The sequence below is a fragment of the Mercenaria mercenaria genome, chromosome 3 (assembly GCF_021730395.1).
Source record: "Mercenaria mercenaria strain notata chromosome 3, MADL_Memer_1, whole genome shotgun sequence".
Lineage (NCBI taxonomy): Eukaryota > Metazoa > Mollusca > Bivalvia > Venerida > Veneridae > Mercenaria > Mercenaria mercenaria.
In genome coordinates this window covers 51,723,004-51,795,092 of record NC_069363.1, presented here as the reverse complement: position 1 = coordinate 51,795,092, position 72,089 = coordinate 51,723,004, and the positions used below count along the sequence as shown (strand labels likewise).

General features: G+C 34.9%; 5 protein-coding genes across 5 annotated transcripts; 1 reads left to right on the top strand and 4 right to left on the bottom strand.

Moving 5' to 3' along the window:
• Window positions 1–1,923: 1,923 nt before the first annotated feature.
• Window positions 1,924–3,606, bottom strand: LOC128555898 (E3 ubiquitin-protein ligase TRIM71-like). Its single transcript, XM_053539701.1, has one exon. It carries the CDS (start codon window positions 3,604–3,606, stop codon window positions 1,924–1,926), a length of 1,683 nt encoding a protein of 560 aa, XP_053395676.1.
• Window positions 3,607–17,396: 13,790 nt separating this feature from the next.
• On the bottom strand, window positions 17,397–18,347 carry LOC128555897 (uncharacterized). The gene has a single exon (XM_053539700.1). The coding sequence runs from the start codon at window positions 18,345–18,347 to the stop codon at window positions 17,397–17,399; it is 951 nt and encodes a 316-aa protein (XP_053395675.1).
• A 7-nt stretch (window positions 18,348–18,354) lies between these two features.
• LOC128555896 (E3 ubiquitin-protein ligase TRIM33-like) lies at window positions 18,355–18,795 on the bottom strand. The gene has a single exon (XM_053539699.1). It carries the CDS (start codon window positions 18,793–18,795, stop codon window positions 18,355–18,357), a length of 441 nt encoding a protein of 146 aa, XP_053395674.1.
• Window positions 18,796–26,555: 7,760 nt separating this feature from the next.
• Window positions 26,556–28,271, bottom strand: LOC123525760 (uncharacterized). Its single transcript, XM_045304909.2, has one exon. It carries the CDS (start codon window positions 28,269–28,271, stop codon window positions 26,556–26,558), a length of 1,716 nt encoding a protein of 571 aa, XP_045160844.2.
• Window positions 28,272–57,910: 29,639 nt separating this feature from the next.
• LOC123553934 (uncharacterized) lies at window positions 57,911–61,588 on the top strand. Its single transcript, XM_053538486.1, has 2 exons — window positions 57,911–58,533; window positions 60,547–61,588. The coding sequence occupies exons 1-2, from the start codon at window positions 58,376–58,378 to the stop codon at window positions 60,827–60,829; spliced, it is 441 nt and encodes a 146-aa protein (XP_053394461.1). The 5' UTR covers window positions 57,911–58,375; the 3' UTR covers window positions 60,830–61,588.
• The last annotated feature ends 10,501 nt before the right edge of the window (window positions 61,589–72,089 follow it).

Sequence of the window (72,089 nt, the reverse complement as noted above, 5' to 3'; positions counted from 1 at the left end):
CTACAAATCAAGTTTGATTAGAATACATGAGAAAAAAATCAATTAAAGGATTTTTTTTATTTATAATTTTTATTTCTAAAATAGGCCAACTGATCCCGCTTTAACAAAATTTAATGCATATTCGCTATTCATGAATCAGCCCGCCCGCTTAGCTCAGTAGGTAAGCGCGTTGGTCTACGGATCGCGGGGTCGTGAGTTCGATTCTCGGGCGGGGCGCATGTTCTCCGTGACTATTTGATAAACGACATTGTGTCTGAAATCATTAGTCCTCCACCTCTGATTCATGTGGAGAAGTTGGCAGTTACTAGCGAAGAACAGGTTTGTACTGGTACAGAATCCAGGAACACTGGTTAGGTTAACTGCCCGCCGTTACATGACTGAAATACTGTTGAAAAACGGCGTTAAAACCCAAAACAAACAAATATTCATGAATCTTTGGACAATGACGTCACACCTATAAAAAGTGAAGGTCATTATAATTATTTCAATATTTCTGTTTCATAAGCAAAGTTTGACCATAGTCATATCACATAGATAAACTGTATGCAGCGTACCTTCATTTCAGTGTAATGAGATTCAGTCATTATATAGCATATATATAATAAAACAGATTTCAACTGAGTTCAATATTTGCATACCGTACTAAAGAAAAATATTCATATATAATAAATCAGTTATAAAAATAATTTATAACAAATATATCAAAGCAAACAAGTACTCATTTTAATATGCAATCTGAATAAGTCACAAAAGCAAGAAACCTTTCATATACAGACGACAATTGTAACAAGGAAAATCTTTTAAAAAGCACTTCTCTGCATAAAAGACTCTTATTCATGTGATACGCAGACCGTATTCAGCTCTTTCTTTAATTTGATGTATGTTGAGATATATCAATATTCTTGCTAAATATACTGAGCCAAAGTTAGCTTTAAAACTGTTAACAGCGCCGTTTAGGATAAACGCTTTGTCTACATTTCACTCAGCGTAGCACAATCAACAGAGTGAAAGAAATTGACACTCTCGTCCAATCAGGCAGAGTGTTGCATAAATCTTCCATTTTGATAAATCTTCTATAATGCGTTATAAAATAGTTTGATTTGCAAACTGAAGTCACGTGGCATAGGTAACGAAAACGAATTTAGACGGCGTCGCCAAAAAACATTTCTTTGAAGGATATCTCTTTACCGAACTTATTTTACCATTTCCTCTTTAAGAAGGTGTTCCGCGTAAAATTTTGCAGTTTTATTAAATGTGCGCACTGTCGCTATGTACATGTATATGTATTTGATTCAAACTTCAAACCCCGCCTTTTGTTTATTAAATGTCACGTGTTTAAAATGATTTAAATATCATTCATCAATGGATTCCCTTTTTTACATTTTGCCATGGAGCTGTGGCAAACTGTTGCAAATGGAAGAGGGGGATGGGGGATTATTTTGGCATTTATGATAGTTTGGACTGTTTCGATCATGAATAAAATTACTTACATAATTATTCATCTACTTTATGAGGGCTCTTCCACTGTGTAAAACGTACTTTTGTAGTTCAAGAGGCCCTACTTTGAAAAAATGTTATTTTTAAGGACGCCAAAAAAAATTTCTTTGAAATCGTTTCATTGTGAAATTTTTTGCGAACGTTTCTGAATATTTAGTTCATCTTTCATAAATGTAACCGCACTCTCACATAGTAGGTTTATAGATGTATGAAGTTAATATACACATTCTGAATACAGTAACGATATGTTAGAAATACAAATAGAACAAAATAGAACTCCTTGTCATTACAACTGAGTTGTAAGGAAGCCTTTCTTCAGGTATATAGAGTCACAAAATTAATTTTACGAAAGTAAGTAGCTTTCAGCTGTAATCTATGAAATACAAACTAGACACCAGTTTAAATCTCAGCTCTTCTTCTCTCTGCCTACTTCAGATCAAATACTTTGATGTGCATATTATTGCACTCACTAATGTACATTTTACTGCTATCTTCACAAATAAGAACAGCTTCTGGGTTTTTCACATTCTTAACGAAGAGATACTGCAGTTTCCTTGTATCTGGAAATATCAAGGTCAATTTGTCATTATCGCCTCGATTGCAAACAACAATAGTTCCATCCTTTGTCACTGCCAGTCCACATGGCCCTTTTAGATTTTCAGATATTTTAGTCTTTAGTTGTCCGTCGGCAGAAAGTTCCCATACTGTGTTTCCTCCATTATCTGACACAAAAAAGCTTTTACCATCATTGCTGTAACCTAAATAATATAGGGTACAATTCACGCTCATTGGATAATCTGCATGATGCAGAATTTCCCCTTTCATATTTAAAACCTCTACTGCCGCAGGATAACATGTAAATGACACTACGATTTTACCATTATGATGATCAATTCCTCTACACCATTGTTTTACTTTTATGGTGTGACTCTCAGACAAACCTCCTCTTTTATTCATAAATAGGATCTTCCCAGGGACTGGTAGAGTGGTTGCACTATTATCTATGTTAATCGTGGTAACATCAAACGGTCCATGAGCGCAGCTGTACCTTGAAGTGATCCTGTTTTCACTTACGTTAATAATTTTCAGTGAATTGCTATTGTAATCTGCAAGCAGAATTTCATCACTTGAAATCATAGCCATGCCTGTTATCCGACATCCACTCTTATTTTCACCTCGAACATTCAATTCCCGCACAAATTGTGCCTTCTTATCTACTATTGTTTTCTTTTTTAGGTCAGCGCATATCTCGGTTACTACCGAAATGGCTCCGATAGGAGATTGGGACACCATTAGAGCCTGTATATCTTTAGATGGTACAAATGTACACCGGCTAATACTTTTCTCAGATGATAAACGTTTGACTGATTCTTTGTAAGTTACCAATCTTTCCTTTGCAAGTTTGGCTGTAACGAAGAGCTGGTTGACTTTATCTTCATGTTGGTCTATAGTCTGCTGAAATTGTTTCATTACAGTTTCCATTGAGTCACATTCTTTTAATCCTTGTTTTTGTACAACAACATCTTTGGCATTTAATTGTTCAACCTCGCTTAAAAGTTCTGCTTCAGCCTGGTCAAGGTGTGTATTTAGCTCTTTCCGGAAGAGTTTGATTTCTTTTACAATTCTGGCCTTCATGTCAGCTGCAGCATTAAAATTGTCTTTCATATCTTGCTTAACCGAACTGATTCTTCTCTCCATTTCCTCTATCTTTTCTTTGATCGTTTCAATTTCTCCACTGTTACCATAGTTACCGGATACATCAGACACCAACTCAACTTTGCAGGCTTTATGATCTATAACCATACAATCACCACAACCGACCGAATCATGTTTATGACAATAGTACTTTACTATCTCAGTCTTGTGGATATCACACGGCTCTACACAAGGATCTGACTGAATATTGGTTCTCGGCATGTCCACTTTCGATTTGATCACATGATTCTTAGTGACCGCCATTTTACGATGAACCTTTAGACATAATGAACAGAAGTATTCATTACAATTCTCACAGTAACCCTCCGCTGTAACTTCGTCACCTTCCCCATGACACGGCTGACACAGGATCTCATCTTTATCTCTACCGAGTCTTCGTCCTGATACTTCCATTTCTATTTATGTCACATTCATATTCATGTCTCTACATGCTGAAGCTGTAATATTTATTTAAGACGGTCATTAACTAATTAATTTCCTTTGTTAATCCATTTCAACTGTATTTTTTAATTTTAATCTTCTATCACAATATGTGTACTAGCTCTACTAGCATGAAAAAAGTATTGTTCATGTGTTCTGAAAAGATTAAGGTTTCGATGGAGGCCTTGAGAAACAAAAATCAAACAACACCAAATCATAGAAAGAAAGAGTTGTTTGACATGAAAATTGAACAGCATGTAAAACATGTATATTACTTTACGAAACAAGTGTCAGTATACTGATATAAATATTGAATTCCGGAAAAGGGCTGCCTAAAGGGACTCCACTTCCGGACAGTTAAACGCCTTTAAAAACTCACCATTTTCAAAGAACTGTTACACATGTTTGTTTTGATGCATTTGCAATAGCGTGCGAGTGGTGAAATTTCACATAACAAGGTGGAACACAGTTTTCAGCAATTGTTTCACAGGCACTTGGTTGCACTGATGGTATGTTGAAAATTCGCTTTTTAAAGAATCTTAAAAATTTGGTCTCAGGATAGATATAAAGATAAGGTATTGCACTCCGCCATTATCGGCCATTATCGGCAACGGAACTACGGTCGACTGGTTTTGCAAACGGTAGTAAGCCACTAATTTATCGTGGCGTGGTAACTAGAACTACCTAACTTATTTCATGCGTTAATATTACATATTAACTCTGTATTACTAAAACAGATCAATGGAAAAGACTGTAAAACGAACTGGAGTACATGTCGATTTTTGCCTACAGAGCCAGAACCATAACACAGACACGTCGACAAAGATTGTACAAGAATTATCATTACAATTTTCACAGAATTCATGATGGACCTCCAGAAATTTATAATTTTAACATGACATCATCGTACGTTAGGGATTCTAACTGACCAATCAGAGAGCTGCATTTTCGAGTACATGCCAGTTTCTACTTGGGTATAACGAAGTATATTTACAATGAAAATAAAGTAACTAGAAATAAATATCACACTATTTTAGATATCAAATTAAGATTTTTCAATGCACATGCTTCAGACGATGCAACAAACAACAAAACTTTGAAATTTTTTTCAAATATTATATGGATTTAATACCTTTATTTTAGTTTAAAGTTTGAGATTTTACAAAGGGGTCTACGATAAAGTCCGAGTGAAATGTAATAATCACCAAAGTGGAAATAATTATCATTGCGCAATGTTTTGGACATGATAAAATTATGAATGGTAATAACTGATTTGGTCTATTGCTGTACAGTTATTTTTTCCTGTCTCTTGACATGGTATTTTTCAAACATCTGATGTTGTTGGAGGAATACATAAGGTGTGCCTGCAGGTATAACTTCATTAGACACCTGGGTAGAACCACCAACCTTCCATGTACCAGGATAAATTTTTCAAGCGAAAGATTTCTACACCAAAGCAGGACTTATAATCCACACTGGTGAAGAGCATGTAAATGTTACTCCTCAGTTATGATGATAGTCTGTGTAAAATATTTACTTACCAGCAATATGTAGGGTTATGGAATAACCTTTTTGACATTTCACTGGTTTAAGACCACAAACACTATAATAATCTATTTCATTTTCAAATTTAAAATTATAAATCCGTATTTAAACAAATCAGCACTTTATCTTAAAGAAAAACTGACTTCAAAAACTTAAAATTCTATAGCCTTCTGAACATTGCCTCCATAATATCTGAAATTTCCATCGATAAAATGGATATTCTCAAATTGCTAGCTAACCTAAAACCAGACAAAGCTGCAGGACCAGACCATTTTTGTCCAGTTGCCCCCAGGAACTTAATGATGAAATTGTTGATGTTCTACTGGTAATCTTCCACATTTTTTCTTCTCAGGCACTGTTCCCACAAAATAGAGATAAGATTTTGTTTGTCCTCTATTCAAGAAGGGGGACCCACATGACTTGGCAAATTATCTGTTATATCATTCACTGTGTAAAACACTAGAACACATTTATGCATCCGATGTCTCTGTCCATCTTTCTTAACGTAACATTCTTTATGACCTCCAGCATGGCGTTTCTGAAGGAGATATTGTAAAACTCAACCAACTGAGTTAATAGGTGAGCTGATTAACAGCACTTCCAGTCGTAAACAAACTGACTTAATTGTACTCGACTTCAGTAAGACTTTTGTTAAGATCATGGTGTCTGTCCACAAGTCATCAAGCGGTATTATGCATTTCTACTTGATAGAAAGTCAATTTGTAGTTTTTGAGGGCGAAATTCCAAAGAAGTACCAATGGCATCTGGGTTTCCACAAGGTTCCATCCTTACACCTCAGTATTTTCTATTTTATATTAGCGATCTCCCATTTTCAATCAAGTCTCAAATCCGACATTTTGCCGACGATAATGTAGTATACATATACCTTATTATGATATCAATTCTGTGGATGGAAACAAAATCCTCCAGGAAAATCTTAACAAGCTAGAACAATGGGAAAATAAGTGGGACATGGAGTTTAATCCTTCTAAATTAGGTACTACATGTCACAAAAATCAAAGCTGTCATCAAAACCAAATATTTACTCCATGGCTATATTTTATAGTTAATTGTCAGTGCAAAATAGTGTGACAGATGTAAAATATCACTTAAATATCTTTAAATGCTAATAAACGCTTAATTTCATAATCATCGCAACAACAAATGAAAACGTCAAAACATAAGCATACAAATACTTGTCCGTCCACAGCTAGAATATGCATATACCATCTTGTCCCTAAGTAATACTATGGAATAACCTTGACCTTGTACAATAACCTGACCACAAAGTTTCAGATGTACTGTGGAATAATCTTGACCACCCTGACCTTGCAGCTTTCAAAGTGGTTGTAGCAACCATAAAGTATATACGTACTAGACCAGAGTGCTATGGGTTTTTTATCTTTTAATGCTTATTCTTTTTTAATCACACTTACCATGCTAACATTCCTTTAGCCTTTTCATTTTAGCTGATGTCGGACCCAACAGTCTTTTAGAACTCTTTTTCAACATAACTAGCAAGTCGACGTGTATCCCATGTCTCTATCAGTCGAGAGATGACTTGACATTATGAGAGAGAGAGAGAGAGAGAGAGAGAGAGAGAGAGAGAGAGAGAGAGAGAGAGAGAGAGAGAGGGAGGGGGAGAGAGAGAGAGAGAGATTTTTAATACCTGCCTGCAGCCACTTATGAAGTATATACCTACCTTTCATACAGAAATACATTTTCAATTTTTATAAATTAAATATCTGACATGTGCATTGTGAATAAGTTCTTTTTCTATAATTTAATGTTGTGAGCTTGTTTTTGACCTTGTGTAACATTTTTATTACATAGTTTAAAAAAAAAAGACAACAGTCTTGATCAACTCTCAAAAGCCGGAAATAATTTAGTGGTTCAAAACCTTTTCATTACCCGTCATACACCGGTCATACACTTCCGTTGCCTCGTCAGATATATACCTTATATGTAATAATATACCAAAACCTAAAATTTTAACTTTTTTAATAAAAGGGATTCACTTACAGTAAATAATGTTTTTGAATACAGGGAGCACTGGTGCACGTATTAAAACCAACAAACAGTAGGTACAGAAAAATACTATCAGTGCAACCAAGTGCCTGTGAATTGTTTATCATTATTTCTTTACATATGGCATTCATTTTCAAAGGGAGACAACTGTTCCCGATTATTTTAAGTACAAATGGCATTCATTTTCAGAGGGAAACAACTTTTTCCGATTATTTTAAGTAATCTTTGAGAAAAAGTTGTCTCCCTTTGAAAATGAATGCCATTTGTAAAGAAAAAAAGGTAAACAATTGCTGAAAACTATGTTCCACCTTGTTACGTGAAATTTCACCACTCGCACGCTATTGCAAATGCATCAAAACAAACATGTGTAACAGTTCTTTGAAAATGGTGAGTTTTTAAAGGCGTTTAACTGTCCGGAAGTGGAGCCCCTTTAGGCAGCCCTTTTCCGGAATTCAATGTTTATATCAGTATACTGACACTTGTTTCGTAAAGTAATATACATGTTTTACATGCTGTTCAATTTTCATGTCAAACAACTCTTTCTTTCTATGATTTGGTGTTGTTTGATTTTTGTTTCTCAAGGCCTCCATCGAAACCTTAAAACTTCTTGAAATATCTACGTCCCAATAAATAAACTAGGAAGTTTAACTTGTAGGTCAATATAAGGGAAGTAACGCAGATTTATGTTGGATCGTAAGATAAAGACAGTTACATTTTCTTTTTAATTTTGGAAATTATTCTGATGAAATCACATGCGCAATAATAAGCTTTGATAAAATCTATAAGAAACCATTTTTTAAAACAAATTTATATGATGTCCATTATTTGTGTACAATTATATTTATAGCGAGCGTAGCTCGCGAGCAATTGCGCTTCGCGCAACTGCGAGCGCGTAGCTCGCCTTACGGCAATGTGTAGGCGAATATAACAAAGGTGTGCCGAATGGGGCAAAGTGATGTAGCTGAAAAATTTTCCTCTCGTCTGGGCGCCGCCATTTTGGGTGCCGCCATTTTGTTCTACTTCCGTCAAAGTCGGGAAAATTTTTTTTTTTTAATTTTGTATTTGAGTTACAATCTCTATGTTCATTAGGTGTCTTTATTTTTAAAAAAAGTTATGCTATGGAAATAATTTCAATTTTGCTTTTATTTTACAAAGTACGTGTCCCTAGAGGACAGGTGCTCACAGGAAATGCTTTGTTGGCAGTGAATACAGAACTTCATTTGATTGCTGAATATTATCCATCACTCAAAAATAATGCAAGAAAGATTTCCAGTTGGTAGAAAAAAATATGATTTTCTTTTAAAAGATCAAGCATTGGCCAGAAAATGGGATAAAATATCATAAATAAGCATAAAGCCATAAGAACGCCACAAACAGGTAATGACGTCACCGTGACACCGGCTTTCCATAAATTTTGCAACGTATGATATTCGCTGTTACAGGTATAATGACACTAAATTTTTTGTTTCTTTTCAAGTGAATAGGTTCTCGGAATTGTTTTAAGCAGTGAATAGTTTCTTTGCCGTTTAAGCTACGCTCGCTCAGAGGCTTTGCCTTTTTCATATTATATGTATTTCGGAGAATGTAATAACTCTATCATGAAAAACAAAATATTGCATCATAATTCATTGGATTGTAAACATTTTGTTTTGTTTCAGAATACATGTATTCATAAAATTCTACAGGATAGTGAAAAATGTTCTCTTTATAGGGGATCGACCCCCCTGCGGTAACATGCGATATATACTGAATGAGATATACTTTCGAATTAAAAATTGTCTTCCGGCACGTGCACAGAGCGTCTGACTTCGGATTTTTTGGAAGGATACGCTTTTTCCTTGTGCGTAATAAGCGTCCACATAACTTGTCCGAACCGCAACGTCTTGCACATCAGTACAAATATGTGCAGTATTGTTTTTTATTCCAAAATCTACCTTTAAATTGATACAAACGCATATTTCTGGGCAAGCTGATGGACTGTAACGATTCCCGATTGAGGCATTGCCTTATTTCATATTATTCTTTTAGACATAATTAACTGACGTTGATATATGTCTTAATCATTCCGGGTTTGAATATGTGTTCGCATCTTAATCTATTATATACTCGTAATCATTATATCAATATAATCGAGTCATCATATGTACTTTTTTTGTAAATTGTTAATGCACCAAGGTCATCTAAACATTCCTATTAATATAGATTTTGACATTATACAAATATATAAATGGTAAATAACCTCTGGTAGAAAGCCTACATGTGTTGTCTTTGAAAGTGGATAATAGCCGTCATTGCCTTCTTTCATTTACATACCATTACACATTGACCAGTTTTGTGTGTGTGGACATGTCTTGGTGAATGAGTTTGTAACAACATGATGATATGAACTTGTTAACGATTTTTAGCTCGACTATTCAAAGAATAGTAGAGCTATTGGACTCACCCATGCGTCGGCGTCGGCGTCCCGATTTGGTTAAGGTTTTGTATGTAAGCTGGTATCTCAGTAACCACTTCTGGGAATGGATTGAAACTTCACACACTTATTCACTGTGATAAACTGACCTACATTGCACAGGTTCCATAACTCTATTTTGCCTTTTTACAAAATTATGTTTCTTTTTCGACTTAGAAATTCTTGGTTACGGTTTTGTATGTAAGCTGGTATCTCAGTACTCACTAATGGGAATGGATTGAAACTTCACACACTTGTTCACCGTCATAATTTGACATGCACTGTTCAGGTCCCATAACTCTGTTTTGCAGTTTTTCAAAATTATGTCCCTTTTTCAACTTAGCAGTTTTAGGTTTTTAAAAGTTTTTGTATGTAAGCTAGTTTTTCAGTATCCACTAATGGGAAAAGATTGAAACTTCACACACTCAGTCATGAGTATCAGTCATGAGCTGATAAGCACTGTGAAGGTTCCATAACCCTTTTCCCCATTTTAACAAAATTATGCCCCTTTTTCGACTTTTGTATTCATTCAGTTGACAAGGCTGTTGAATAGTCGAGCGTTGCTGTCCTCCGACAGCTCTTGTTATACTGGTAACAGGCACAGCAACATCGCAGATTAAGAGTTTTTGCCTCATATGTTATCGGAAAGAAATTTTAACACTCTCTTTCCATGAATGTAATTCTTACAATTATAGAGATAGTCCGAATGATGACTTTGGATAAAGACCCGATAAAGAATGCCGAAAAGATATGGCCATATATTGGCGCTTGTTTCAGTGCTGGTGGGGGTACCCGGCAGTCAACCTATACAGATCTTTAACTCCTTTAGAAATTACTTTTGGAATTTGGCTGGAGGTTATCTTCATCCTACCAAGATCTACGAGACGTATATTACTGTCTTCAAAAATGCCCAGGATTTTCAACACCACAAAACATACCACAGATTTTGAATAGCAGTCAAAATACCATGGTTATTATAGCCCAAGGAACAAAGCAAAAAAAAAGATCTCAATTACAATTCATAACACCAACTTAATGTATTGAACTTACAGAAGAAGAGGGAAGGGGATATTTAACAAATATTAAGTTAATGAACGTAGATCTTATCCTATACACTGGGACCAACTCTTTATATTTCAGTATAGAAATGCATGTGAGTCTTGTATTGCAGATGAAAGTTTGGTAGGGGACAACTTTGTATGGAAAAGTTAACAAGTGTACTAAATTATTAAGTACAATATCAAACTATTATCAGTTAAGGGATTAAGGGAATGTACTTCTATGAATTTACAGCAGTATTCAACATAGGCCAGCAAAACTGACCTGTTAAAGTGCCATTATTTTCACACTCTTAAAATGCTAACAGACCCCTAGCATACTTAATTTCTAAATATGGGTGTACCCCCTCCCCCTGTGCAATCTCAGCACATTTAGATTCAGGTGTTAAATTTACCTGTTCTGGCTTGTTTAATTTTTTACCAAAATCTAGCAGAAAAGACACAGGCGTGTAAGCTTTAGAACCTTCTGACAGCGGACTTGAGTTTTAAAACAGAGTTTTACAAAGATATAGACATTTACCCTTTTGATAAAATGTTTCAGGAACATCTGGTACTGACCATGTGTATAAAACATTACCTTGGGCATGCTACAGCCATTAGTTACCACATTTTACGAGTGTACTTCTTCAATATACAACAATCAGTACCTTTAGAACAGCATATGCAAAATTTCAAACTACAATATTGGCTATTATCCTAATAGCATTTCGGGCTTTATCTTCGAAATTTCTATTAACACTTGGGTCAGTATCCATCAACTACTACATAAGCTTATATATTTGTCAATGTGAGTTATCTGATCTAAAATAAAAACTTTTGAACATGTTCATATCATTGTTTATATAAAAACTGAATAATACAAAATAATATTCATTACCTAAATGCCATTAAATGAGGTTGACAACGCTTTGAATCGCCAAACTCATTCTCAAAAGCAAAATGTACACATTGTTTGGGGCTCTCCATACTGAACAATATGTCCCATATTCAAATTGTTTAGTGCAAATGGTACAGCTTCTAAACCATGTTAAATCAGTTATAATACTTTAAACGATCAGAATGAGTAATAAGAAAATATTGACAAAAACAATGTCCATACCAAGTTTGACATTTCCTCCAGTTTGTAGCATTTTGGAATTATCACATCATTTCGTATTATCCGGATAACAAGGGTGATATTGTGCGATACCTATACGTCTGAGCTCTATTGATAATCACGTGATGTTTGCTGACGGGAATTCCGTTTTTTTATAAACCGGGAAACCTTTATCAGCCTGAAATTGTAGACGAATGTTTTTATCCTAAATTTATTAGAAAAACAACGATTTTCAACAGAATTTGATGAAAAATACATTGTTAGAACATCGAATATGCAGCATATAGGCGAATATAGCAAAAGTTTTATTTTTAAAATCTGACACCACGATGTGTGGGCTAGTCGCTTTAACTACATTAATAAGATATAACTGTGTATGTGTATTTCTAAAGAAGATACTAAACAAAAAAAGTGGGAACCTACAGTTTGCCCAACACGGCAAAAATGAAAATATCGCAAGCTTGGTTTTATTGAGCCCATTTATTTATGCGAATGTAGAAATATCTAAGGTTTTTGTTTCATTTATTTTTCACTTGTTTAACTTTTCTAAACAAATACGATATCCTTGCTTTTACCGCCGTCTCCTATTAGTGACCATCAACAGAATGCAATGTATAACATTTAGATCAATGCTTGCTGTTGAACAATTAACGAATTATTTGATCCGAACTGAATATCATGCAATATCTTACTTTATATAGTTTGATTTTGACGTTAGAATCTGCCAATTAGGGAAATCAGCAATTTGCTTTGCCTTATTTAGACTATAACCGCTACTGGTTGCGTGGTGAGTTCGGCTGGGGTTCAATACTCTGACGATCCATTTTCTTCATTGAAAAGTTTTGAGGTGTTAACTACAGTCATTCCATTCTTTTAATGTTATTTTATAACTATAGTTTTCAATTATTATTGTCATGAACAAGTCGATTTTATTTCAATGCAAAATATCATTGATAATGATAGCCTAGCCAGCCGGATAAGCAGATTCCTCGAGTAGGAGTCCACAGTACACATTTTATAGCCAAGGATTAGATACGATTATAACTTATTTATTTGCACGTCTATACAACACTAATATTTATTTTGTATTCTATACATATGTATAGATAGTTTATTCTTACTTCCAAAAAGATACTACAATCCATATTATCTCACTTTATCTACATCTTTTGAGAAAATATGAATGCACATAACGCTAAGTTAAAGATAAATATTCATAGAATAATTAAAATACTAAAATCTGACGAATATCGAACACACAACCACAAAATGTCAAGACTGCAAAGCTAATACTTATCTGTGCTGTCACGGCTATTAAGGGGGTATCTGTGCTGTCACGGCTATTCAGGTGGTATCTTTGCTATCACGGCTATTAAGGTGATATCTGTGCTGTCACGGTTATTAAGGTGGTATCTTTGCTGTCACGGCTATTAAGGTGGTATCTGTGCTGTCACGGTTATTAAGGTGATATCTGTGCTGTCACGGCTATTAAGGTGGTATCTGTGCTGTCGCGGCTATTAAGGTGGTATCTTTGCTGTCACGGCTATTAAGGTGGTATCTGTGCTGTCACGGTTATTAAGGTGGTATCTTTGCTGTCACGGCTATTAAGGTGGTATCTGTGCTGTCACGGCTATTAAGGTGATATCTGTGCTGTCACGGTTATTAAGGTGGTATCTTTGCTGTCACGGCTATTAAGGTGGTATCTGTGCTGTCACGGCTATTAAGGTGATATCTGTGCTGTCACGGTTATTAAGGTGGTATCTTTGCTGTCACGGCTATTAAGGTGGTATCTTTGCTGTCACGGCTATTAAGGTGGTATCTGTGCTGTCACGGCTATTAAGGTGATATCTTTGCTGTCACGGCTATTAAGGTGGTATCTTTGCTGTCACGGCTATTAAGGTGGTATCTGTGCTGTCACGGTTATTAGGGTGGTATCTTTGCTGTCACGGCTATTAAGGTGGTATCTGTGCTGTCACGGCTATTAAGGTGGTACCACGGTTATTAAGGTGGTACACTTTTGTGTTGCTAAGATTAATCATTTAGTAAATAACAGACCGTTCTATTACTAAAAGTACAAATGTACTATTACTAAAAGTACAAAAACATCGCTGACCTCAAAACCGAACTATACCGAGACACATTGTGTTTGGAATGTTTTTTTTCTTCTTGTTGACGAATATCTATCTATAGGTTTTTCATATGCAGGTTAAACTTACTGTTTTAAAGCATACAAGACAATTCATAGCGCTGTCAAATGTTGGCTAACATTACACTCGGCATTATCAGTTATCTTTTCTCGAAATCGAGATAACCGTGATGCGTCTATATACCATATATCGGCATTTGAACAAAAAGAAGGAATTAACAAGATAATGAGTTGGTTTTTACTTCATCGATATAATTATATATTAGAGCTGAATTATATTTCTTATTTTGATAGTATTTTCCCAGATCGCTATCGACGATTTCGCGGATATGATTAACTTGTAACTAAGTTGATAAATCTGACATATGTTTACTTTTCTGAATCTATAAACAGTGCTTAAAGCGGACAACATTTTTTTTCTAGCCCAAAGTTGTTGTTTTTTCTGTTCAGTGTACAGGTTATTTTTTGCTTGATTTCTTTTTACTAGAACAAATCTTCAAAGTTAATGTCCTGCTTGAGAAGCTAGCCTTCCATACGATGTTCCGTTTGGACCATCGATATTTTTATTTCTGAACCCCATATCTCGAAAATCGAAATCACGAAACTACGATGATGAAAACCGATAACACAATGGTGAAAGTCGAAATCACAAATCCATGACGATGAAAACGCGATATCGCGTTTTCTTCATCGTGGTTTCGACTTTCGTCATCGTATATAGTTTCGACTTTCAACATCGTAGTTTCGGCTTTCATCATCGTGGTTTCGACTTCCACCATCGTGCTTTCGGCTTTCAACTGAAAGTTGAAACTACGATGATGAAAGTTGAAACTACGATGATGAAAGTCGAAAGTCAAAAGTTCGATAGTGAAAATCGAAAGCACGATGAGGAAAACACGAAACCACGATGGTGAAAATGAGATTCAAGATCGTGGTTTCGTGAATTCGACTTTCACCATCTTAGTTTCGTGTTTTCGCAATCGTGATTTCGACTTTCATCATCGTGGTTTCGACTTTCACCATCATGCTTCCGGCTTTCAACTGAAAGTTGAAACTACGATGGTGAATGTTGAAACTACGATGATGAAAGTCGAAAGTCAAAAGTTCGATAGTGAAAATCGAAACCACGATGATGAAAAAAAAAGAAACCACGATGGTGAAAATGAGAAATGATATCGCGTTTTCAAGATCATGGTTTCGTGAATTCGACTTTCACCATCGTAGTTTCGTGTTTTCGCCATCGTGATTTCGACTTTCACCATCGTAGTTTCGACTTCCAGCATCGTAGTTTCATGATTTCGACTTTCGAGGTATGGGGTTCAGGAATAAAAATCTCGATGATCGAAACAGAACACTTTCATGTATAAATTCAATGTTGTACGAATGTTTACACCACAACCCAATTGTCCTAAATATGAGTTCAAAATTAAATGTCCTTCAATCCATTGTACATAATTCGTATCTATGCATTATTCTATATAGAATCATATACTATGTAACTGGTCAACACTGTTAACATGAAAAGTTTCAACTGTTACCGATACGTGCATAGGTTTGCGTGTATAGTGTACCTACATATAGTTTGTTTCCTTTATTCAAGTGATTACATATTTAAACGAATACCTGTTCCTTTGTTTTGTTTATACACTTTTTGCTCTTAGCTAAACTAGCTGTCTTTTAGCAATGGTTTAGGAACTTGTGGGTGCTTGAAATACAAATGTACTTCAGCCAGTAATGAAGCATATTTTCAAAAACGTTTTGATTAATCTGTTTTGTGATGTATTTACTCGTGAGAAACATGCTTGATTCGGGAAGAATTAGTTTTATTCTTAGGTTATAATTCTCTGATATCTAATATAATTGGGAACTGTTTTAATAAGAGGATGCTATGAATTGATTCCATTCTAGAATTGAAAATTTTGAAAATAAGCTGTTAGCCTATAAATAAAAAACATTTCTTATAAAGAATTATTATTTGTTATATCTCTTTACCTAACTCATTTTACCACTTCCTCTTTCAGAAGATGTTCCGCGTACAATTTTGCATTTTTTTTACAAACTTCAAACCCCGCCTTTTGTTTAGTAAATGACATGTGTTTCAACTGATTTAAATTTCATCCACCAATGGCTTCCTGATTCATGTAGGGAAGTTGGCAGTTACTTGCGGAGAACAGGTTTGTACTGGTACAGAATCCAGGAACACTGGTTAGGTTAACTGCCCGCCGTTACATGACTGAAATACTGTTGAAAAACGGCGTTAAACCCAAAATAAACAAAAAAAAAACAAAAAACCAATGGCTTCCCTTCATTTACAGTTTGCAATGAAGGTGGAGTTGGGGCAAGCTGTTACAAATGGAAAGGGTCATTGTTTTAGCATTTATGATTGTTTGGACTGTTTTGATCATGAATGCAATTACTTATATATTCATATATACCTAAGGACGATAAACATTATCTTAGAATGGTGCGAATTATGTCCGAAAAACAACACGGGGAAAAACGCTTCACAATTTAATTGTAAAAGACGCCCTACCGCTCGATGAAAATTAAAATCATATTCATGATATCCTCTTTTTATTTTTATACAAGAATCCACACAGCTTTATTTAGCAAAATCTCTTAAAACAACACCTGCTTGTCACTCAAGTAAGCAATCAGTTATATGCCTATATAGAGTAAAAGACAAATTTAATAAGCAAGATTGATATAACATGGCCATGTTCAGTGTTTTAGGAGGGCTCTTGGTACTAGTTTTGATAATTATTTACCACAGTTTAAAACGTAAGTATCTAGTTCAGTAGGCCCTACTTCGGAAAAACAAATATTTTTAAGGACGCCAATCGTTTCTTTGTGAAATTTTCGGCGAGTGTTTCCGAATATTCATTTTATCTATCATAAATTTAACCATAATCTCAGATAGAAGTTTTATAGATATATGAAGTTAATATACAAATTCTGAATACAGTAACGATATGTTAGAAATACAAATAGAACAAAATAGAACTCTCTGTCATTACAATTGAGTTGTAAGGAAGCCTTTCTTAATGTATATTGAGTCACAAGATTAATTTTCTGAAAGTAAGAAGCTTTTAGTTGTAACCTATGAAACACAAACTAGAAACTTTTTTAAATCTCAGCTCTTCTTCTGCCCACCTACTTCAGATCAAATACTTTGATGTGCATATTACTGCACTCACTTATGTACATTTTACTGCCTTCTTCACAAATAAGGACAGCTACTGGTTTTTTCACATTCTTAACGAAGAGATACTGCCGTTTCCTTGTTTCTGGAACTATCAAGGCCAACAAGTCATCATCGCCTTCATTGCAAAGAACAACTGTTCCATCCTTTGTCACTACTAGTCCACGTGGCAATTTCAGATTTTCAGATATTTTAGTCTTTACTTGTCCGTCGGTAGTATGCTCCTGTACTGTGTTTTAAATATAATCTGACACAAAAATGCTTTTACCATCATTGCTATAACCTAAATAATGTGGGAAACAATTCGCGCTCCTTGGATACTCTGAATGATGTAGAATTTCCCCTTTCATATTCAAAATCTCTACAGCCGCAGGATAACATGTAAATGACACTGCGATTTTACCATTATGATGATCAATTCCTCTACAGAATTGCTTTACATCAATAGTGTGACTCTCAGACAGACCTCTTGTATTCATAAATAGGATCTTCCCAACCTCTGGTAGAGTGGCTGCACTTTTATCTATGTTGATCGTGGTAACATCCCATGGTTCATGAGAGCAGCTGTACCTTGAAGTGATCCTGTTTTCACTTACGTTAATGACTTTCAGTGACTTGCCGCTGTAATCTGCAAGAAGAATTTCATCACCTGAAATCATAGTCATGCCAGTTATCCGACATACACTCTCATTTTTAGCTCGAACATTCAATTCCTGCACAAATTGTGCCTTCATATCTACTATTGTATTCTTTTTTGGGACAGCGTATACTTTGGTTACTACTGAGATGGCTCCGATAGGAGACTGGGATACTTTTAGAGCCTGTATGTCTTTAGATGGTTTAAATGTACACCGGCTTATGATTTTCTCAGACGATATACGTTTGACTGATTCTTGGAACGTTATCAGTCTTTTCTTTGCAAGTTTGACTGTCACGAAGAGCTGGTTTGCCCTATCTTCATGTTGGTCTATCGTCTGTTGGAATTGTTTCATTACAGTTTCCATTGAGTCACATTCTTTCAACCCTTCTTTTTGTACAAAGACACCTTTGGCATGTAGTTTTTCAACCTCGCTTAAAAGTTCTGCTTCAGCCCGGTCCAGGTAAGTATTTAGCTCTTTCCGAAAGAGTTTGATTTCGTCTACGATTTTGTCCTTCATGTCAGCTGCAGTTTTCAAATTGCCCTTCATTTCTTGCTTAATAGAAGTTGATTCTTCTCTCTATTTCCTTTATATTTTCTTTGGTCATTTCAATTTCTCCACTGTTACCATGATAGTTACCGGACACATCAGAAACCAGCTCAACGTTGCAGGTTTTATGATCTATAACCATACAATCACCACAACCGACCGAATCATGTTGATGACAATAGTACTTTACTATCTCAGTCCTGTGGATATCGCATGGCTCTACGCAAGGGTCTGACTGAACATTGGTTCTCGGCATGTCTGCTTTCGATTTGATCACATGATTCTTTGTCACCGCCATTTTACGATGAACCTTCAGACATGATGAACAGAAGTATTCATTACAATTCTCACAGTAATCTTCAGCTGGAACTTCGTCATCTTCCCCATGACACGGCTGACACAAGATCTCACCTTTATCCCTACCATGTTTTCGTCCTGATACTTCCATTTCTATTTGTTATTTTCTCATTTCATGTCTTTACATGCTGTAGGAAGTCTTAATATTTATTTAAGACGGTAATTAACTATTTAATTTCCGCTGTTAATCCAACTCAACTGTATTTTATAATTTGCATCTTCTATAATTACAATATATGTACTGCTAGCATGACAAAAGTGTATGTCCCAATAAATAAACCAGGAAGTTAAATTTTCGTAGGTCAATATAGGGGAAGTAACACAGTTTTATGTTGGATAGTAAGATAAAGACAGTTATATTTTCTTTTTTATTAAAGTGGCATTTAAAGTGGCATTGTCATTAATAAGCGGAAGAACTAATATAAACGCTTATTATTAAATAAATGCGTTCAATTAAAATGCATAGAAAGCGTCATAGAGCTACAATTGTAACCCTAACAATTTTTTCAATTTCTTTAAGGCCATGTCAAATTGATCAAAAGTTCGTCGAAAATCACAGACACTCCGTTGCACTGAAAGTATTTTTCCTATATTGGCCTGTACCTACTGTTTGTTGGTTTTAATACGTGCACCAGTACTACCTGTATTCAAAAAGTTGATTTACTGTAAGAGAATCCCTTTTATAAATAAAGTTAAAATTTTAGGTATTTGTATATTATTCAAATATAAGGTAGTTCTGTAAGGCAACGGAAGTGTATGACAGGTAATGACTGGTTTGTTTTTCAAAAGGTTTTGAACCACTAAATTATTTCTGGCTTTTGAGCGTTGAGCATGACTGTTGTCTTTTTTTAACTATGTGATAAAAATAAATGGGTTATACAAGGTCAAAAACAAGCTCACTACATTAAACCATAGAAAAAAAACTTATTGACAATCTACATGTCACTTATAAAAATTGAAAATGTATTTCTGTATGAAAGGTAGGTATATACTTCATAAGTGGCTACAGGCAGGTAAGCTCTCTCTCTCTCTCTCTCTCTCTCTCTCTCTCTCTCTCTCTCTCTCTCTCTCTCTCATAATGTCAACTCATCTCTCGACTGTTATAGACATAGGATACACGTCGACTTGCTAGTTAAGGTGAAACAGAGTCTAAAAGACTGATTGGTCCAACATAAGCTAAAATGAGAAGGCTAAAGGAATGTTAGCATGGTAAGTGTGATTAAAAAAGAACAAGCATTAAAAGATAAAAAACATAGCTCTCTGGTCTAGTACATGTACTGTATGGTTGCTATAGCCACTTTGAAAGCTTCAAGGTCAGGGTGGTCAAGACTATTCCACAGTACATCTGAAAATTTATGGTCAGGTTATTCTACAAGGTCAAGGTTATTCCATAGTATTGCTTGGGTGCAAGATGGTATATGCATATTCTAGCTGTGGACGGACAAGTATTTGTATGCTTATGTTTTGACGTTTTCGTTGGTTGTTATGATGTTTCCTTTTATGATAATGAAATTAAGAGTTTATTAGCATTTAATGATATTTTAATGATATTTTAGATCTGTCACACTAAGATATTTTGCACTGGCAATTAACTCTAAAATATAGCCATGGAGTAAATATTTGGTTTTGATGACAGCTTTGATTTTTGTGACATGTAGTGCCTAATTCAGAAGGATTAAACTCCATGTCCCACTCATTTTCCCATTGTTCTAGCTTGTTAAGATTTTCCTGGAGGATTTTGTTGTCATCGACAGAATTGATATCATAATAAGGTACATGTATACTATATTATCGTCGGCAAAGTGTCGGATTTGAGACTTGAAAATGGGAGATCGCTATTATAAAATAGAAAATACTAAGGTCTAAGGATGGAACCTTGTGGAAACCCAGATGTCATTGGTACTTCTTTGGAATTTTGCCCTCAGAAACTACAAATTGACTTTCTATCAAGTAGAAATGCATAATACCACTTGAAGACTTGTGGACAGACACCATGATCTGGAAGTTTTAGAAGAAGCCTTAACAAAAGCCTTACTGAAGTCGAGTAGAATTAAGTCAGTTTGTTTACGATTGGAAATGCTGTTAATCAGCTCATCTTTTAACTCAAATAGTTGAGTTTAACAATATCTCCTTCAGAAAAGCCATGTTAGAGGTCATAAAGAATGTTACGTTTAGAAAGGTGGACAGAGACATTGGAGGCATAGATTTGTTCTAGTGTTTTACACAGTGAATGATATAACAGATAATTTGCCAAGTCACGCGGGTCCCCCTTCTTGAATAGCGGGCAAACAAAACCTTATCTCCATTTTGTGGGAACAGTGCCTAAGGAGATAGATTATTGGAAGATTACCAATAAAACATCAACAATTTCATCATTAAGTTCCTTGGGGACAACTGGACAAAAGTGGTCTGGTCCTGCAGCTTGGTCTGGTTTTAGGTTAGCTAGCAATTTGAGAATATCCATTTTATCGATGGAAATTTCAGATATTATGAGGGCAGTGCTCAGAAGGCTATAGAATTTTAAGTTTTTGAAGTCAGTTTTGTCTAAGATAAAGTGATGATTTGTTTAAATACGGATTGATAATTATAAGTTTGAAAATGAAATAGATTATTATAGCGTCTGTGTTCTTATAAACCAGTGAAATGTCAAAAAGGTTATTCCATAATCCTACATAGTGCTGGTAAGTAAAAATTTACAGACTATCACCATAACTGAGGGGTCTTCACCAGTGTGGATTATAAGTCCTGCTTTGGTGTAGAAATCTTTCACTTGAAGAATTTATCCTGGTACATGGAAGGTTGGTGGTTCTACCCAGGTGTCTATTGAAATTATACCTGCAGGCATACCTTATGTATTCCTCCAACAACATCAGATGTTTGAAAAATACCATGTCAAGAGACAAGAAAAAATAACTGTACAGCAATAGACCAAATCAGTTATTACTATTCATAATTTTATCATGTCCAAAACATTGCGCAAAGATACTTATTCCACTTTGGTAATGATTACATTTTACTCGGTCTTTATCATAGACCACCTGTGTAAAATCTCAAACTTTAAACTAAAATAAAGGTATTAAATCCATATAACGTTTGAACGAAACATCAAAGTTTTGTTGTTTGTAGCATCATCTGAAGCATGTGCAGTGAAAAATCTTAATTTGATATCTAAAATAGTGTGATATTTATTTCTAAAGTCACTATATGTCCATTGTAAATATACTTCGTTATACCCAAGTGGAAACTGGCAGGTAATCGAAAATGCAGCTCTCAGTTGGTCAGTTAGAACCCCTAACGTACGGTGATATCATGTTAAAATTATGAATTTTTGGAGCTCCATTATGAAGTCTGGGAAAAATTGTAATGATAGTCCTTGTACAATCCTAGTCAACGTGTCTTGTGTTATGGTTCTGGCTGTGTAGGCAAAAAGCGACATGTACTCCAGTTCGTTTAACAGTTTGCTCCATTGATCTGGCTTAGCAATACAGAGTTAATATGTAATATTAACGCATGGAATAGGTTTAAAAGGTAGTTGTAGTAACCACGCCACGATAAATTAGTGGCTTACTACCGTTTGCAAAACCAGTCAAGCTTTGGTCGACCGTAGTTCCGTTGCCGATAATGGCGGATCGCAATGCTTTCTTTTTATATCTATCCTCAGACCAAATTTTTAAGATTCTTATTGTTGATATCTTTATACTCAGAGAGCGCTACTTCAGAGGTTAAAAGCACCAAAAGTTCGGTACTTGCTCATTTATGTAAAACTACCATCAGTGCAACCAGGTGCCTGTGGTCGAAAATATGTTAAGGGGACGCATACTTTGAAATTAGAAAAAAAGTGGGCGGGGTATGATAAAATTTACCTGCAAAAAAGTACAAAGCTTTTGTACATGAAATGGATACCGTTTCAACTGTTATAAGTTCACAAAGGATTGCTCACTAAAATAAAAATGAGAAAAACCGAAACAAGAAAGTTACTGTTGAATTACATACGACTTACTGTGTACATTCAATGTCAACAATTAATTTTTTTGTGCGAAAATAATAGTGCTTTACATTATCCAAACATTTATCAATATCCTACAGATTCTAATTTAAAGAAAAAAAGTGAAATAAGTTCACTGTCTTTCTTTTCATTTTGCATATGTAACCTAAAACATATTATTTAGTTTGTCTACAAAGTAGTGCATAAGAAAAGATATGGTGGTCAATGAATGCCACATTCCAAAACTAAAAGAGTATATTCCCCTTAATACATTAAACATTTATCGTTACAGAAGTCGGGTGGCTTACAATTAGGGCCTAAAAATGGTTCCATTATTAATTTTCAACTTAGTATTTATGAACTACAATGCACTTAAATGATCAAAACACATTCAACAAACTTTTGAAAATGGGTTGTCTTAAAATTCCCTAAAATAAGGTATAAAATTTGGTTGAGAGGTCGAATCAATGTGTATATGTGCAAAAGTTACATTCTAATCTTATTCACAAAACTTACTAATACACAGCAGGAATGTCAATGATCAAAACTGGACGAATATACAGTTATCCTCACTTTAATGTCATTTATAATTTGTCCTTGAACTCTCCACCATACTTTACATAACTCTGTTTGCACGGGTTGCACGAGACTGCTGTCATTCACGCAAGAAACGGGGTCAGACAAGTTGTAAATGCAATATCATCTAAATGTAATTAATGGATTATGCAGTTCAAGAAACACTTTATCTCATAACAACAATTATACTTACACTGATCTAATTAGCAGTCGGTTTATAAGTGACTTTATTGATTCATTTTGTGTTTTGTTATTGTCAAAAAGTATAACGGAAGTGCCTCACAACTGAAGCGGAAACAAGTTTGATGCGCAAAGTAGTCCACTGTAAGTAATAGTTTTTGATAAATGTCCATAAAAAGTAATAATTTTCTGATATTAAAGACGAATATCTGATAAGAAATTATTATCATCGACATTTTTTTAAATCATACACATGCTGACACCTAAGTTGTCTTCCGTTGTTTATTAGGTTATAACACTAAATAGTTGTTGTTCTTTTTTCTTTATAAAATTGACCTATTTCCAATGGCCGCAGCACACATCAGGACCCATTTTAAATGTCTGTAACCTACATTTTCTTGAAGAGTATTGTCAATGCTAAATAAAAATCAAAAGGAAAGTGGGGGTCATGTTTGATGCAAGAAAAATAATTTCAGTCAAACATACAAACTGCAAAATCAGCTAAAAATGAGACCCCAAATTACACTGGTGGTGTATGATCTAAGTTTCCACGAAAAATTTTGTCATGTTGTTATTTCATTATGAAAATGCTACCTACATGTCAAGCATAGATCTGTCATGTGATTTTAGCAAAAAAATTGCAAAGAAAATAAGGAAAATAGCTCTACAGAGCAAAAATACTGAGAACTATTTGTATCCGCCATAATGCATTATATCTAGTGTCTGTATGCCAATTAGAGTTACCGTTCGTCCGGCGCGTTAATACTATTTGCAGTGAATCGCCGAGAAGTCGTGGGAAAATTAAAAACTATGTAAATAAACTAAAATTAACCACCTTTTCAAGATCAATTTCAAGTGATCGACGTTATCATTTAACACACCAGACCTGTGTAGCATCTTACATATCTGTTCTAAGGTATTAATCGTGTAGAATGTCATGTTATGCCCTTGCAATGCTAATCCCACTCTGATTATTTTGTTTACATTTTTTATCAATGAGAAAGATGGCGTCCATCCCGAGTTGAAATGACGTGGCGTTAAATTTTTACATGTTTAAGCAAACCTGGTGAGTTGGAAAGAAAATCTCATCCCTCATCCCTTCAACATTATTTGTAACACTGGTATTGTAAATAACCTGTTTTTTCCTTATTCAAAAGCTTAATATTTTGGTTTGAATGTACTTTCACAAAGACCTCTGTTTCCCTATTACATTCATAGTACCACATCCTTATCCACAAAGTACTGAATATTACAGGCGTCCATCAGTATTATATCAGTTTAGGAATATGTTTTGTATCTTCCCGCCATCAATTTCTTGAATATGCACCCCTTCCTCATTTCTGTATGAACTGAGAATGTAGCAATATGCGTCCCCTTTAAAAAATTTCATTCCTTTTGTATATTTTGCTGGAATTCAATTACACATACATATATATTTCTACAATTAAATTACAAAAAGACATTTCAACACAATCATTGCCTATAACTTTGCTCATGCAGATGGAAACTTAGGTTTGATATTCGGGTACACTTGTTTTATCTCACAAGTATTTTCATTAAGTTTTGTTTTTACTTTAGGACACGTCTACACAGAGTTGCAGTTATGTCAGTCGACTGAAAATATTAAAAGTTTTCTTTTCCCTTTTCTCTAATCACTTGGCTACAAAAAGTGTTGACATTGTCCAGCGTAGTCGTTTGTCAGATTGTATGCATTTTAACCTCTCTTTTAAAGTAACAAGTTTATCAATAATGTTCCTTTCTGTACAATTATGATAACAACAAACTACTGGTTCTACGGAACATTGTGTTCATGAAGTAGGTCATGATGTCTTGATTTTCAAATCTATAAGTGAATTGCTTTGAAAGTTGATATCCTGTTCACTTTCCAGAGAATAGCCCTGATCACGGAAGGGGTTCATTGTTTAAGAGAGCAGGGTCAGTTTTCAAGTAAAAGTAGTGCTAAAAGCCTGTTCACTAAACATTTTTGCTGTTATCAATTAGGAGTCTAATAAAAAATGGAATACTTTTCCTGTACATGCAATGGGTGAACTTTATTGTTTTTGTCGAATGAGGTCGTTCCGACAAACTGCTAAACAATTTGGCATGGCCTAATTGAAATTGTTTTTGAAGATTAATTATAGGTATAAAGAGAAGAAAAAGAAAAGTGTCTGCATTTAATGCAATATAATACATTTGTACTCGTATTATCAGATTTTCAGTAGCACTCTTACACTACATATAATTTACATTTACTTGAAAATGACGCCCATATTTGTACTCTGTTGAACACACTATTTTCTTAGACTGAATTCCGAAGTGTTTAAATGATATAGCAAGGTCAAAAAAATAGACGCCACGTAATTGCAGCACATTAAAGAGAAGACACGTATTCATTAAAAAGCTATTTGCAATACGCGATAATAAAATTCCATATGTTGTTGCCTTTGCCAGCTCCCTAACAGAACAACATATCTTATATTGTACAAATATAACATAATATGTAATTTACAAACAATTAGTTTCTTATGTGGATTATGTACTGTCGAAATTAAAAAAGTAAACATTACTTAACAAATCATATGAAAAAAAAGATATTAAATTTAGCATTTGTTTTCAAATTTGCTTCTTAATTGATAAGAGAGTAGTAATCGTAATGTTGTTTTTTCTACAACTAAGTCAGTAGTCTATAAACATTAACAACATTAACTTGGCATTTTGGTTAATATGGTATCTCTATACTCTACATCATTATACAGCGGTGTTGTCACTAGTGTAATCGCTATCCATTTGTTAACTGAGTAACTCTGAAGAAGGAAATTAAAACTCTAACACTGTGACAATGCAGTTCAAGTGTACGTTACTTTCAGAAGTAACTTTGCTTACATATAGTGAATATGGTCCTTTGATACTACTTCAAGCTTGACTCCACAACAGAAACTATATTAGTACGTAAATTTCGTGCATTAACTATGGGTATGCTTTCTCTTTCTCTAGCCTGTAGTTTGTCATACCCAACACAAAATGTTGCGAAAAAAAAAACACGTTCGTTATTGCTCCACAACATGTATTTTAGGTTACCGGTTTTCATTTTATTTTTATCATCGAGGCTTTCATAAGTGTACATTCCGCGGTTTCAAATCAAATGTTTTGATATACGGGGTACTGTGCTCACTAATATACATTTTGTTGCTGTCTTCGCAAAAAAGGAGAGACATTGGCCTCTGAACGTTGCTCACATACAGTGGCAGCATCTCTGTATCATTTTGTACCATAATGCTGACTTTATCACTATCATTTTCACTGCAAACAACAACAGTTCCATCACTGGTTACTGTAAGACCTCTCGGCCCTTTCAAATTATCCGATTTATATGTAGCCTTTAATTGTCCTTCTGCTGTAAGCTCACAGACAGTCTTCTTTGTAAACTCTGACACATAAATGCTCTCGCTATATTTACTCCAAACTAAATGTCCTGGAAAACTTAACATACGCGTATCCTTGACTGAACATAAAATGTATCCTTTCATATCCAGTATTTGGATAGAAGCCGGTGAGTCAAAAGACACGACAAGAGTACCTTTAATGCTGCAAATTCCTCTGCAATTTGTCCGCACTTTTAGGCAGTGAGCTCCGGACAGTCCATTTTTGGTATTTATGAGAAGAATCTTTCCTACATCAGGTAAAGTTGCTGCATTTTTGTGCGCATTGATTACAGTCACGTCCCATGGCCTTTCGGGTGGAGAAGTAATATATGTTGAAGTTATCTTATTTTCTAAAAGATTGAAAATTTTCAAACACTTGCTTTTGCCATCAGCAAGCAAGATTTCTTCACAAGAAAGCATAGCCATTCCTGATATAGTGCACCCGGCCTCCTGTTCACCTTGAACGTTCAGCTCTCCCACATACTGTGCTTCCATATCCATAATACGTCGTTTCTGTTCGGTAAAACATGGCTTGGTTACTACGGCAAGTTTTCCGATGAGAGAATGCGATGCCTTTAGAGCTTGTATATCTTTTGATGGCTCAAACGTAGAACTGTTCATTGTTGCGGCAGATGAAAAACTAATTACTGATTCTTGGCATGTCTCCATTTTTTTCTGCGCAAGTTTGACTGTTACGAACAACGGATTGATCTTAGTTTCATATTGCTTTATCTTCTCCTGAAAATGTTTTATTTCAGCTTCAATTGAATCACACTCTTTCATGTAGTTATTTTGCATAGCGACGTCTTTCGTGTTCAGTTGTTCAACCTCGTTTAAAAGTTCTGCTTCAGCTTGGTCAAGATAAGAGTTTAGTTCGATCCTGTACAGTTTTATCTCTTGTACTACCTTTGCCTTCATTTTTGCTATGAATTTAAAATTGCCTTTCATTTCTTCCTTGACATAACTGATTCTTCTCTCGATTTCCCCCATCTTTCGTTTGATCATTGTAATTTCTCTACTGTTACTAAAGTCAGCGGCTACATCTGAAACAAGCCCAACTTTACATGACTTATGATCTGTGATCATACAATCACCACAACCAACCGAATCATGCAGATAACAATAGTACCTTATTATCTCAGATTTGTGGATACTGCATGGCTCTACGGAAGGATTTATTTTAACCTTGGTTTTCGGCATTTGATCTTTACATTTAAGCACGTGGTTCTTTGTCACCGCCAGTTTGCGATGGACCCTCAAACATGATGAACAGAAATACTCATTACAATTTTCACAGTATCCTTCCGCTGACACTTCGTCACCTTCTCCCTGACACGGCTGGCATTGAATATTTTCATGATATATATTTTTCCTTGGCGTTTCACTCCGTCCAGACACCTCCATTTCTGTTTGTTTCTGTTATGATCCCATATTCACTGTAGCCCGCGTAAGTACCTCTTACAACTGCAAGCTTTATAAATTCTATCAGTTAGTGATGTTCGAAACTTTTTATCTACAATAACACCCTTAAAGTCAATAAAACATGTCATGTTATCTAAATTTGATATATAATTTATTGCCAATGGTGTTCAGCTGTAGTTTATACTATACTTTTATAATCTGTTTAAAACAATACTGGTTTATCATGTTCGGTATCCAATATCAGTTACTTACTATCTTTTTTTTTTTTATAGATTTCTAATTTGAACTGGGATGCTTGTCACTAAAATAAATCGACCATTTATCATTTGATAGTCTTTGCTTACTCAATGTTTCTGTATATTATTTGTATCTTCTATGAACAAAGTAATGAAGATTAAAACTTCTGATTTAATTGTTAAGAAAAACTTCCCGTCACAATAAATAAACTAGGAAGTTAATTCGTAGGTTTGAGTAAAGGAAGTTACACAGTTTCATACGCGCTATTATTTAATGCAATCGAACACTTGACCTAGCATTAATTGTTCAAATATCTAATTGATTTAAAGACAATTTAAAGTGGCATCATGCGCATCTTACTGCACATAGTGTGCTTTTGGCGAATGCTTTATAAAAGCAATTTTCGGTTGCTTTGCATTTAAATGTGTTAAGTTAACGATAATGCCACATAAGTATTAAAGTTGATGCTTTAGGATTACAGATATCGGACTAATAAAATAACAGTTCTTTTCTTGAATCTTCTATGCAGTGATTTCCTTTACCTATAGGTAGAGATTTCTAAAGTTCAACGGAAGCAACTCCTGCGTGCATTTTGACTTTTCTTTAAATGACTGCCCCCCACTCTCCCCCATCACCCCCTTGAAGAAAAGTAATGTTTGCAAAGTCATTATTTCGTACTGGTAACAGGAAGAATTTGATAATTATATTGGGTTAAAAGCTGTAATTTCCTTCACCCTTTTTACACACACATCTATTTCAGCTGGATTTTTACTTGAAAAAATGCGCATAATTCCACTTTAAGTGATAAAACCATAGAATTAAAATATATTGTAAATTAACGTTAGTTACACATTCTGATTCAGTATATCTGTTTAACAACAAATAAATAATGACCGCAAAAATGAGCACATAAAAACTAGGATCTTTTTACAGATTTTATTAATTATCACAAAAGCTACCTTTAAGTGCCGTGTGGTGGCTGTAAAAAGTCTCCACGTACTTGTATTCAGTGTTGTTATATTTTCTGGTCCTTTGGGATCATGGAGTCCATTCAAAAGATGTGTAATAGAGTTCCGCTTAAGCCGGTGCTAGGGGGCGTGAGACTCTCATGAACAGGCTCAATCAAACCGAGTCTGCTATTATTCCGTTTGGTTGTATTCTTTGCTTCCAAAGGATCTTTTTGCAGATTTTATTTACTCGTCGGAATCTTTATACTGAATAACCAATTTAATATAAACTCCTCTAAAATACATATACAGCTGCGATATCTTATTAATCTATATGTTTTATATGTAAGTTGATACGAATTAAGTTAGTTTTTAATTTCGCCTCTTATCAGCAATGCTGTTAATCTTTTCTCTTTTGAAAAACAATTTGGTGCTTTTCGATAAATATTTTATTTGCAGTTCTTTAGTATACCATTTTGCAAACGTACTTCAGTTAGATGTGGTTGATCAGTCTCGTCTTAGCTTGGACAAGGAAACGTTTTTCCTAGAATAGACTGATTCCTTGTTTAAATCTATGAAACCGATTTGTGGATATTAAATCGATGAATAGGTATCCTACGATTTTTTATTTTACTTACTATGTACCACTTTGTCATGGAATGATATCAGTAACACTACAGTGCAGTGCGGTTGATTAAAGAACAACCGCAGAATTACGATATTCTGTTGTGCTTCCTTGATGGTAATTATACATGATTTGCGTCGAAAAATTGAGAAACACAATTTTTACAGTTACAAATTGACAGTGACATTTAGACATTTATGAGGTCAGGACTTACGAGTTTACTATCTAAACGTTTTATTGAATTAACGTAGGCGTATGCACATTATTTGATTTATTCACAAAATACACATTATTTCTGCATTGTAAAATATTTATATAGTGTTGCTTAAACTATTAAAGCATACTAGAAGAAATAATTTACTGCAAAAAAAGCTGAAAATGTTGTGAAAATACAGTATCTCTGGAAGGGCCTTAAATTGCACTCCCTGCATTTTGTAGTTTAGCTGTGTTATAACTGTATTTGTATCAGAATGATTTCCATGTTCGTGTGGATGTGGGAGTGGGCGAGGGTAGATTACTAGACCTGGTAGGTTTTTGAATATTTCGCTAATAAATACAGCTGGACATTTATATGACTTATATGAATTATTATGTATTTTTGTAAAAGGTATGCAGCAGCCCGTTTATTATGCTACTGTTCAACTTTAAGCGAGACTGAAAGAGCTGTGGCTTTGACATAATTTTGAACAGTATCTGCATTCACTTCAAAGACCAGGGAAACGGCACATGTAGACAGTCATCAAATAAATAGGCCTAATGTAATAAAACCCACTTGATTTTGATTAAGGTAATTGTGTTGAACAAGCGTCCTACCTATATTTTTTCACAGATGTAACCTGATTTAGTTTCAATGATATGTTACTGTAATCCATGGTCAAAACACATATTCTAACACGATCTGATTCATTTTCCTATTAAACAAAGAAGGCTGAAAACAGAGAATTATTATACAACAAATCACTGTTCTGACGTTACAATTATTACGTCATAGCGTCAAACGGCATAGCGGCGCGCTGGAAAAGAAACCAATTGAAAACGGGCAAATATTTAATGAATGTCGTCCAGGATGTACTTAAAATCCTCGGTAATATGTCAGAATCGAAATAATATATCTCATTTAGTGATTTTCTCTTGAATAAATCATTGTTTGTCGTTCAGATGCGTATTATTATATCACGAGGGCTGTGCCCTCGTGATATAATTCCATCGATTCTGAACTCCAAACAATGATTTATTCAATGACAAATCACTGGATGAGATATATTATTTCTTAAGTATAGTACAGGTATCGCAACACATCATGATAAACTAAACAACTTTCATGTAGAAAGAGTCTTTGGGCTAATTGCAATAGGTTAGCAGGTTCTCAGCTTACCATTTGCTTACTGCCCAGAAAGCCAGGTAAAAACATCCATGGTACTCGATAGCTTGGTCTTTTTTCATTGTTTTTGAACAAAAATCCTTTCATGCTATTACGCTTAGATCTTCAGCTACATTTGTTTGATGCTATGTTAGCCCCTATTTTATTACATGGATCGGAAATCTGGGATTTCGACGATTGTACTATTATTTATCAGATTGATCAGTTTCAGTTAAAATTTTGTACCTTAAGACAAGTACACCTAATTGGATGGTATATAGTGACCTTTGGGTTACCCTATTACCAATGCAGATATTAAGTGCAGAATTCTTTAATATTGGAGCGGATTGTTGAAAGCTGAGAATGAGGATATTTTTAAGGTATTATACGATACCATCTGTAATCTTAGTGAAAATAATAATCTAAGTAACAGGTGGATTACATTTGTAAAACATCAATTACAAAATATTGGTTTGTCGAATTATTGGTTGAATCAGTCTGCTGTTTCCCACAACAGTTTCATACCAATTGTTAAAGCAAGACTGAAAAGAATGGAATAGCAAATTACAAAATATGTCAAAGTGTTTGAATTATCGTATATATAAAAGAAAATTTGCATTGAACAGTATTTGAACTCTAGCTTAGTGTTTACTTTATGTAAATTCAGGTGTATGAACCTTAGGCTACTAACTGAAAATAGTCGGTTTATGTTTTTAGATAGAGGTTTGTGTGATTGTCATCTTTGCAATTCTAATCTTTTAGGAGACGAGTGCCACTATCTTTTTTAATGTAATCAAACCTACCCGTCGAGCTGGGCCGGAGTAACCTCCTCTAATTCGACATTCTGGACAATTAGTTATGTAAATTACCATTGATTTTGAGGAAAAAAATACAAAATACATACATCTATACTAAAGCAATTTATTTATATCGCAAACACGAACGAAAACAAAACATACATGTCATCAATATAGCCTATTCACTTTCAATTCAAAGTTGGTAAATGTACATAAATTTACGTGCATGCTACATTAAAGCATTTTATATCATCTTGATTTATTTGGGTTTAACACTGTTTCGCATCAGTCCCTGGGTTATATACCAGTTCTGATTTGTTTTACACAAACAGAAAATTTAAAAGTATTGTCTTCTGTCAAGTCGTCACAGAAAACATTCAACCATCCCGGGGATCTGACTTTCAAATAGATATATTTAATATCATGTTTAGAATCAAAACATTATTGAATAAGTGGTTTTAAGGGCTTATCTACCTTGTGAGTATATTTCTATTTACATATCTGGGGACTGTTCATGCTATTTTGAAATCCGATCTATTATACATTTCAGATGTGTTTCAAACTCCCAATATTGTAACAATTTATATGGGTATATTCTGAATATGTCAAGTTTCTTAATTAATTATGATGTAGAACAATAGGCTAACGAGAATACCTTCGAATTGAATAGATGCGTATTTACAGTCTGAGGTAAATAGTGTCAAGGTTAGTCAATGATACATTTTTTTTGTCCTGGATATATCCTTAAGTTATATACTTCCAACTTTCATAAACTACATCGCATGAGACAAATACTTTTATAATAGCTGATAGGAAAATATATCATAACTTAGGTCATATACTTTCAAATTTATAAATTACAATAACATGAGACACATACTTTTACAACTAAAGTATGTAGATAGGAAGATATATATATCGCAACTTAAGACCTTTAAAATCAAAGATTAGAAACACCCGTTTCACCCAAAAATTAGTCAAAAGGAAACAACCTACATACTAAAGTTAAATCTTAAATTTTAAATTGCATAAGTTACAGCACACGCACCACGTACATAGGTGACAACGGTCACGCAATAAGTACCACAAAAGAAACCACAATACTGTGTATTACTTAATATGTGATTTATATGAATGCTGGTAAATATAACTTTTGTAACAATGTTTACAAAAACATGAAAAACACATGCAAGTCTACGGTTTGTGAAAGTTAATTTGACAAGTAACTGAAGCTGTCCATCTTTCTTATCAAAATGTATAAAGTATAGATAGTATATATATCAATAAATTTCAAAAAATAATTAACTGATAGGATTCTTTGTCAATTTGTCAGAACGTAAACTGTTTGATGCCGCCATTCTCAGCTTCACTCCGCTAGAGGTATGATACAGTGTAAGTAACTATCTGTAGACTATCTGTACAAACATGAAATGCAAAACAGCTTAAAATGCACTTTAAACAGCTATACACAGATATAAGAGATATACTTAACATGTCTTGATTATCATATAAGTAAAAAGTATGAAAATAAAAATATTAAAGTACACACTAGAAATTTTGCAAGTAATCTTGTATGGACCGATAAGATATATGAAGGACTCTGATTAACATACATTTAACCAGTATTAACAAATAAATCTCTGAAAGTTTTTCCTCTTAGATCGTTACATACAATATACACTGAAAGAATAGATGAAGTTTCTCATCTTCTACTAAATTTGATGAACAAAGTCCACATAGTCTCTGGTTATGCTGCTCTTCAGCATACCTTCCTGTTTCAATTCCAAATTGTAAAATACCAGTTCTGAATTGGCAAAATATTGAGCGTTCATTCTCACTTCAATTTATAATGTAACCATCATATTTAAAGTTATTCTTAAATATACGATGTTTTCTTAGTTTTGATACACTTGAGGCGTCTTCAGACCAGAGTAATATATTTTGGTTATAACACAAGCATTATTAAAAATAACTGTAAAACTTAAAACATTCCTTTTACCGCTCCTAGGGACCTATGAATGATATATGCATTATCTCTGGATCTTTCAAAATAAATCCGATATTAACGGAAAACCCTGTAACAAATTTATTAAACAAAACGTAAGAAAATAGAAAAATGGTAACTGCAAAGTTCGTTTAACACGATACAAATGAAAATGTTGCCGTCTCGGTTTGCTTAAGCCTTTTCAATGATGGTAGTGGATATGCATAATACCGTCCACGCCCTCTAGTCCCGGATTGAGCAGAACTCAACGTTTGAACACGCTACAAGTACCGCAATTTATAGACGTTCGCAGATGTGTTCAAACGGTGGACTAAATGAATGGAACCTTCAATGATACACAGCGTGCAATTCCTTGAAAAGAGGCGTATGGTCGCCAGTTTAAATAATTGGCTTGCACTAAAACAATGGAAGAACTAAACAAACTGTACACAAAGATATGAAAGCGAGGGTGTGGGAACCGCCCAAGCCTAAATGTTCAGGCTGAAAAGCTAAACAGTACCATTAACACAACATAAATATCGTGCTGAACGATCTGAAAAGATCAAAATATAGCAACTCTGATTATACTGACCATGAAGACCCCTTTGAAATATAGGACACAAATGTGTAAAATAATTGCAGACTCAGATTGACGAGTTTCAACAACCCTATACCTGTTAGTTAACTCCCCTACTAACCTATCATAGTTATATAAAATATGATGAGGCAACTGAGCAAAAACAAACTCAGCTGCTGCACCCTCTAACCTAGGTAACAGATTATCAAGTTTTTCTTCATCAGTCCACCGCTGTCTACGCGCAATTACTTCAAATCTGTTCCGCCATACCTTCCAATCTTCCTTACCATTGAAAGGAGGTACCTTAATATTCTTCTGTCTAAGTTCCCTATTGTTCCTGGCTTCCTGTTCAGAAGTATCATTCCTTCCCTGCCGCAGACCAAGATCACCCCTTTCCATATGTGAAAAATTTGGAAACTCCTGTGTGTTCCTCTGTTCCTCTTCTCCGTGACGTCCCAACATTCTTGTTCTAGATGCCACACCTCTTGAATCCTGTAATGAAAAATTATCGTTTACATTATTATCAATATTATGATCATTGCAATTTTGTCCACCCGAATGGCAGCCACTGTCTTTTTTATGTAGGACAGTCACTACCTCCTGCAGTACTCCAGTAAAATGACCCATGTTTCTTGACAAACCTTGGAGCAGCGCCCGCATATCTTCAGAGGCTTCGCCTGTCTCTGAAACATCAACTCCACTAGAAGGTCTCCCTATATTACCATGCTGCTGGGCTACATCTCCCTGCAACTCAGCATCCTCACAATGGTACTCAGACCTTTCATCCAGTTCCCTATCCGCAATTGCATTGCCTTCATTCTCATGCTCCTCCCCAGGGTCAGACTCTAACTCTGACTGCGTCTCCACATCTGCTTGCCTATTCGGGTATCGTTTCCGTAACATCATGATATGGTCCGATCACTGGATCTGTTAAACGAAAAACAGATCCCACTTCTGACACCAAGAAAATGTAGTGCTCCGGTGAGCTCCACGAGATGACCGTGTTACAATGATGAGACAGACGGACGGACAATTCACAATCACAATAATTCAGCAACAAGTCTGGACCTTGTTGACTCCACTGCTCCAGTGAGCTCCACTAGGTTACTATTACCAGGATACTAGGTTACTATGTCACGAGTCAGACAGACGGACGGACAGAAAATGTGTGAACACAATATTAAACCAAGGCTGGACTTCGGTAAAATAAAGGGAAACTTTTAAGTGTGTGGGGGGGGGGGGGGGGAATTGTCTTTAAGTAAACTTTAACAGAAGACTAAGATCAATGTCAATTTAAAACAAAGAATTTATTTTAATAAATTCCCTTAACAAAGTATCAGTCTAATAAATAATGGATGAGCAAATATCAATAAATTAATGGCACAAATGCACAAAGTATGGATTTAAAGTCTGTCAGTGCTTAAAACAATGTTCAAAATTAATAAAAAGAGTCTACAAGGTTTCCCACTTAAAAATACTAATTTTGATCAAAAGCAAAAATTTACCTCTCAAAAATGTCCGAAATGCACTTAAATTGAACAAATGCCTAACTTAAAGGCGTACGCTAGAATTCCCTGTATATGAGATGGGCGAAAATTTTCTCAATAACAGAATTTCTTTAAACTTTGGATATTGAAGGACAATCATCTAAGAAACAAAAAAATGCTATAAAAATCATAGGTCACCGGATTCGAAAAAGAGTTATCTGCCCTTGAAAAGTCATTTTTGGGGGAAATGCCGTTTTCAAGGGCAGATAACTCTTTTTCGATACCGGTGACCTATGATTTTTATTGCATTTGTTTGTTTCTTAGATGATTGTCCTTCAATATTCAAAGTTTGAAGAAATTCTGTTATTGGGAAAATTTTCGCACCAAATTCTAGCATACGTCCTTAATCCAAGTTCTCAATGAAATTATTACTAAAAAAATAATGAAATAATCTATGTTTACCCTAAAGCCAAAGAGGTCGAAGTCCTCGAAAATCTGAGTGGGAACCCTTATATACTCTCCAGAAATCCGGCAATCACACAAGAAAAAGTGAGGGAAAACCAACATAATAATCCGCCGGATCCCTGCAGGCTGAGGGAATCCGTCACAAAAAACTGCGGGTTTGACAGAATCCGTCATAAAAATATGCCGGACGAAAACATATATTTCCTCACTTAAACAACGATTAAACCATTAAATTCTATTAAACTTGCATGAAAATTACTATGAATCAAAAGAATAAAGATTAAATTACATAACCCTTACATTGTCTTCTCCGATCCTTGTACAGAAAGTGTGAAAAACTGATCTGAAGTTGAAAATGACTCGAATTTTGACATAAACTTCATAAACAAATATGACCTTTATGACGTCACTAACCACAATGCAAAGCGACAAATGGCTGACAGTATAAATCGACAACATGTGTAGTAAAAATAAACAGCATTTACATCAATAAAATGAGGTGACAGGCATGAGTATTGGTTTAAATCAGTTCCTAACATAGAAATCAAGGTGACTGCCACATTAGATAACATGAGATATCATTAAAAACAGATAAAATCCTCTCAGTAAAAAGCACCGGTAATGTATCGTACATGTACATAAACTATGTGACACTGACATTTAAAGTATAAACAGATGATAAAAGACGGTCTCCACAGATAATTTGCAAATAGCCGATATTGCAAAAATGACATAATTTACTCATCATGTGCTTGAATTCGTTTCAGATCATGGAACTGATACCCAGAATGTACCTATTTCTACACTATCAATCACCGACGAACGGGCAGCATAAAAACAAAGCATCCAGTAATGTTTTAATAAAGAGTACAATACATCTCGATATATGAAATAGAATGAGCCTTTAAGACGCTTGTGTGTAGTTAAAAGAAAACAAGAATGTAATCATAAGTTTCTGTGCCTTGGTCAAAAATGTTATCACGTTGTTTTGTAACGGTTAACCTAGACAATATTTTAGTTTCATGTGCACTTTCGAATATTATTGAAATGCATCTCGGACCCTGTTTGAAATAAAGAATAAACACTGACATGTAACCGTATCAGTACACATGGAACCTTTTATATTGTATAATACTGTTAAGTCTTTATAATTATATTTACGGACCTTTAAGTTCTTCAATGCCAAAATATATACTTTTTTCTATAAACTTCATTGCAAATTTAATATAAATTGCATCATAATATTGTGCCCTATTTAGAATATTATCACACTTGTAGTGCTGCACACCTATACCCTATGTTTAAATATATAGTTAGTCTGGTTACCGACCACATTCTTTAATTTCCTAGAAACATTTTTCTTCATTTCTAGTTTTTTACTTCAACTATCTCAGCAATGGTTCCCTTAGCTTTTAAAAGAAAAGGGACATATTTATACAAAATTTCAATAACGTCAGGAGTCATCTCATGTGAACAAAACGTAGAGCCCGAATACAGACTAATGCATAGGATGAATGCTATGACGTTTAACCACTGTTGTTTGTTTAATAAGTAAAATCTGTTAAATAAAGGGCAGTTTTATTGTTTTCTTTTTGCTTGAAAAACGACAGTAGATACATTTTGCCAGCGTGAAAATTGGCGTTACATTTGTTACAATTTATCTTTTTTTCCCCTGTATTAGTAAGTTGTGCGTGTTAGGATAAAGTATCTTTCTGCAAAAGAGAAATATTCTGTAATCTTATTGTTTAAAGCTATAGCATGCAGCCTTATGAAAAAAGCAAATAAATGGATAAGATAGTGCCTTTGTTTTTTGCTAAAAGATCATTTAGAAAATCTTTTGGAGGCACAGATGCAAAGTGAAAGACTAGCTTTATGATATTTTTCTATATTAATTTTCATTTTTTAATTATGAATTTAGCCAGTCTGTATCCTATGTCCAATATCACATTAGAGCCAGTTCCCTACAAGACTCATTAAATTAGGCTTGCATTTGTCACTTTTACATAGAATAAGAGAAAAATTACAAAAGTTGAAATATTGTGACAATCATTCTGTTATACAAAGGTTTTTAGCTCTTTTCAAATTATCAGTCTTTGCCACACGTCCATATTTTCAGTTTAAAATAGAAATCCTTATTTTGAGGCAGTCACTTGAACTTCAGGAGGTTGGATTGAGGTTGCTTGGAGTTTTCTTGAAGTCATGATTGTTTTAGCTTTCTATGAGAGTCAGAATACCGGTACTTGTTTCCGAACTTGAAGGCAATCACATTTTTTCAAAGTAAACTAAGCTAAACAGAATTCAATTGATGGCACATGCTTCCCAGTTAATACTTTGAATTTTGGAACAGCTCTGGTGCAGTTTGATGTATATTCGGAGACTTAATCTCCCTTTCTCGTTAAATTATGAATATGATAAATCATACGTGTGAAAATCAAGCGCATGTCGGGTCTTTGGACCTAATAGGTTACTATGTAAATGGCTACCCTACATAACTGTATGGCTAATCTAAAGTAAATTGAAGCAAAATTGTTGGACAAAGTTAGCCAAAACTTTGCAATGTAGATATAATGCAAGGCACGAGTAGACAGAAAGAAGAAGCAAAATATCTTGTTTATACTAAGAGGTCGTCTGGTTTCTACTGGATTTCAGCTTATGCATCGAGTAAAAGGATGACATGAGAAATTTTAGCATAGATTTGTAATAGTAATAATAATAATAATAACGACTTTATTTTGAGAGGCTACACATTTGGGTGTGCCCAATCTTCCATGTGGGCCTCATGACATTTAACAATATTATAATTTGTATTTACAAGTGTACATCATAAAATGTTCTACTACATGAATGACAAAAAAGAAAAAAGACATGCAATTATTTTAAGTAAACACAAACATAGAATTTATAAGGAATTCAACATCCACCAGAGAACTTCCAGGACTGGTAGAGTTTCTTAAAGGAAGTTAAAGATTCTGCAGTTCGAATTTGAAGGGGAATTTCATTCCAAATTTTGGGTCCTGAATAAGAGAAGGATTTCCTGAAGATTTCCAGGTTAGGTTTTGGAATATTTAAGAGCTTATTGTTAAAGGATTGTAATGACTTATTTTGAGAGTATGTAAACTTTACTTTTAGATAATCAGGGCTCAACCCATTTAAAGATTTATACATCAAGATTGCTTTTTTGTAGTCAATTCGGTCATGGAATTTCATCCAGTTGAGCTCCTTGAAAAGTTCTTCCGATGGTGCATCGAATGGTTGATCCAGGATAATACGTGCAGCACGTTTTTGAAATTTAAGTATTTTATCAAGCAAGCTTTGCCTGCAAGCTCCCCAAATTGTACAGCAGTAATCAATATGAGGAAGTATATAGGCATTGAAAAACAGTTTTCTTGAGTGTATATTTAGGAATTTTCTAATGCGTAAAAGGAGATAAAGTAAAGAATTACATTTTTGAGTGTATGTTCAATTTGATGCTTCCAGTTTAGATGTGGATCTATATGTACACCGAGGACACCAAGGTAACTAGAACGTCAACACGTTCTGAAGTTGATGTCATGTTGCAACGTCATTATGGCGCGTAAAAGGGTGTTGAATTTTCTGAGCGATTCTCGTGCAACGACGGCATTGCTGTTTAAAACAAGCAATACAAATTATACTTGTGGACAATAGGAAAAATGTAATTACCAACATATATATGAAGAGAAGGTATATGATAAAAAAAGATCATTAAACGTGTTTGTGCCTTCTAGCCATAATGGCAGACCTAATTTCGTAATGGCTCTTGGGCAATTATGACACTAGGTGTGTCATTATGACAAGGAGGAACAACCAAGTCATACAAGTAGTAAAGGGTGGTGACTTGGTACTGGTACCATATCACTCCCAGTAGGGTACCAGAGTGTCATCCAGGGAAATTTCTGGTTCCCTACTTGGAGAGATTTGTCTGGTACCTGTACCATATCACCATCCAGGTACCAGATCACCATCCAGGAGGGAGGAGGGTGCCAGATCACCATACAGGACGGTGGCATATGTTTTATGCGTAAAGACATGGAGTGGCCCTAAAAAGGCCATTGTGTTTTTAGTAGCATCCATCTCAGAGGTGCTATCAGCAGGGTCTCTTTGGATGTAGGGGTGAACTTTTACAGCCCTCATGTAGCGTCCTCCATTATATCTCTTTTCCATTCTTTTCCTTTCTGCCCATCTCCTCTGCTCTCTATCTCTCTATCTTTAATTGATCGAATGATCCTTAACGCCTCAGTCGTCCTACGTTGGGTGTCACTCCACCTCTCTTAGTCTCCCCTAAGTGTATTTAGGATGCTTATTTTTGAAGAACAGCAGCTCTGGCTTCGAGTTGTTGCAGTTCTTCAATTTGCTTGGCAATAGACTCCATTGTGAACTAATGATGGAATGTAGGTCAATGCACTTGCTTATATGGGGATCGCGCGGACCGGATAGAGAAACAATATAATTATTAGCCAGTGGGATTTGATCTTACATTGGGAACCAACATCTAGATGGCTAAGTTGAAAAAGACCAGGACCTCTTGTCTTTTTGAGGGATGAGTTTATGACACCTTTACTACTACCCCTAGACAGAGAAAAAATAACAAAGAATATTGTGTGTACACATTTTTTATTGAACAAGTAACTGTTTTAGCAAAGAACATTAAGGATACAAATAATCATGGTCTAACACTATAATTTAAACAAAGCTAAAGCAAACTTATCAGATTGATCTGTTGTACAACACTGACAATGTTCAGGTTTTGCTGAGATCTAGCTTTTGCATAAAAGTGTTCATAGAATTGTTTAAACCAAGTTCCAACGCCTTTGTCATGGATGTGTCAATATCTAAACGAAATTTGATTGTCAACATATTATCTAAATCATATCCTCTGGCTAAAGCGTCCAGAACAAATATGCTGTAAACAACACACATAGCACTGCTTCCACTTTGAAGTCGTATGTTGTTCCTAGTCCAGCTCCGGATATTGTCAAAGAAGGGTCGAATAGCTTTCTAAGGGTGGTAATCCATAAGAGACAAAGTCGATGGCTGTATTTTCTCTGAAGTAAATAGCCCCCCAATGTTCTCATGGTTGATCTGAGTCATGTGTGTTCCGTTTCTGCTTTGGTAGATGATCCTTGGGACACACTTCTCAATTAAGTCTTCCCAATATAAACGATTTATCCAAGATTTATTGAAGTTGATGGGTATCCATGATTCCAGGCGTCTTACACTCGTTCTGCCCATACACTCATCCAGCTTTCCGTGGATCTAATTGATGACGGGCTAACTTCTCCTTTATATCTAGCCATATATGTAGGGCTTGTACTTTCTCACAGCCGTGGACGTCCATGAGCTCTAGTTTTGGATACCACTTTTCCATGACATTGTAGAGAGTCAGTTGATTAGAGGCTTTTTCAATGTATAACTCTACTCGTCCGTAGATGTGAAGAAACACATTTGATGCTGTAATTGACTTAGCCTGGGAAGCCGTTGATAATCTTTGTGCTTTGTCAAAAGAAACAAGTAAAATATTGCTGCAAGATGCAGCAAATAGATGGTCGCACGGCCCAAAAAACAAAAGGTTTATAATAATCTTCTGTATCAGTGAAGGTATATTTCTTTTTTGTTTTTGTTTATTTTTGGATTTAACGTTGCACCGACACATGATAGGTCATATGGCGACTTTCCAGCTTTAATGGTGGAGGAAGACCCCAGGTGCCCCTCTGTGCATTATTTCATCACGGGCGGGCACCTGGGTAGAGTATATTTCACCAAAGATGATAGTGAAAGTGGAATGATAGAGAATAAAACAGAACAACCAGAAACTGCAGCTGTTAAAGCTAGATCTGTAAATGTGGCACACTGCTACTCATGCCAGATTTAAAAACTTGTCACCTGAAGAAATTAAAAACTAGAGGGCCAAGATGGCCCTATGTCGGTCACCTGAGAAACACACCATAACAGTGTAAACATGTTTGACCTAGTGATTTCATGCAAACGAGTATTCTGGCCAATTTAAATTAAGATCGGACCAAAAATGTGGTCTCTTGAGGTTAAACAAATATTTTCTTAGATATGACCTAGTGACCTAGTTTTTGATCCCAGATGACCCATATTCAAACTTGACCTAGATTTTATCAAGGCAATTATCCTGACCATATTTCATGAAGTTCAACCGAAAAATACAGTCTCTATCGCATACACAAAGTTTTTCTTTGATTTGACCTATGACCTAGTTTTTGACCCCAGATGACCCATTTTCAAACTCGACCTAGATTTCATCAAGGCAATCATTCTGGCCTAATTTTATGAAGATCAATTTAAAAATACAGCCTCTATCGCATACACAAGGTTTTTCTTTGATTTGACCTAGTGACCTAGTTTTTGACCCCAGATTACCTATTTTTGAACTTGGCCTAGATTTCATCAAGGTAATCATTCTGACAAAATTTCACGAAGATCAGTTGAAAAATACAGCATTGCTCAGCTGAGCTAAAAAATCAAAGAGTACAAATATGCCCCCAAGACTAAACAAAATATTAGGGAATAAATTTATTTCAAGGTAAATACTATATTACAGCAATATAAGTAAATAAAATGCATTTTTGTATTTTATCTGTAGATCTTCTATAAAAACTGGAAAAAGTTAACTTCACAAAGCGACAGTTTGCACAGCCAGACCAGGATTCGAACCTGGAACCTCCCCAAAACACAAATTACCGTACATAATTTCCTCAGTTTTGGGTTGCTCTGCCAATTGAGCTATCTGGCCAGTGGAACTGCAATATGCTAGCAATATCACTTAAGATAATTTTTCGATTTCTGGTTTTTAAAATTGAAAGGGAGCATTTAAATGTGAAAAAATGGTAATGGGGATTTTAGTAATCATTCAAGTTTTCTACCAAGTCAGCTCTTCATATAAGCTGATTTACCACCTTTTTCTATTGAGCCTGCTGAAATTCTCTCAAAAATATTAATTAAAATCCTCTTTTAATATTTAACAAGCATTGTCACAAATAAATACAAATTAGGTTAGAAAAAAAGTTTGTTTCCGGTATCCCGACCTACCCTTAATTTCTGGCCGGACCCTAATACTTTTTTAATTGCCTTGGAGAAGTTTTTTCTTCAAATGTTTTAACAAAAAGTTGAAAAACTGCACTTATGTGCTTTAAACATGGTCAGTGATGTTAGAGATCAACTTACTCAGAGATAAACTAGCAGGGGCTAAGGGTGTAACGATATATCGAAATTCATTTTATCATGATACATTAGTTTGGCGATACGCGTATCCTATCATAGGCCTGTTTCACGATACAGAAACGATAAGTGAAAACTAGAAATATTGAATGATATCTTTCATAAATCAGTGTTAAAGATAATAACTAAAGATAACTAAAGAAATGTATCATCTATTACAGTTTCTTAAACTTTAAAGCAAAATTTCAAGTACTTTCCAAGAGTAGAGACACTGATTGTTTTTTTCATTTTGTCACATGAATGTTTACTTACGGTACTCAATTCGTATCCCGATATGTACCGTATCGTTGCAGCTGTATCACCATGTGCCCAGTAGCCCATGGTTCCTATATTTTGGGCTGGGCCCCTAAATTGTTGGAGAAAATGACCATATACCTAATGTTAAACATTTATTTTTGACAGTCAGGGCCCCTAAATAAAAATAGCTAGTTTATATCCCTGTTACTGATGCTCTAAAGGAATAAAGGAAATCATTGAAGGAGATGCCAGATTTACAGTTCGTGATACTGCACGAAAGGTAGGCATATCACTATCAACGGTTCACCTTATTTTGAAGAAGCATTTGAAAGAAAGATTTCTGCTAGATGGGTGCCACATCTGTTGACTAATGCGCAAAAGAGGCAACGGGTTAAAGTGGCCAAAAAGCTGTTTCAAATGTTTCCAAAATATGACAAAAAGCCGTTTGCCAATGTCGTCACAGGTGATGAAACCTGGGTCCATTATTTTGAGCCCGTCAGAAAGGTTAGCATTAAGATCTGGGCCACTAAACACAGCAAACGTCCAATAATTGCCAAACGTTCTTTGAGTGCAAAGAAGGTTTTGTATGCAATCTTCTTCTCTGGTGAAGGAGTCGCAATAAAAGTGCCGGTGAAAAAGGGCAAAAGCATCACCGGAAAGTACTACAAAGACGTAGTACTGAAGAAACTGAAAAAGTATTATCAGAAACGACGCCCTGCCACTGGTTTTAAACATGACCGTCTTCTACCTGACAATGCCCCCGCTCATACCTCCGAAAGAGTTACGGCGTTTTTGAAGAAAGAAAAAGTAACTGTTTTGCCTCATCCCCCGTATTCCCCAGACCTTGCCCCATGTGATTTCTTTTTGTTTCCGAAATTGAAATCATTCCTTGCTGGGCGGAAATACCAGTCCCGACAGGCACTTGGATCTGCCATTCATCAGTACCTTATTACTGTGCCCAAATCAGCGTACCGTGACGCCTTCAAGAAGTGGATGCATCGGCTGAAACTTTGCATTTCTAGCCACGGGGAGTACTTCGAGGGCTTGAAATGAGCCCTTTTGGGCTAACTTGAAATTTAAAGTCTCTAGATAGAAATAAGCAGTTCATTTCGAACATCCCTCGTAAGTGTCATAATCTAGGACACTGACTTTAATACCGTATAAATCTTTATCACTTAAATTTTATGCCAAAAGCACAATTGATTTGTCATTCATACACATACAAGTGTCCAAAACACAATTTTCATCTTGTAGTCAAAAGTAGTGGTTGTTATTTATCATCAGGATGTATGTACCAGAAGACAGCGAGTCAAAATTTATCACGAGGTCTCAAATCGCCCATTATCTGGACTATCAATGGCCCTTATAATAAGACGAAATGCCTCCATGTGCAGGACATTGGAATATGTTTAAAAATAGCTCGCTTTAATAATTGGAAAAAACCTTGAACAACGCCACCTGCCGAGTGTAACATATGTAGTATTATGTACATGTGTAGTAAATTCGCGCCATAAGTCACATGGTCTAAAAAACATACATCAAAATGTTACTCTGACTGTAACTCATCTCTATAAACCTATACAAAATCCGTTACTGAGCAAAAAGTCTTCTAAATCATGCTATTTATTTTTCCAATATTAAACTAGGTGATCACTTTGGGTGACTTGCTAGGACTTAAAATTTGGTTTATTCTACAGTTTAGATCTACGCATGTGAATATTCAATTGGCACTAAAAATGCATTACATATATAACAAATTATCACTCAGATGTCCAAGGAATTAGCCCCATCTGTTTTAACACAGTAGATATCTATTAAAGTAGGTCATCACTTAGGGTGACTCGCTATGAGTTGGTTTATTCTACAAATTAGCTCAACGCATGTGAATTGGCACTCAAAAAGCATTGTTATCAAAAACAAAATTGTTGGTAACAATTTACCTTGTTCTTCACAAAATCCACTTCAAAATATTTTAATAAAAAAAAAAGACGTTACACTGACCACAAAAGAATGACATAATTTTCACTGCGCATGCGCTAATAACTTGAAAGGCTGAAAATGATCAGATTCCATTCAATATAATGCAAATTTGCAAATATTGCAAAATATAAACCAGAAGGAACAGAATCAAATAATATTAATTCCATTATTGTTGCGATTACACGTTAGAGTATTCACTTTCCAAGTGTCAAACGAAAATTTAACAAAAATATGACTCGAAGGGAAAAAATTGTCAAATCCGAACCATGGCACATCCTTAAACCATCTCTATATGCCCGGCCCTGATGGGCCGTGAAATAAATACACAAAATCTATGCATTAAAGATCCGACTTAATTTGCGCTAATTAGTGTTAATTGGCATTCATCGAGTTTCTGATATTATCAACGCCTGGGGAAATCTGAAGGAGTTTCCATGTCACTACTGATTATCGATTTTCTATAATTAGCCTAATTAACATGTGGTCATATCTGCGCTTGTTTGAAACGAAAACGAGGCAATTTTCGTAGATCACTAGGTCTGAATTTATATAACATCTTGCTGGCTATGACGCATTATTATATCTTGCTGGAAAAGTTATGGGAGGTAGAAACTGGTACTTGTCTATGGTCAGGAAATGTTCGGAAACCTTCGGAAGTATTCCGTTTCTATTTAAAGCCATGGATTATTGCTTTCAGAAGTTATCGCTCTTTATCAGACACCCACATATTTCGGGTGTAATATAGGTGGCGCTGCGTTCGGAATACAGGTTTCCCAGGGTGTCAATTTGCAGGTAGAAATTGTCAGACTGGATTCCCAGGCTATAATTGACTAGGATGATCCACTTGACATCCAAAACAGTTCTAATGCAATTCATCGAAGATGTGTGTTTGAAGTTCTTCCACAACACAGTCGTTTAAGGTATCTCGCATATTCTTCAGTTTTCTTTTATCGGTTGGTCATATTTGACTTTCTCAGCATCTTCTCTGAGTTTTCTGGCATAGGCATGACCTTCCATTTTTGTATTAATCTGTGAAGACCTTTCCCAGCCCATTAATTTCAATTTGATTGTCAAATTCTGCGTACACTGTCACGTTCACGACGGTAGGAAGTAGTTGTGCAAACTGAAGATCTATTCTCAGCTTCCCGAATTCGACCTTCCTTGCATCCTTGATCTGCGGTGAGATCAAATCCCCAGAGAGTGTAGCCGTATTCTGTCATAGTCAATCCAATCGATCAGTTGAAACAAAGAGCTCCTGTTGCCTGGTAGAGAGACATGATGGATTGCATACATTCTTCATTTTCAAATTCTGGTTGGAAGGCTTTGTTTTGAATGGTTTTCACGTCGATACTGACTTATAGTTTAGACAAATGAAAATGTCTGAAATCAAACGGATTGTTGCCGGGGCTCCATTTTATCTGCATTTCTCATCATATAAATGCTCATCGGAGTGCAATCCAACTGAATACGCCTTGGATTACCTTGGACGGCGCTAACGTCAACGTCAGTCGCAGCCTGCCAACATCCAGAAACTAATAGCAGCGCTGCACCATGAGTTGGCAAGAATGTGAGAGCTAAATCAAAAATCATTAAAGAATTACTTAAAATAACACGTAACGTTATAATAAAATTACAATTAAGCTAACATCTCCATTGAATAAAGTAAAGTAGGTCGCTGCACCCTTAAGTATTATAATGTTGGCAAAGTAGAGTGTGGCTGGATAGCATTTTTGTCAGTAGAAATGATTATTTTGTGAAAATTTAAGCAAGCAAAATGGGCACTTTTGGTCGAAATATAATAATCAAAGATGACATGCACTATATATACAAAGCTACGCAGGATACGGCGACATTTTATAGTAACAGTGGAATTATTTTCTTGGTGTAAATATTTAGAAATTTTGTACGTCAGCATAGCGGTAACAATATGAATCTTGTCGTTGACCAAGACTGCTCTTTCTCCATTTTGAAAGACATAGACGATTTACATTAGGCATCATGAAAAGGCAGGAAATGTATATCGTAGAGCAACACATCATTCCATAATAATACTGAACTTTCAGACGAAAATTTACAATTTAACTCAAGTCCATATGTTATGCATTTGTATGATTTTTAGCCTAATACTATGTTTATCTGCTATCATAGTTTTTTTTTAATGTCCGCCCACTTAGCTCAATACGGAGAGGGCAGTGGTCATGAGTTCGATCCCCGGGCGAGGCATATGTTCTCCGTGACGATTTGATAAAAAAAAGACATTGTGTCTGAAATCATTTGTCATCAACCTCTGAATCATGTGGGGAATTTTGCAGTTACTTGCGGAGAACAGGTTTATACTGGTACAGAATCCAGGAATGCCCACCGTACGGTGATTTCCCATTTGTCGGTATTTTCAGGTGTTTTTACAATGACTTGAAATACCTTTATCATTTTGCACTCACGGCTAAAATTTCCCTTTCACATATCTAGATTGAATCCGTATAAAAACAAACTCCAAGTCAATGAAATGATATGCGTCATACATCTTTTTTAAATAGCTATCGATAAGTTATCTGTAAATCTGAAGGAAGTAGCCGTTCCTTTAAGTGCCAAAGTGATAAGAAAATATGTGTTTACCATGAGGTATATTTATCAAAATACCTGCCTTGATCTATCTCAATGTCACCTGCATTTAATATTTTGTTTATTATATGAATTTAAACAAATTACGACATAAAGATACTATTTCAAATGAAAGATGTGTCTCGCGAAACCACGACTAAAACATACAGTACAGACCGTACTAAGAATTCTTCACATAGTATTCGGGATAAGTTATGTTTCCCTGGTACTGTCGTGTAAAAACACGTCAGAGAAATTTGGGAATTTCTGTTAGAAGTCATGGGTTCGAGTCACGTTCAGGCCTCAAATATTTTATTGGACACTGCTCTATATTTTAATATTGAACCATTATCTTAGCGATCTAGATCTGTGCTGAATGTAAAAAAAAATACACCAAAATAGGAAGTATTAAATACTTCTGCTGCATATATCCAAGATGAGTAACATTTCCTGGATCACATTGTTTTTAATATATAAAATATTAAACTCTCATACCTACGTATTTGTGGTCAAAATATTATAAAATCAATAAGAATTAATAATTATTCTACGATATATTTTTTTCAGAAATATATGACATTTGCATGCATATCAAAGTTTTTTTTAACTTCATATCTTTGTTTGTAAATCGCTACATAATGATGATTTTCGATGTGGTTGGGACACCTCTTACCGAAAAACGAATTAAAAATTGACTCAAGGTATTTTTAAGTCTCTCATTGAGGTCAAAACATTACTTAATATAAAACATATTACATACATATAAGTAACTTCCTGATAGATAAACGCCGCTATCGGTGATTCTGTTTTGGCACCGGTTGCAGATCTTAACATATTAAATAGAGTAGCGTTAAACGTTTTCCACAGTTATCGAAAGAGCAGGCATGGAACATTTAAGAACAAAGACTGGTTTCACATATATCCTTTTACTCTTTATAGGTAAGACATTGTTAATACTTATTGTTATTGATAAAATGAATTTAGGCTTGAAAGCAATATATTTCAAAAATGCATCTTTAATGCAACGAAAACAAGCTTTTGTTTAACAAGTACTTGTTTCATTTTCTTGTCTTTATCGCGAGTTTTCTTCAATGTCTTGACCGTATGACTACATATTTAGCAGTGTTTTGAAAAAACTTCTACATCACGTTGATTGTTTTCAAACTTTAAGATCTTTTTAAGAAGGAAAACGGTGCAATAACAGATACCGTTAAGACTTCTACAATGAAAGTTAAATTAATTTCAATTTTCGAATACCACGTGTCTGTCTTAAAATTGGCATATTTGTGTGTTTTGCTTGGCGTGACTGTAATTTCTGACAAAACATAACATTCTGTTTATTATCAACATTATGAAATAGTAATGATAATGATCAGAAAAATAATAACAGAAAACAAGAGAATTATTAGAATATGTATATTTGTCAGTAGTAATAATGGTAACAATAGTAATGACCACATAATTTAGCACGTATGTGTTTCCTAATATAATAGAGAGTTTGAGATTTCAACCTTCGCCTTCCCCTTCAACGTCTCTTGCGAAGTTAACGTATGAAGTTGAAGTTCGATTAAAATTCCTCGAGATTACAAACATCAGAATGAACCTTTAATCCGCCCATTCAATTTATTTGTAATTATGATCGTGTTTTTCGTGCATTTTGATACCAATTGTCCGAAATGGCAGGAATTTTACAAGTGGTTTGAAAAAATTAAAAACATTTCAATTAATATAATCGTCGCATGGATATTATATCAGAGCGATTACCAAAAAACAACAACAACAACAACAAAAAAAAACAAAAACAAACAGACAAACAAACAAACAAAAATAAATAAATAAATAAATAAATAAAACGATAAAACAATGTGAACAATGTAAAAACTCGTTAGTGTTGCTCCAAACATTTAGGTTTTATATAAAATTATGTTAGTATAGTCAGTATACAATGCACGATTGTAAATCATACATGAGAGGAAATAAAAATGATTATTACATACCTAAAATTATTTTCAATTGGGTTTCAATGGACAGCGATCGTGCAATATTTTTCCATATCATGACGTTGAACGCTTTCATATCGGACTAGTCCCAATCCGTGACTCTATTTACCTACCCTGACGGTCCGTCCATTGCGGATTTCGTTTCTTTAGATTTTTGTTGCTATTGTGTGTTTGTTTAATTTGTAATGTATGCAACATTTTGTTTACTTTTACACTTTGATTAATCTGACCTATTAGATACTGGCACGTAGTAATTTATCAGACTGAAATGAGTTGGACTAATATAGGACGTGGAGTGTTTTCTTAACGTTGTAATGGAAAGAATCGCGTGACGTCCGTGGCGTCCAAGCGCACGTTGCGACAAGTTGACGTCATTTTCGCGGAAAATATTAATGCGCGTCAGTTTGATTTGTTTATTGCGTTTTCGGAGATTTTTTTTTCCGTATTTTTTTCCTGTCTTTCGTGACAGAACGATAATTTACATACAAATTAATCATTTGATAGTGGATATGTAATAAAAAGGTTATCATCGTTCTTTCACGGACAATATTGCGCTCCTAATGTCGCGCAATATTACCGCTGCGGAACTCGTGCATATATCCACATACAAAGTTAATAACCTATAATGATCATATCGACATGATAATGACACTATGTATGACTCTGTATAATGCCAAACTCTCAGACAGCACAATATGATTTTAATATACTATTTTATAAGTAAAGCATCTGCGGATCCAGAAATTTTGGTTAGATGGACACCAACATTAAAGAGGGGGTCAGCCATTTCAGGGGTGGGGGGGGGGGGGGGGGGGGGGGGGGGGTAGGGATAGGGTAGGGTCACACCGAGTTTCAAGACCGACTTTCTTTGTAAAATGTAAGAATCAAAAGGGGAATTAACCCACAATTTTCTTCTGCCAGGCTCTGGTTCCGTGCATTTCAAGAATGGAGTTATCCCATACGGCTAACAGGAAACGTCTCTCATCATGATATCATAGATCTGAAAGTGTCTGATGCTTCAGAAGAATTCTCCGTCTTACTAATACCATTTTATGTTTATAATTAAAACGCAGTTGTCGTATTAAGTGTCCGACAGAAACAGAGTGATTTTATTTGGATGTGAAAATAAGATATTCCACCAAATGATAATCGCGCGTAATTATTTATTTTTCAAGTAAAATGACTGTCATGCCATGTGCCTCCATCAAGATTTCAGTCTTTGATACCGTGTATGTGGACAGAGTAGATGTAAAAAGAATGAAGTTTCGACTTTCGTGATATCACATATTCGGACGTTCAAAACTTCACTTCATGCGACAAAAAGGCCCATCTGGTATAATCGATACCGCCTAGGGACACAAATATGCCGTAGAAGTTAAAGTTTGAACAAAATCTCAAAGTTTCTCAAAATCAGTTGATAACTTCATACTTCCAGGTTCAATTCAATGTATTTAGTTAAAATCATTAGCCATTCAAAACTTCATTATTCTTATACCTATTGATAGTGTTTCGCATCAAATTTAGTCTAATTATATATATGGATAATCAAATAACTTAATAAGCAGAAATCCTGAAACTAAGCTTTTTATTTCGCATAGTATTAAAGAGAAGTCTTAGGCTTACGTGATATTACATGGAAAACTTTAGTAGCAACGTGTGATATAAATAAACTACACGCATATCGGTGACGTTTTACCCAAAATATATATGAGAGACGTTGAAGGGGAAGGCGAAGTTTGAAATACCAAACTCTCTAATATGTGACATTGCTTAGTACGACTGTATGTAAATATTTCTACGCTGCATATGAAACTAAATGTTCATTTGTCCCTTGTTTTTCTAAATGAGTTAAAACTTATTACAGTGAGTTACAGCGTGACTGGCCGAGATGTATGTGAAACAACTGAGTTTGGCGAGTATTATTGCGAAGATTGGTCATATTGTTGCGGTGATTTATGTTGGTATGTACTATGTTTGTCTGTTTGTCTGTCTGTCTGACTGTCTGTCACAGTCAATAAACAAGATAACTATTAAACCCTTATTTATAGTCCTTTCAATTGGTCCAGATGTATTAACACGATCAATGATAAAAAAGTTGTATTGACTCAAAAGCCGAGCCGAAAACACGTATTGACCTCCAGCTGTAACGTCATCACGGTTTGACGTCAAAATAATGCGATGTCGTACACAATTTACTACAAAAACGACCAAAGGCTGCAGATATTTCTATTTCTTTTATGCTCTTTAGTGAAATTTATCAGTGAAACAAAATTAATATTTTCATTGTTTCAAACGGTAAAATATCAATTTTTTATTTTTTCACTGATACGGAACTACATTTGAGTGCAAGGTATAGATGTACAAAAATAATAAAAGGATCATAAATATTTACGTTCTATCATAATACAATATATAAGCAAGGAAACGTAACAGTTTCTACAGAGACATCCTGACGTCACGGTATTATGACGTCATGATGCGATGCATGTGACGTTGTGCGGACAAAATAGATACAATTTGACTAAAACCATTAAAAAATGCATAAAATAAATGACAATTTGCTTGTTTCAGGGTAAGATCGACATATATTTCACTCGTGAATACCATAATTTACATTTTCACTCTTGACTGCGCCACTCGAGAAAATGTTGCATTATAGTGTTCGCTCAGTGAAATATATATCGATCTTACACTGAAACAAACAAATTGAATTTTTATACTCATAAGTAGGCTAGATTTAATAATAAAACAATTGTTGCCTTTTAGGTCCGGTCGATATGCGGATTTATCGACCTGATAAAAGCTATATCAACCTCGGGCTGCTCAACGACAAAATCACTATTTGGGATATATTATTCCATACTAACAGAAACTAAATTTTACTTAAAACCTCATTTATTCAAAAAGGAAGAAGCTGATCACATTTTTTATTCGTACTAGTTCAGAAAGCGTTCTTAAAATAAGTTGTCACAACTTGTAAATAACGACCTTTGAACATGACTTCAGTCTACAAAAACGCTGTTAGAACTGACAATAATTTTAGTTAACAGGCGCATTAAGTAAATTTACTAGGTTTACTTACAACAGCAATTATAAACTATACAATGTTTAGTTTTCAGACCACTGGTGAGCCATACTATGTGAAGTATTCCAACACAGACAATATACTAAAAACCGACAGCTTATTACTAATTCGTTGTTTTTGTTAACTTCAGCGATATGACAAAATGGATTATTACCGGGATGGTAATCGGAGGTATTCTTGGACTTGGCATTCTTGGAGCCATTTGTTATGGGTTTGTTTATTCAATCGTAATGATTGTAAGAAAACTATCAAATCTTCGGGTGACACCACAAAACAACTACAGTAAGTATATTTCTAAGGAACTGATCAGGACATTATACCTCGAATACATGCTTCGAGTCTGTCTAAGCCATCCAAAATATATAGGTCGTAGCTTAAGCGTCTTTTTTGTTAAGTTTAACGTCGCATCGGCACAATTATAGGTCATACGGCGACTTCCTAGCTTTGATGGCGGAGGAAGACCCTATGTGCCCCTCCGTGCATTATTTCATCACGTGCGGGCACCTTGGCAAAACCACGGAGCTCAAACATCTGGCTGTCAAGTTATTTAACTTTAGCTACGTTGATAAGTGGTGGTAAAATTATGCCAATACAATTATGATATAATAAAAATTGTGTACTATATCTTTATAATAACACTTAGAAACACAATCAGGTAAATTGCATATCACAGATAGTAGAAAATTACATAATTTACTCAACATGTGCTTGAATTCGTTTCAGATGATGAAACTCGTACCCGGAATGTACCTATTTCTACACTATCAAACACCGTCGTATAGAAAGCATAAAAATCAAAGCATCCAGTAATGTTTTAATCAAGAGTACAATACATCTCGAGATGGAATGGATTGAAGTTCTGGCGCTTATGTGCAGTTCAAACCAATAAATAAACTTCTGTTGTGCGTTGGTCAAAAATGGGATCACGTAGTTTTGTACACGTTAACCTACACAATATTTTAGTTTGATGTGTACTTTCGAATGTTCTTAGAAATGCATCTCCGACGCTTATTGAAATGAAGAATAAATCCTACTCGTAACCGTGTCTGTACACCTTAAACATTTTATATTGTATATTGTGTAGACTTTATATATAGACGGACCTTTAAAGTAAGCCGAACAGGCCTGTATCTAAAAATGATTTCTCTCTATCTGTTCTGGGGGCTTTGTCTCACTCGGTCCCTCTGGTCAGGTCGCTCTGTGACTGTACTAGTAGAGGATGATTTTCGCGTCCTGTGTGGCTGCGTTTGATATATGTAAAGCGCCTTTGAACGAGCTTATCATGAAAAGGCCGCTATATGAATCTGGTATAATAATAATAATAATAATAATAATAATAATAATAATAATAATTAATTAATGTTCTTCAAATGCCAAAACTATTCACTTTTTTAAAATATAAAATCATCACTGCATATATGAAAAATATCATATTCGTATTTAGAACATTACCACACTTGTAGAGTTGCACTCGTATAATCTTATTTTTACATTGTTTGATAGCTGGCTACCGCCTACAAAGACATTCTTTAATTTTTAAGAAAAATTGTTCTTCATTTTTAGTTGTTCGCTATTACTATCTGCGGCTTTTAAAAGAAATGGGACATAATTATCGAACATTTTAAAAGCTTCAGCAGTTATCTCATATGAGCAAAACGTACGGTCTGAATACACACTTTTATTTCATGCTTTTCAGTGGTTTACTGAAATATAATGGTAGATTATATCCTGGTAAACCCACAGTGAAATTTATCAAAATATAATTTTCACTGTGCCGGACTACTTTCTTCCCCCAATTGGACACCTCTCTATGTACATGTATATACATGAGGTGACAGGTTGGTTGTAGTAGCTTCCCTTTGTTTACATGTTTGTAACAACAACAACAACACCTGTCAAATCTGACGTCTGCTTTAGTATACAATCAAGATGTCTGTAGAAGAACTGGATCCAGAGGTCTTGAATGACATTTTCACAAATTTCTTTGACCAGGAGGAATATGGAGACTTTCAGGTTGCAGACAGGAACTTTAGACAAGTAGATGCTGACCAGTTTCTTAAAGAAAATGAAAATAAAAATACCCAAAAGAAGACAGAGAGTGACATGAAGTTATTCTTCTCTTTTCTGATGTCAAAAAATGAAATGAGAAAACCAGAATACATTCCCCCATATCAGCTTAATTCATTACTGTGTGAATTTATCTTGGGTGTTACCAAGAAAGATGGCAGGGAATATGAGCCTACAACTTTGCGGGGCTTTATAAGCTCTGTTGACAGATATCTAAAAGCAAGTGACAGCAATGTTGCCATATTCAAGGACAGAGAATTTTCCAAAACACGAGCTGTCCTTTCAAGAAAACAGCAACAGCTGAAAGGCCAGGGACTTGGCAATAAGCCGAGAGCTGCAGAACCCATGACAGAGTCTATCATTGACCAGATGCATGAAGCCAGGACACTAGGTGACTACACTCCAAGGTCTTTGTTACACTCCATGTGGTTTGTATGCACAAACCATTTTGGAATGCGGACAGGCAAAGAATGCCGTGATCTCTGCTGGGGAGATATTCATCTTAGAATGGACGAAACTTCTGGTGAGGAGTATCTATATATGACCAAGAGAGACAAACCAAAACCAGATCTGGTTCAAATCCTCGGACATTAGGTACGTTTCAATTGCATTTTTATTTAATGGCTTTATTACACTCCCGCAACGTCGAACATGTGATAAATAGCGGATATTACATGAGTGTCTTTTCATATTGAATTTATTAAACTCGTTGAATAAAATGATAAAATGCGAGGCTCTGCCGAGCATTTATCAATTTTATTCAACGAGTTTAATAAATTAAATGTCGAAAGACACAAATGTAATATTCTTTTCATCACATGTTAGCTATTCATGTCGAAACATCAAAAATTCAACTTTCTTTTACTATACAAATAAGTCAATTTGTCCAGCGTCTCCTATACTGTAAACGACGTCGACGTCAAAGCGTTATACACTAGTGTATTATCATTTTTATTTAATGGCTTTATTACACTCCCGCAAAGTCGAACATGTGATAAAGTAATTTAATTCATATACAGTAGATCTACCATAATTTTTGTGTTGTTTTTTTTCAGTGTCACTGAATGAGCACTAAAATTAGTAATTTCAAAATTGTGTCACAAATTGAAATATCTCATTCTTCCACTGAATATTTCTTTTCGGTTTATTCATGCACAAAATGCTTTAAATATTTTGTATTTTGATACCATCTTAAAATATCTTTAAAATTGCACAAGCTTTCCTTGTGAAAATGTGAAATCTGTGAAATAAAAAAAAAAATATATGTGAAATCTGATATTACAGGAGTGTCTTTTCATATTGAATTTATTAAACAAGTTGAATAAAATAATAAAATGCGAGGCTCTGCAGAGCATTTTATCAATTTTACTCATCGAGTTTAAAGGCACTGACCTCCAGATTTGGATAAATAATATTTTTTCTTTCAAATTGAACTTTGGTCATATTACGAACATTAGAATATGAGTTTTTGTTTCTAAAATAATTTAAAAATCCTATTCAAGAAAAAAAGATGACCGTCTCGGCAATCGAACCCCGGACAACCACGGCAATAAAGACATTTTCCCGTCTTCGTAACCAATAAAGCTATTGAGGAATTAGTGAGTTATGATTTCAAAATACAGATTTTTATAATTGAGACAGTTTACCTGGAGTAATGCGTTACAAACGCATTTCGATTTTCATCGTAAAAAGTAGAAAAAAACAGCAAATTCTAATGTGTTTTCCGTAACATGATATAGTTTGTCAGTAATTAAGTTTTAACCCTTCTTAAGAAATATAGCATTTATTTCCAGATATCTAAAAAATCTTTTAGTAGACTAGTAGAATGATCTGGAGGCCAGTCCCTTTAATAAACTCAATGTGGAAAGTCACAAATGTCATATTCTTTTTCCCCACATGATAACCTTCCCTGGCGAAACATCAAAAATTCTACTTTCTTTTACTAGATTATATGAATAAGTCAATTTGACTAACGTCTCCTATACTATAAACAACGTCCACGCGTTTACTGAAATATAATGGTAGATTATTTGTAATGATAACGATAAACAACAAAACAGCTATCCAAACTGGGATTCGAACCCAGGCCTACTGCTACTTAGTAACAGCCGTCCTTCCGCTAGACTATTTGGATGCACAACTGTTGTATGTTGCTACAATCACCATTACGATTTAGAGTTTTAGACTTGCATTTTTTCTGTAAAATGTCTGTCAAAAGGTTAGAGACTGTAATAAAGATAAATGTTTTAATGATGTATAACAGTGTAAATTTCATTACTTCAGAGGTACAAAACCCAAAGCCTATGCCACTGCTGACGCCCAGAGAGATCCTGTACATCTGTACAAGCTGTACAGCCAGAAACGACCGGACGAAATGTGCAAACCTGACAGCCCATTCTTCCTTACACCAAATGATAAACCACAGAGATGCTGGTTCAAAAAAACCCCACTTGGAATAAATAAACTTTACAACATTATGAGAGACATGAAGGCTGAAGCAGGAATTGAAAATCCCAGAATAACGCCTTACAGGTGTGCATATTATACATCTATATTCTTATTTTATGCTTTTCCATGGTTTATCTAGATATAATAAATGAACAGCTGAAAATATCCTGATATAGCAACGTTTTATAAGCCTGATTTTATAGCCGATATTGTTCTGAGTTCCAAACTGAAAATTTTTCCCCCCATTTTTCTGCAAACATTTTCAATTCAGAGCTTTAAAACGACAGTTTTACTGGAATGTCAAGTACGTAAATTATAAGCCGTCATATGGATACTAAAACTTTTTCCGACAATCAAAAAAATTCAAATCTGACATCTATTGATCTTTTCTTTCCTTTTCAAATTCATTTCTGAAAAAAAGAAACACCCTAAAACTGTAAAATATCTACTTTTGAAATACCCTTACCAAAGTCATACCTGCATAAATTCAGTATATTTAAAGTAGTTTGATAACAAGAATCTTCAAGTACTTATCAGACTGTAAGCCCAGGCCTCCAGATAATTTTTCATGCAATTAGTGTTTCAATTCTTTGTTTTTTCACAACCAAATTCAATCAGTATTAGTTTTGCATCGCAAACATTTAATCATTTTTCATGCAATTAGTGTTTCAATTCTTTGTTTTTTCACAACCAAATTCAATCAGTATTAGTTTTGCATCGCAAACATTTAATCTTTCTTAGTTAGTTTTTTTTTTTTTTTTTTTGCTGGAGGGAGTGCATCTATCATTTTTTGTCCGTTTTCAATGACTTTAGTAATTTTTCTGTTACGTTTTAGTATTTCGCTATTCATCATGGGCTATTTCCAACCAGAATCAATGACATTTGTTATGATGTCCGGTACAATTCCACCTGCGATTTCTTCATTAAGATTTTTTCCGTTCTTGTCATAAAATTAACCATAGAAGGACATTTCTTAGAAGGTGATATCATTCTAGCAAGCTAATAAATGGCACGATTAAGATTTTATCGCTGACTTGAATTAGCCGTGAAATTAAGAAAATTTTAGTAATAAGTTCCCAAACATGGTTTATCGTAGAATAACCCGTGTTTTCTGTGTTCTTATGCGTACATGTAAGAATGTATCAAGAAGGCCGTATTATTTTAAATACTGTTTCGCATAAGAACGAAAAACTCGTGTTATTCTACGATAAATCACACTTGGGAACTTGTTATTTCGATTCTAACACTACATACTAGTATCAACAGTGTAAGAAAAAAACTACTTTTTACAACCGTGCTATGCACCTGGATCGGTAACGTCACTGCACGCGAGTGGTTTATTTAAGAAATAATATATCTCATCGGTGATTTGTCGCTGAATAAATCACTGTTTGGAGTTCAGATGCGAAGGAATTATATCACGAGGGCGGAGCCCGAGTTGTATAATACTACGCAGCTGAACGACAAACACTGATTTATTCAAGAGCAAATCACTAAATGAGATGTATTATTTTGATTCTAACACGTTACCAAGGACGGGACACCTGCACTTTACCAGTACGCACATTAAATAAACACTCCCCATTTATTCTTATGGGGGCTACTGCCCCCACACCCCCGTTTTTCTGTTTTCTTTAATGAATAGATTATTGTTACAATTTATTTAAATGATTGTAACGAGCACATCCTACCTTTTACAATCCTAGCAAAAAGTGCGTACCAGTAAAGCGCATTCTAGCCCCAAGGACTTTAAAGTACATCTTTGCCGGCATTCATTAATTATTTGCCCGTTTTCAATCGGTTTCTTTCTAGCGCGCTGCTACGCCGTTTGACGCAATAATTGTGACGTCAGAACAGTGAATTGTTGTTTGATAATTCACTGATTCCAGCCTTCTTTGTTTAATAGTAAAATGAATCGGATCGTGTTAGAATGCAGAATGAGAATAACCCGAGAGCCCTCCCATGTCAGCCAACTTAGAAAAACGAACTTATGCCTGCATACTTATTCTAAAGAAAATGCACTTGTACAAAATAATTTATGCCTTCAAATAATTTCATAGGTCAATGATATGAAAATTCCATTCATTTTTTTTTCAGCTCCAGAAAACATCTGGTTCAAACTCTAAACGATGCTGGGGTCCCTGCCAACCAAATCATGCAAATTTCTGGTCACAAGAATGTGAATTCTATAAACAACTACAGTAAAATCAACAACGACCAGTCGAGAAATATTTCTAAAATACTGTCGAATCAGAGAAATGAAACCAACCTTCAAACTCAAGGAAGTGGTGCTGCCAGTGCTCCGGAGCCATGGACTGGGCCTTTCGGATCCAATCGCTCTCGCAGTCTTTTGCAAGCAGCACTTTCCACGGACCTGTGACTTTCAATTTCCACAGTACATCTGTATCGGAAACACTGTCACAAATGTCCACAGTTAACGTAGGCCGAAGTAATGCAACTGCTGAAGAGTCCGTTTCCAACATGCTCGATTCGCCAGTTGCCACTGCCAGACCATTCAAACGAATAAGAATGATTCCAGAAAGTGACAGTGACTAACTGTAACACTCACGACACGAGAGTTTACATATAAGTCCATTTAAAATCCCACTGTTACACTGTTCGTATTGTTTCTCCAGTTATTTGTTCTAACTGTTTACCGATTGACTGAAGTAAAACAAAATGGCGGACTCGAATTTTGACAAGCGCAAGTGCGCGTATCTGCGCGTATGAATTTCACACATTGTTTGTTTAAATATATCTGAAGTTACATGAATAAAATTTTTGAAGTACCAAATATATTATTTATATCCCTTACAAATAAATTAATCTCCTTTCTTCTGTTAGACAAAACACAACCTGGACCAAATTTGTAGAACTATTTGGGACGCATAACACAGCGCTGACAGTCGTAAACAGTGGGGCTCCCTGCGGGGGAATTTTTAAAAAGTAAAACGATTTTATAAAAGAAACCACTGAATAAGCATGAAATAAACAGAAAATTTGTTTGTTTCGGTGAAAGATCGAAATTTATTTCATCTCGTGAACATCACATGTTAATATTTTCACTCGTGGCTTCGCCACTCGTGAAAATATTCATGTGATGTTCACTCGATGAAATAAATTTTCGATCTTACACCGAAACAAACAAATATCCTCTATATATGAACCGCACCGTGACAACATAATGCACTTGCGACCAGCATGGATCCAGACCAGCCTGCGCATCAGCGCTGTTTGGTCAGGATCCCTGCTGTTCGCTAACGGTTTCCCTAATTTCAATAGGCTTTGAAGGCGAACAGCATGGATCCTGACCAGACTGCGCGCAAATGCACTATGTTGGTTTACTCATTGTGCGGCTCAATTATATAGCTTGAATGCTACGACGATGAACCATTCAATTGTTTTGTGATTAAGTATTATTTTTTTGCGTTACATACTTTACGATTATCTGAATATTTTCCTGTATTAGTCAATTTTGTGTTAACACAAACATCTTTCTGTGAAAGAGACATATTCTGTAATGCTTCTGTGACAATTTAGCAAATAAATGGATAATGCAGTGTCTTTGATTTCTGCTGAGTTGAAAAGGAGACCGTTTGGAGGCAAAGAAGAAAAGTGATAACAGATTCGGTTTGATTTAGCTTGTTCATAAGAGGTAATGAAATAGTCAAAGCCTCTCACGCCCCCTAGCGAAAACTTATTATAGAGAGCTTTTTGTCGCGTTTTAAATTGCCAGTCTTCTTTACCACACGTCCATAGTAAACTAAACATAATTTCTTATTTTTCTTTTTCTTTCTTATTAATGTCGTAATTCAAAAACAAATGTACGAACAAAGTTATACACCCTGTATTTGGTAATACGCTTAAGTACATGTCACAGGTAAATGCAACCTTCTGTAAATATATTATTAGGTAAGACGTAGTTTAGCCCAAATTATATTTCTCTTATATACTTCTTTAAGCAAAATGGTTCAAAGCTGAAAACGTATGATCGCTACCTAAAAGAGAACACAAAACTATTTTGAATTGTGGTGCATTTTGATGTATATTTGGAAACTTAGTCTCCTTTTTCTTAAATTATACATATGATAATTGACCTGCTAGCCATAATGACACGCCTAATTTCGTAATGGCTCTCGAACAATTATGACACTATGTTTTAATGCCCGTGATATGGTGTAAAAGCGTCATCAACCTCTCTCTCGGTTACATGATACTGCATGAACACTATTAACATGTTTTAGATTAAATGTGATTTCATTTGATAAACACCCCGTGTGGCCTTCATTTCATACTGAGATAGACCGTTTATCACAACAATAATTTTCTTTTAGTACTTAATATTATTAAACTAAAGTAATATTAAATTTAATGAGATTTAAGGTGATAAAATAAATAAATTAAGATTTCAATTGCCTTTTTTGTCTATCTATAAGATTAATCTTGAAACAAATTAAATCATATTACTATGCTACAATATGTTGCTTTTAGATATTATAGCCCGAGATATCGTGCGAATGTGTCTTTCCTCCCAGTGGTATTTCAGGTGCAGTGTATTGCACAAAATGTACTGATTTGATTTAGCTTTAAAGAAATTGCTAGCATTCAGTTTGATAAAATATATGTAAAATTTTCATCTGTTTAGACGATGTACACTGTGCAAGTCTTAATAAATATTTGTCTTGTCTTGTCTTGTCTTGTCTTGATAAAATCTTTACAATAATTGATCTTTGTCGTATTCAGTGCTTTCTACTGAGCTAGGAGTCAGTAACCTTCGATGAAATTGTTGCTGTTTTTCTGATAGAGTATATAAAAGGGCTCAACTAATTTTAGTAAATGGAAGTGCATTGAATGTTGCACTTTAAATTGTTATGTGTCAACGAAACTTGAGGTTAGATTGAATAAATCATCAAAACAATTTTAATTAACCAGCGCCTAAAATACCCTTAGTCAACATTCCTACCATCAAAATAATTTTAGAGCATCCATTTTCAATTAAAACATCCGATACAAGTGAAATTTTCTTTCATGGCGGGCATTAGGTTGTAATGCGTTTGAGATAGTAATATTCTAATTTCTCAAAACGGAAAAGAAATTAAGAGTTACATTCAGAGGTATCTCAAGCAAAAGACTTTACATGTAGTTTTCTAAAAAGAGAACTGGTAAAATGTACAATGTAGGGTACTGAACTACAGTTATCATTATGTAAGAATCCCCTTTCCCCACCCACTTTTTTAAAGTAAATGCAAAACTTTTCAAAAGAACTATTGTTTTATCAAACTGTTTGCAATAGTTTCCAATAAATCTATTACTGAATATCATTTCTGACGTGAACAGAAACACTTTCAATCCTAGGTTATCGGAATCCTTCTTCTTTTTTAAAGAAATTGGACATATATGTCTATCAAAACCAAAATGACCAGAAAGATGATGTACCTGTAATCAAAATATTTCATGGTTATCTATAGTGCTCAGATATAAAACTATTCTTATATCCCCAAAAGTTTGCAAAATACATATTTTCTAAAATATGTTTTTTATTTCAGCAATATTCAGGGACGTATTTTAAATAAAGTAATAATTCGGTTTAAAAAACAAAATACAAGATAAACATTCTGGTGGCAAACGATGTATACTTTTTATCAGTTATCTCCAATTTGAACATTTTCTAAATTATATAGGTCAAATAATCAGTGTTGATATATTTTCTGGTCATTTGGGATCATGGAATCTCTTCAGATTCTTTGTAGGGTTCCGCTTAAGCTGATGCTAGGGGGAGTGATGTCACTAGTGTTGCACTTTCGATTACCTCTGAAGAACAGACTCAATCAAATTGAGTTTGCTATTATCTTGCTTAGTTGCACTATGTGCTTCCAAAGGATCTTCTTACAGATTTTATTAAGTGGACCTTTTTTCTTTGTACTGAAATTTTCTTTCCCTATAAAATTCATGGTTATGGATTCGTTCCTGGCAATCAAAACTTACAATCTGATGTTTCGTGACTCATTTTCTACTAATTTAGTGTCTATTTACCAGATTCTGTCTTTGGTGATCATTTTTATTACTGACATTTAGAATGTTTAGTCTTCCCTAGCAAAAAGACCACAGTATCGCGTCATATCATATGCATGATTTAAATCTATCAAAATTCTTAGAATTTACTTTTCTTATGAAATTAGAACTGTGTGATATTTCAGTAATATTTCTTTTTCATATTAATTTTAAATTTATTATTCTCCAAGACGCGATATTATCTTTTGATTTCATATCGTGGAAATGTGAAATTAAGCATTTCCTCAAGTTTTTCTAAATAGTGTAAATTCATATTCGATTATATATCCACTTTAAAAGCTGTGTTATGGAGTACTACTTCCACAGATTTTATTTAATACCAGTGTCTTGTTGATATAATAACTCTGTTTTCTAAAAGGCCTCTGAACGTTTTTGTTTTCACCGTTAACCAAAACATGATGACAGGTAAACAAGCTGGCATAAATATCAAGGGATCACAATCTAGAAATCTCAAAAGTTCAATGTATTATCCATACAATATTGTCGTCTCGTATGATGAGATGTGAAAACTATTACCGTAAATTGATCTTAAGTCAAGTTAGGCATTCAAAACTGTGTGCATGAGTGACTGGTAAATCGATTGCTAGTTTCTCAAGCATTTTTATAATATAACTGTCACTATAAACAGACCATAGTGCTGCAAATACTTGGCTTTGAACCGGGGTTTGGTAGGTTTAAATCTCACTTGAATAAAAACCATATCTCTTTATAAAAAAGCTATTGTAACTTTCAATGGACCAGATCTAAAATTAGATTTAAAATCTTGAAACTGTTTCAAAAATCTCATCTCACCAAAACGAAGTAACATAACCTCAGTGAACACAGTAGTAAAATTTAACTCGAATGACCCCCTCCCCGAGTACTTGCTACGATACTTAAAAAAACAACAACAAAGATCAATTTTGCAGGATGTTTTTTTCCTTATAGGAACTGAAGCGATATAGACTGGCTTCAGAAAATCAAATTGACAATCTGAGCATTTTCGTTTCGTGACTCTTTCCCGTTAAATACTAGCTGCGTGCAATTGTCTTTGATTGTTCGTTTTATTACTGACGATTTGTACTTCGTCGGCAATAAGATAAGAATGGCTCGTGGTGTACTGTGCCTGCGTGGACTCTATTAATGATCTAAGAAGTTTTTATCTAATAAAACAGAATTTTTGTGATGTTTTATTAATATTTCTACATTTTTTCCTGATTTATTTCCTCTTCCAACGTGATAGTGACACTTGTTTTCATCGTAGTAATTTGATTTCGAGAAAAGGTTACAATATTATTGTGTAATTAAATATTTCAGACTATGGTATAAATGAATATTGTTTTGTATTTCATAAAAATCGTTCCGTTTATTAAATTATTTATGAAAGTTGACATTTTGAATGCAAACAATTCGAGGCTATAGTTTCAGTACGAAAGACTTATGCCAAAGTCTTAGCATCAGTATCACCGTGAGCAACTTCAGCCTTCCCCAGTTCATAATGCATTTATTTAAAAAAATACTTACGATGTTAGTAGCAGAATATGCTAGAGGGCTGGTGTACACACGATTCTGTCTGCACAAGTCAAAAATAATTTTATCACTTTTCGTAATATGTTTACTTCAACATAACTTACTATGTTTAGTAGCACAAAACGCTGCAAATGTACATACGTTTACCTGGAAACTACTTATGATGTATAGTGGCACAATATGCTACAGATGTACTTACGACTTTTCCATCACCAATTAATAATACGTTTATCTTAACACTACTTACAATGTATAGTAGCAAAATAGACCGTAGCTTTACTTAAAATTTACATCTTCACATTACATGTTTATAGTATGAATAAACTATCTACATCGGATATAACTAAACACCAATTTTCATGTCTACACGTTTGATAGCAAAACACATCCTAATTCATGCCCATCATAAATAAATGGATATAATTATTCTAAAACATTATTATAACACACATTGTGTTAAAACATTTGGTTTAGACCTTCTTAAATCCTGTCAAACGTCTAAACATATATGAATTGAGCAACATATTTGGACCATTCAACATTGTATCCTTGTGTGATTATCTGATTATAAACCACATTGGGACTTCTGGAAAATATATGAATCCCTCTAAGTTAATGAAACGGTTTCTTTAATGAAATACGCATCATGAATGTTCGTACCTAGCTCAAACCTAAGATATCTAAGGCATTTTGAAGTCCTGCTTCTTTTCAAGACGACACCCCCGCCTTTAATGAAGGAATTAAGTAAACAATTTCCATAAATTACCACCGCGCCTTGACAACATGTTACACATCCCAAGCTCAAAGATCTATTTTTTAGTTGGGTTTAACGTCGCACCGACATAATTTTAAGATCTTGTTACATACTTGAAATGTGTGTATTATAATGTGTGTGTGTGTGTGTGCGTTGCTAGTTGACAAAACTTTAAAGTCAGTTGAGCTTTATGAAATATATATATATATATCGCTTTAAAAGGAGAGAAAAATACTATTGTGCTAATGTTCAGATTTAGGACCGCAAGGTTCCATGCTTAGGTTTGGTATTACTACAACAATTCAATCTACAATTAAAAGATGTTAACAGTTTTTAGAGTCAAAGTGTATTTGCAATATCTTTCTATATACTTTCAGAGCACAATTACGTTAACACTAGTTTTCAGTTTCGATCTATTTGTTGCATTAAAATTTCTCTTTTTTTCCTCTAAGTCTACCAATAGTTTGGACATATATCTTTTCTAAAGAAACATGCAGAAACTTGGCATTGTTTTTTGGGAAGCGTAGCCTTCCCAAAGTCGCCAAGCTTCGTAAAAACATTGGTGAAATTGTAGTTACAAATGCCGTTACTACCTTTCTCCATACATACGCTATAAAACTAGTTCAGTACTTCTATGAAATTCAAGGGTCTGAGAGCAAACAGATCGATACCATTTATTTAGCATATGCAATCAATGTGAACACTTATGATTTGTAAAAGAAAAATATGACAGAGATTATAAGTTCTTGTAAAGAGTTTGCCTATGCGTTGTACTACTTTACGACGAAAATATTTATCACGTGATCAAGACCATGAACACATGGTTCCGGTTCAGCGCTACCTTACACCATACATGCGCCGTAAAATTAGTTCAATACTTACAAGGAATTGAAAGATATAAGAGTAAACAGATCGATGCAATTTATTATGGATATGTAATAAATTTGAACACTAAACAATTTTTAAATAAAAAATGGTTTGGATCTTGGCTGGCTTCTCCATTAAAATGCATACCGGTTCAGCTACGCTTCCCTACAATCCTCTCAGGGCTTTGATTAATATCTCTATTCTCTGCTACTTTATTACAGAGCCCAGTGGGAAATTAGACATACTTTTTAACATTGTAATTTGGTTTCATGGAGAGATGGAAGTGTCATCATAGTGTCAATACGACTGATTAGATATAAAATAATATCTTTTATTTCGTTAGGAAATCGTTCCTGGAATTTCGTTTTAATTTCGTTATCAGTCACTTGAATCAAAATGCTTTAGGGCAGATTTGTGAGAGAATTATTTTCATCAAAATCAAAACTCTAAACAAACACATGTTGTATCTAAATAAACGTTTCTCGCCAAAGTCTGTTTTACATTACTTGGAGTTTTACGAAAAACTACTCTATGATATATCAAATAAAAACCGATGGTAACAAATGAACTTTTTGTGTATGTGTTTTTTTTAGTTCTACAAGTTGAACTGAAGACAATTTCTTGTGTGATTTAGTAGTATGATATATTTTGCAACATTTTACAAACTTCCAAATTCCAATTTCTCTAGCGCTCTTTCATTAATGCTTGTATATTGGCAAATATTGTTCTGAAATATTTATGGCGCAAATTAACATTCAATTTCTTACATCAGAGACACCTAGAGGTCCAATTCCGACAGCACATATTTATTTCTAGTCTTTTAATCTAACGTTCATATTTTTAAAGTAGACAACATACATCTTTACAATAAAACATTCTGTTCAATTGTGCCACTGTGCGCCGAGGCCCAGTTTCTTTTCCAGTGCATCTGGCTCCGGCATTTGAAGCCGAATTACCATTTACCAGCTCGTTATACAGAGTATCTGTCACAAATGAAGAAACCTCAGTACCTGTCACAAATGAAGAAACCTCAGTTCACTTGGCTGCGGCATTTAAAGCCGAATTACCATTTACCAGCTCGTTATACAGAGTACCTGTCACAAATGAAGAAACCTCAGTGCCTGCCACAAATGAAAAAAACCTCAGTGAACCTGGCTCCGGCAATGGAAGCCGCATTACCATTTACCAGCTCGTTATACAGAGTATCTGTCACAAATGAAGAAACCTCAGTGCCTGTCACAAATGAAAAAAACCTCAGTGCATCTGGCTCCGGCATTTGAAGCCGAATTACCATTTACCAGTTCGTTATACAGAGTATCTGTCACAAATGAAGAAACCTCAGTACCTGTCACAAATGAAGAAACCTCAGTGCATCTGGCTCCGGCATTTGAAGCTGAATTACCATTTACCAGCTCGTAATACAGAGTACCTGTCACAAATGAAGAAACCTAAGTGCACCTGGCTCCGGCATTTGAAGCTGAATTACCATTTACCAGTTCGTTATACAGAGTATCTGTCACAAATGAAGAAACCTCAGTACCTGTCACAAATGAAGAAACCTAAGTGCACCTGGCTCCGGCATTTGAAGCCGAATTACCATTTACCAGTTCGTTATACAGAGTACCTGTCACAAATGAAGAAATCTAATTCCCCCCGGTCTCCGGCATTTGAAGCCGAATTACCATTTACCAGTTCGTTATACAGAGTACCTGTCACAAATGAAGAAACCTAAGTGCACCTGGCTCCGGCATTTGAAGCCGAATTACCATTTACCAGTTCGTTATACAGAGTACCTGTCACAAATGAAGAAACCTAAGTGCACCTGGCTCCGGCATTTGAAGCCGAATTACCATTTACCAGTTCGTTATACAGAGTACCTGTCACAAATGAAGAAACCTAAGTGCACCTGGCTCCGGCATTTGAAGCTGAATTACCATTTACCAGTTCGTTATACAGAGTATCTGTCACAAATGAAGAAGCCTCAGTGCCTGTCACAAATGAAGAAACCTCAGTGCACCTGGCTCCGGCATTTGAAGCCGAATTACCATTTACCAGTTCGTTATACAGAGTATCTGTCACAAATGAAGAAACCTCAGTACCTGTCACAAATGAAGAAACCTAAGTGCACCTGGCTCCGGCATTTGAAGCTGAATTACCATTTACCAGTTCGTTATACAGAGTATCTGTCACAAATGAAGAAGCCTCAGTGCCTGTCACAAATGAAGAAACCTCAGTGCACCTGGCTCCGGCATTTGAAGCCGAATTACCATTTACCAGTTCGTTATACAGAGTACCTGTCACAAATGAAGAAACCTAAGTGCACCTGGCTCCGGCATTTGAAGCCGAATTACCATTTACCAGTTCGTTATACAGAGTACCTGTCACAAATGAAGAAACCTAAGTGCACCTGGCTCCGGCATTTGAAGCTGAATTACCATTTACCAGCTCGTTATACAGAGTACCTGTCACAAATGAAGAAACCTCAGTACCTGTCACAAATGAAGAAACCTCAGTTCACTTGGCTGCGGCATTTAAAGCCGAATTACCATTTACCAGTTCGTTATACAGAGTATCTGTCACAAATGAAGAAACCTCAGTACCTGTCACAAATGAAGAAACCTCAGTGCATCTGGCTCCGGCATTTGAAGCTGAATTACCATTTACCAGCTCGTAATACAGAGTACCTGTCACAAATGAAGAAACCTAAGTGCACCTGGCTCCGGCATTTGAAGCTGAATTACCATTTACCAGTTCGTTATACAGAGTATCTGTCACAAATGAAGAAACCTCAGTACCTGTCACAAATGAAGAAACCTAAGTGCACCTGGCTCCGGCATTTGAAGCTGAATTACCATTTACCAGTTCGTTATACAGAGTATCTGTCACAAATGAAGAAACCTCAGTACCTGTCACAAATGAAGAAACCTCAGTACCTGTCACAAATGAAGAAACCTCAGTTCACTTGGCTGCGGCATTTGAAGCTGAATTACCATTTATCAGCCACAACGATACAAACATTGTAGCTATAGGTACACTATCGAATTTTCGCTATGCATTCTAGACCAGTTCACAAGGGACCGCTTGTGCTGGTTTGTACCGAATTCGCCTATTAGTATGCTGCATCTCAAAGAATCAAAGTTATCGAAGTGAGATTGTTTCATGATATTTTCTCGGTTGCTTCTAACTGTGCGTATATTTGTATGACTGGTCGTTTTTATTATCATCAGTTTGACTTCCTCAGCAAAGGGACCACAGTGTCTCGTAATGAACTATGTCTACATGGAACATATCAATATATAATAAAACTTTCTACAATGTTAATTAACATTCAAACCTTTGACAAGTATTCAAGGAAACAAGAATTGGAAATAGGATTTGTTTATGGCGTGTTGAGCAACCTTTGGTTTTCCACTTTTTTATTTGACTAAGAAATTAATATAATTATTTTATGTTCATAATGAATGATATGGCAGCCACATTTTAAACAAAGGTATAATGAGCCTTCAAATACAGATGCACAATAATGAGTGGAATTGCAGAGCTAACATAACTATATCTTTAATATCTTCAAAGTATCTGCCTTTTTGTATTTTGTTCTTCCTTGTTTGGAGAATTTTCAAAAAGAAAAAAAAAAACAACTAAACAGACTTTAGTGAAAAATGATCATAGAATGAATGCAGAACAAAAGAGCCATAACCAATTTCTAAAATGTTCAAATTAGTACTTAGTTCCCTCTTGTACTTCGTCTTTCCCTGTCCAGATCTATATATGTTTTTAAAGTGCTAAAGATGTGTTTGGAAACATGGAGGGGACATCGGATTTTTCTATTTTAATTTATCTCGTGGCCACGAGTTATAACTAAGAAAAAAATAAAAAACAATTTCTTAATTCGTGGCCACGAAATATAACTAAGAAAAAAACAAAAAACAATTTTTGCTAATTCGTGGCCACGAAATATATGTAAGAAAGAAAAAAAAAATTTTTGCTAATTCGTGGCCACGAAATATAAGTAAGAAAAAAAACAAGAAACGACTTTTTGCTAATTCGTGGCCACGAAATATAACTAAGAAAAAACAACGAAAAACGATTTTTGCTAATTCGTGGCCACGAAATGTAATAGAGTATTTCGTTTTTCGTTTTTTTTTCTTTCTTATATTTCGTTGCCACAAATTAGCAAAATCTTTTTTCGTGTTTTTCTTAGTAACATTTCGTGGCGACGAATTAGCAAAAAGTCGTTTTTTGTTTTTTTTCCTTAGTTATATTTCGTGGCCACGAATTAGCAAAAATCGTTTTTTGTTTCCTTTTTTTACTTATATTTCGTGGCCACGAATTAGCAAAAATTGTTGTTGTTTTTTTCTTAGTTATATTTCGTGGCCACGAATTAAAAAATTGTTGTTTTTTTTCTTAGTTATATCTCGTGGCCACGAGATAACATTTT

Excerpts from the sequence above, each read along its gene's own strand:
- LOC128555896 (XM_053539699.1), bottom strand. The coding sequence starts at position 18,795 with ATGGAAGTATCAGGACGAAAACATGGTAGGGATAAAGGTGAGATCTTG.
- LOC123525760 (XM_045304909.2), bottom strand. The coding sequence starts at position 28,271 with ATGGAGGTGTCTGGACGGAGTGAAACGCCAAGGAAAAATATATATCAT.
- LOC123553934 (XM_053538486.1), top strand. The coding sequence starts at position 58,376 with ATGTGCAAACCTGACAGCCCATTCTTCCTTACACCAAATGATAAACCA. Across the intron at positions 58,534-60,546 it reads CCCAGAATAACGCCTTACAG|CTCCAGAAAACATCTGGTTC; the intron begins GTGTGCATATTA and ends TTTTTTTTTCAG.
- LOC128555898 (XM_053539701.1), bottom strand. The coding sequence starts at position 3,606 with ATGGAAGTATCAGGACGAAGACTCGGTAGAGATAAAGATGAGATCCTG.
- LOC128555897 (XM_053539700.1), bottom strand. The coding sequence starts at position 18,347 with ATGAAGGGCAATTTGAAAACTGCAGCTGACATGAAGGACAAAATCGTA.